Raw genomic sequence first — 72089 nt, 5'->3', positions numbered from 1 at the left:
ACTTTGAATGCTCAAATTTAGGATCTCAAAACATTGAATGAATGATCAAAACCTTATGAGCCCCCCCCCCCCCCCCCCCCCCCCCCCCCCCCCCCCCTTGGGCGCGCGGGGCGAAAGCATAAGTTAGACTCAAAATTATGTACAAGTAGACAACCTAACATCAGGCACAATATTAAGTAACTTAACAAATTAGGTTAAAACCCAACAACCTGCACCCTTGCAAGGAAAACAACGGTGAAATTATTTTGCTAGGACTTACTGGGAATGCCTTCTAATGCTAAAATGAGATGTGATGGAAAGAAATTAAATTGAAAATTGAGAGTACGCTTTCAGATTAACATATAGTATATAAATATATATATATATATATGAAGAAAACGTTTCCTTTAAGTTATTTGTAGGCAGTTACGCAGAAACAAAAATGGAAAAAGAACATGGAATGAAAATAGAAAAATAATATTTTTTAAAAAAATGAGAAACGGAAATAAAAGAAATATGTATAAATAAATAAAAATATGGGATCTTTAAAAATATAATTCTTAATATAAAAAATTATTATTCAATCAAATATAAATATAAATTTTATCATTCATTCAAAAAAAATATAAATACAAGTTATTTTTGTCTCTAATTTGGTAACAGAGACGAAATTACTCACATCTCTAATGTAGTTGTAGAGTAGAAATATGTTTTCAATTAAAAATATATTTTTAATATTTTTTAATATTATATAACAGTTTTAAAATGTTTTAAAAATTAAAAAAAAAGACCTAAAAACTAATTTTAGTATTGGTAAAAAAATGTTTTGAAAACACTAATGTTTCTATGCATAAGAGTTTGCAGGCTGGCGATGGCTACCTTTTTGGGATTGTCAAGTCATGCCGCCAGGTCATGAGTTTGGGAATGGAATGGAATGGAATGGATTGGGATTGGGATTTGGCACAAAGTTTTGTCTCCCATTAAAATGAAGGATGCAGTGGGTTCCAAGCTATGGTCATCAGGTTACTATATTACATAGTGCACTTGATGGTCTGAGATGTAATACCTTATTTTTTAGGCGTGTTATTAATCTAAAAACTAGGAAATTTTTTTTTAAAAAAAGAATTAATTCAACTTACATTATTAAATTAAGTTTTCCCTTCTCTCATCTAATAAATCTTTTAACACTTTTTTTTATTAAATAAACTTATTTAGTGATCACTAAAGTGTTGCATTCTTAATTTATTTAAAAATGTAATCATTTATTTTAAAATATGATTAAGACCGACAATTAAAATTTTAATACATCTAAATGTGTTTAAATTGAATTCAATGATATTATATAACATCCCTGATTTTGAAAATAATTAATAAATTGTTGAATCGATAGTAGAAAATGTCTTGGGACTTGGATGTTTAGAGAAGAGGGTATAAGATTAGTGAGCGTCTCAAGGTGGGGCTAATGATGCTGGAAATAAATTATAGAATAATTTGTGTATAAGCCCGAATGAATGTTGATACGGAATGGTCGTTGGAGACCTCCGGGAAGCTGAGGGGACCCGAGGGGTGGTTTAGTTTTGCCAGTGAGGCAACCCTAAAATATTTTCGGGTGGAATAAAGATCCCGTGTAGGCGTACGGACGAAATTGACCTTTATCAAGTAAACCTTGAATTATTAATCTTGGAATTTCGATATTTTAATCTAAATAAAATTAATATTGAGGATGTAATTGTAATGTGAAAGGTTGAAGTGAGAGTATGAATATAATTTATGAATTTATATGCAAATTTTATTATATAATAAATTATATGTGCGCGTGTGCAGTGAGGTATACGATATATGGGTGTGCAAATAAGCTTTATAATATATATATGTATGCATGGCCAAATCTGCGGGTGAATTCAATGGGTTCACTTAAGGAGTATTATATAATATACTATATAATGTAAATACTCTTGGAACTTGAGGAGAAAGTGAATGATGTTGTACTCAAGAGTGGACTACCAAATGATGCCTAGAAAATTGAAGGAATAAAATGATGATGTTTTGCAAAGAATAATTTGAATGGAATCTGTTGTAATGTAATAAGTGTAAAATTTGGGTATAAATAAGGGAATTTGGACGTGAAGACCTGAAGCACATTGAGGGCAAGAAGAAGCAATGCAGAGAAGAGGTGTAAGGGATTCATCAACTTGAGGTAAATGATCTGCCAAAATTAGTTACTTAGCGATTAATTAATTTGTAAGCTACCTAATTTGGTGGTTGATGTTTAGATTAGCTAATTTAAGAAATTAGTCGATTAAAGAATTGGCTAATTCAGTAGACTTGCTGTCCAAATGAATTTGATTATGGGTTGTTAAACCCTGCTTTGTTAATATTTTATTAAGGATTTGGGTGCGTCAACGATACAATCTATCAAGCGACACGTATTTCGAGGTAAGGGTTTAATATGCTCTGTGTGTAAATTACTTTTGTCATGACTTGCATAAGATGTTGAGGGAGTGCTTAGGCATGAGGTTGTGGATTTCTGACCGTGAGAGTCTCGAGATAGGGTCTTGGAGGAAACAACTAGGGGCCACCTAGAGCCTAAGATAGGTGCGGTGGACGGGTTTGCATGCATGTTGCACTTTATATTTATCTATGATATCATACTTAATAATTTACGGCATTGCATATTACCTTTACTGAGTCCTAGGACTTACCCCTTTGATTCCCACTAACCACACAGATAGTTTAGAGTTCAGTAAGGGGAAGGCGGTGTATGCCGAAGACAAGCTGAATGATGAGAATGACAACCCATGATAGGAATGCGACCTAGTAACTCATGTCTATCATGTAATTATTTTGTGATTGTGTTGAACGCTGTCTGTATTTCCCAGTTGAACTTGTTACTTTTAATGAGTACTTTGTGTGAGTTGGTTGTGATATACCCTAATTGTAATTTACTAACCTGCTCATAAGGCCCAGGTCAGATTCGAGACTCGAGTGTCCTTCCGCTGCAAATGAGTCTTAGATCTCGAGTTCTCAATTGCCGAAGACGGTGAAGCCTAGACCCCTACCCAAGGCGCCCACTTTATGTTTTCCTGTAGAATTATTATCCAAATTCCAAGAACATTCATGTCAAATCACTAAGAATGAAATAAACAACAAACGGAAACGTACATGTATCCATTATGATGATTGATCAAAAATGGGTATTTTGATCTTCCAATTGATTTCTAGTTTCTTAGAATTTCTCTGTTGATGGGGATGTAGAGAGATCAAAACTTCTTAATCAATTGGGGACCATAACCCCTTTATATAGCAGTTAATAATAACTTCTAATATTTCCAAATTGGCCCCTCATCAATTTAGAAATACAACTTATGTCTCTACACATTAATTTCATGATAGTTTAATACCCAGTAGCCCAAAAATAAACTTTATAGATCACTTTTAATTGACTAAACCTTAAGATAGCATTACACATTTAACAATACATTTGTGGCCCTATATATTGAATGATTTATTTTCAACAATTTCCCACTGGGCCACATATGTAACCTTACAAATGTGCACAACCTTATGAGCTCAAAAAATTTTGCTATCACTATTAAGGGTATTTCCGAACAATCTCGTCCATTAATTATACTGATATAGAATCAAGGTGATTTTCGTCACATTTAGCGTGACTAAATTCATCAATGGTCACATATACCAATACAACCAAATGACACAAATAATCATAGATGTGTAGCATGGAAATTATATGTGATGTGATCCAAACATGTCTATTTCCAACTAGTCCTACCTTATTCCTTAGTGAGATCAATACTGAATATAATATATCAGAGTGAAATGAACCTAATACTTTATTTCTGTACAGAAAATATTCAAATACAAGAATGTCTTTATAAAGAAACATAAAACAATGAGAATACAAACTCCCACTAAAACATGATATCCTCACACAATACAACACCCATATGAACAGTGTGCTCATGAAAGACCTTAGGTGGTAATCCCTTGGTAAGCGGATCCGCAATCATGGAGTTTGTCCTAATGTGTTCTATGCAAATCTGTTCACTCTGCACTCTTTCCTTCACAACTAGGAATTGTATGTCAATATGTTTAGACTTAGATGAGCTCCTATTGTTATTGGAATACAAAACTGCTGATTTATTGTCACAATATAACTTAAGTGGTCTTTCTATACCATCCAAAATGCGCAGCTTAGTGACAAAATTTCGCAGCCATATTCCGTGGTTGGATGCCTCGTAACACGCCACGAATTCTGCTTCCGTAGTGGAAGATGTTATGAGTGTCTGCTTGGCACTCCTCCAAGAAATGGCTCTTCAGCTAGCAGATAAATGTAGACTGAAATGGATCTTCTACTATCTTGGCATCCGGTAAAATCGGAGTCGGAATACCCTATGATCTCCAATTAATCTGATCTCCTATATGTGAGCATGTAATCTTTTGTTCTCTGCAAGTATCTCATAACTCGTTTTGCTGCTTTCCAATTATCCATGCCATGGTTGTTTAAATATCTGCCTAACATGCCAACAATGAATGCTATATCCGGACGTGTACAAACTTGAGCATACATTAGACTCCCAACAGCTGACGCATAGGGAATCTTCTGCATCTCCTTAACTTCAAGTTGATTCTTAGGGCACTGACTGAGACTAAATTTGTCTCCCTTAGCGATAGGGGTGTCACCTGGCTTACAATTTTGCATGCCAAATCTTTTAAGCACCTTATTGATATAGATCTTTTGTGATAATCCAAGAATATACCGAGAACGATCTCGGTGTATCTGAATCCCTAACACAAAAGAGGCCTCACCAAGATCTTTCATCTCAAAATTCTTTGATAGATATCTCTTGGTTTCATGCAACAAGCCTATATCATTAGGGGCAAGCAATATGTCATCAACATATAAAACCAGGAAAATATGTTTACTCCCACTGAATTTTTGATACACACAATCATCCATAGCATTAACCTCAAAACCAAACGAGATAATGACTTGATGAAATTTGTGGTACCATTGACGGGAAGCTTGTTTGAGCCCATAGATGGATTTCTTTAATTTGCAAACCATATTCTTTGGGTCTCCTGACACAAAGTTTTCTGGTTGTACCATATAGATCGTTTCATCAATGTCGCCATTGAGAAACGTCGTCTTGACATCCATCTGATGTAACTCAAGATCAAAATGTGCAACAAGCGCCATAATAGTCCTAACAGAGTCTTTCGTAGAAACTGGAGAGAAAGTCTCTTTGTAGTCGATGCCCTCCTTTTGGGTAAAGCCTTTAGCTACAAGACGAGCCTTATATCTTTCCACATTACCTTTCGAATCCCTTTTGGTTTTAAATATCCATTTACAACCAATGGGTTTCGCACCTACTGGTAATGGGACAAGATCCCAAACTTTATTGTCTTGCATAGACTTGTACTCCTCATTCATGGCATCAATCCACTTTTGAGAGTTAGAATCTTGCATGGCTTGATGGACATTAATTGGATCATCATCCACCATTCCAATATCTTCCTCACGTTCTTGAAGAAATACTATATAATCGTTTGGGATAGCACTTCTTCTTTCTCTAGTGGATCTCCTTAGTTCTTGAGGTTGTTGAGTTTGTTTTTCAGGAATAATTACTTCATTCTGAATGGGAGGTTGTTCAACATTGTCTTGTTGAGATTCCTGATTTCTTTCTTGATCAATGGCAGGTATAGAAGCCTGTACATTATCAAAAATAATAGTAGGAATCGAAATCGATTCCTTCTCAAAGACAATGTCTCTAACCTTATTTCTCCCCCCAAACTCAATATCCTCAAAAAATGTTGCAGTTCTCGTTTCAAAAATTGACCTAAGTGTGGGATCATAAAATTTGTAGCCCCTAGATCACTCAGAATAACCAATAAAGTAGCTGCTCACTGTTTTGGAGTCCAATTTCTTTTCATGTGGCCTATAAGGCCTTGCCTCAGCTGGACATCCCCAAATGTGAAAATGCTTTAAACTAGGCTTTTTGCCTATCCAAAGCTCATAAGGTGTTTTGGCAACTGCTTTAGTTGGAACTCTATTTAGAATATAAGCTGCAATCTTTAGTGCTTCTTCCCAAAATGATTTTGGTAAGGTAGAATGACTAATCATACTCCTCACCATATCCTTAAGAGTTCTGTTTCGTCTTTCAGCTACACCATTCATGCTAGGAGATCCTGGCATAGTGTATTGTGGGACGATTCCGCATTCCTCTAGGAATTTAGCAAATGGTCCTAGACGTTGTTCGTCTGAACTGTCATATCTACCATAGTACTCACCACCACGGCCAGACCTGGCGATTTTAATCATTTTGTTGAATTGATTCTCAACTTCAGCTTTAAAAGCTTTAAACACGTCCAAAGACTGAGATTTCTCATGAATGAGATATAGGTATCCATAACGTGAGTAATCGTCTATGAATGAGATAAAATATTGTTGACCATTCCAAGAAGCCGTAGGGAATAGTCCACAAATATTTGTATGAATCAATTATAACACGTCTGAAGTTCTATTGGCACCTAATCTCTTAGTTTTGGTCTGTTTTCCCTTAATGCAATCAATGCAGACATCAAAGTTTGTGAAATCAAGGGAATCCAAAATGCCATCAGACACAAGTCTCCCAATTCTAGCTTTTGAGGTATGACCTAATCGCTTGTGCCATAATGACGCTGAATTTTCTTTGTTTAATTTGCGTTTAGTACCCTGAGATTCCACATGCAAGGTTTCATGATATGACACAAAAGTATCAAGCAAATATAGGTTATCATATGCACATAATGAACTAGTACAATTAACATTTAAATTTATTGAAAGACTAAACTGATTGTTTCCAAAAGAACAATAATATCTAGATTTGTCCAATAAAGAAACAGAAACCAAATTCCGTCTAAAAGACGGTACAACAAAAGTGTCTTTCAAATCCAAATAATAACCAGTTGTTAATAATAACCTAAAAGTTCCTATTACATCAACTTCCACCGATTTGCCATCACCAACAAAGATGTATCATTCACCATCAGTTGGCTTTCGGTAGCTCAGGCAACCCTACATAGTAACACTTATGTGAGTAGTAGCACCAGAATCTAACCACCAAGTGTTTCTAGGTACTAAAGCTAAATTAACCTCAGAATAGACCAAAGTAAGAATTGTACCTTTCTTTGCACGCCAAGCGTGATATTTGGCACAATCCTTGTTCACATGTCCAGGCTTATTGCAAAAGAAACAACCCTTATTGTCTTGTTGTTGTTTCTTTTGTGCTGGACCCGTAGGAGCAGCTTCATATCCTTTCTTTCTTTTCTTGCCCTTATCTTTAGAGATGCTAGCCAAGTGAGCACTTTCAGTTCTATCATGCTTCAATCTTTCTTTCTCTTACACACAATAGGAAATGAGCTCATTTAGAGACCATTTCTCATTCTGGCAGTTGTAACTGACCTTAAATTGATTGAAGTGTGCTAGAAGCGAGATTAATACCAAATGCACAAGCAAGTCATCAGACAGCTCAAGCTTTAATCCCTTAAGTTTTGAAGCAATGTGAGACATTTCCATGATGTACTCCCTTATGTTACCTTTGCCTTTATATTTCATTGAAATCAAGCGTTGCAAAAGCGTGCTTGTTTCAGCCTTATCGTTTTTTGCAAAACGTTTCTCAATTTCGGCAAGGAACTCCTTAGCATTAGTTATCCCTTCGGACGCTGCACCCCTAAAGGCTTACAGAATGCCGCGCTTAATGATCATAAGACTCATGCAATTTGAGCGGTCCCACTTCTCAAAGTTCCTCCTATCATGAAGTGAACTTTCATCCGTAAGATGAGCGGATTGCTCAATCCTGAGCGCAAGATCTAGATCCATGCAGCCTAGAACAATCGAAATGTTCTCTTTCTAATCCTTGAAGTTTGTCCCATTCAGCATGGGAATTGATTTTATATTGGCAGATATTGTAGTAGCAGACACATTAGTTATATAGAGAACAAAATAACAAAATAAAAAAACATGCTCAATTAATATCCATAATAAATCAATTAATAAATTCAAATAATGGTGAGCCCCATCTCAAGATACCTAGCACAACATTAATATCAAGTCTTTGGACAATAATATTAACTGTAAGTGGTACTCTTGGTGTAGTAATCAAACACTGATAATAACTACATATCAAACAATAAATCTTCCTTTGGGTTGATTTATTGGTTACATGTATAAACCGAACAATTATCACGCATTTATTACCACAGATGCACATGAAATTATGTTAAATATTTACTTTCCTTTGGGTCGATAAATATTCACACAAGTTACATCCACACAACTGTTTATATTTTAAAACAAATTAATTTCCACAAGAGATGTCACTTTGGCGACATGTTGTTTCAATTAATTTCTTTTAATATATATATAAGCAAGCCAATATCTGAATTTACAAATGCACCAAATTTCAAAGTGGTACCACTAAGACTGAAAATGCATGTACCACTAAGATTGAAATTGCATGCCAATATTAATTTATTGTTATATTTTTCTTCTACAGAAAAATAATAGAAAAACGAATTAAAAACTGTTCTGAATTTAATGAATTAAATAATTAATAAATTAATTAATTGATAAATTACATTTTTGGGCCATGTTTGAAAACCCTAGGGGATGAACCCCTAGGGATGGAGGCAACGGTTAGGCCGCCCCTCTGCCACGACGCCGCGGCCTGAAGGCCGCGGCTATGTCTTTTCCTTAATGCCGTGGCCACTGGCCGCGGCTTTTCATATTCTTTAATGCAGTGGCCAAATGGCCGCTGCTTTTATTACTTTAATGCAGTGGCCATTTGGCCACCGCCATCTTCATGCCGTGGCCTCTGGCCACAGCTTTGATTTTCTTGATGGCCGCAGTTGTTCCTTATAGGCGCAGTCTTTGACTGCGCCGCAACCGAATGTAAAAATTTATTTTAAAATTGAATCCATGAAAAAACTCAAATACTATAATGTTAAAAGTAAATCATGGATAAAAAACAATACGATTCTTATTGTTTCAACATGAAAACCGCTCTGATACTACTTGTAGAATTATTATCCAAATTTCAAGAACATTCATGTCAAATCACTAAGAATGAAATAAACAACAAACGGAAGCGTATCTGTATCCATTATGATGATTGATCAAAAACAGGTATTTTGATCTTCCAATTGATTTTTAGTTTCTTAGAATTTCTCTATTGATGAGGATGCAGAGAGATCAAAACTTCTTAATCAATTGGGGACCATAACCCCTTTATATAGCAGTTAATAATAACTTCTAATATTTTCAAATTGGCCCCTCATCAATTTAGAAATATCTCATCAATTTAGAAATATAACTTATGTCTTTACATATTAATTTTATGATAGTTTAATACCAGTAGTCCAAAAATAAACTTTATAGATCACTTTTAATTGGCTAAACCTTAAGATAACATTACACATTTAATAATACATTTGTGGCCCTATATATTGAATGATTTATTTTCAACATTTCCCCCTATTATTAGAGCATAGCCGGCCTCCGGAATGGGACCTACTGACTTAATCTTGGGTTACGGTGACACCCGATAGTGGGAACGGGGCATCACATATTATTATTTTTACTTTTTTAAATCATCTTTAGAGATTGTTAGAGTTAAATCTCTTTAACACTTTTTTTATTAAATAAACTTATTCAGTGATCACTAGAGTGTTGCATTCTTAATTTATTTAAAAATGTAATCATTTATTTTAAAATCATGATTAAGAGTGACAATTATAATTTTAATACATCTAAATGTGTTTAAATTGAATTCAATGATATTATTATTTTTACTTTTTTAAATCATCTTTAGAGATTGTTAGAGTTTTTTTTTTAAAAAAAATATTTAAAAATATTCCATATATAGCAGTCAAATGTTTAAAATATCCAAACTATTTTCACAACAACTATAACACTACTTTGTGTAAATATATCAAAGTATATTATGTGACTCCTTGAAAAATTATAAAAAGTTGACTATTCATACTTTTGCTCATGTTGTGACACGCTTCTGTATCTTGATATTTGATTGGTTAAATCTTTATCTTTTCGTGTGAGTAATACATCATTAAAAAGCTCACTTGATGGGCTACAATATATCAAAAACTCATTTTATTTTATTAAAGTTTTAACTTCCCATATTTGACTCAAAGTTAGTTGGTTTGGCCAAACAACTACACCATATGGTCATTACCAAACTGGGCATGTCTTTTTTAACAAAACTTTAACGGATGTGAAACCAAATTTGTTAGAAACTAGACTTTCATGACCATTATTTAAATTTTTTATAATTTAATATATTGTCTATTGTTCCCAGGAAGTTGTTAACATGTATGGGTTCATATCAATGTTGTGTTTTAAATTGTTTGGACATGTTTTACGAGAAAATTCATATTTTTGTGCTAAAAGTTTAACAACACATTCTATTTTTTGGAAAAAAATATAATTCAGCATGTAAACATGAACTAGGAATCTCGTTTAAGCTAAAATAATGCCATTACAGTACAGATATATATATATATATATCCATATTTTCATTTCCAAACATCTATAATAAGTTGGCTTATAACTCAATATATCTTGACATGCTATATTTTACTACATAGGGATTCATTCTCATATAAATCATTAGCAAAATGAAATCTAGGTAGTTTAAAATTTATAAAAGTACACTAAACTTGTGATATCAATCAAAACTAAAACAAAATGTCTTAACTATATATGTTTCGTAATCCAAAAATCATTTTGTTATTTTGCTCAACAATCTTTCTCCAGAATACACGTTCGACGTGCAAAAGTAAGTGACGAACCACTTAGTAAGAGTTGGAAAATCATTTTCGAGCATAATTCATGTTATATGTATAAATATTTTTCTTAATATTTTAGTAACTTATAAAGGGTATTCTTTAAACTTTTACCAAGTTTGATTAACTTGGAAGATTAGCATCCGAGTACAAGCCAACAATTCACTTATAACAAATTTATGTACCACTTCACATAGCTCCATTTCAACCCTATAGGCTATAATAATATGTATGCAAAGAAAAATCATTTTCTTTCATATGCAAGTTTCAAGAATTATAGATTGATATATTTTATGTTTCATGTACATATAACATAGATGTATTGCATGACATAAGTTTGGAGATTAACAATGACTTCTCACCTTTGGTTTTGCAAGCTTCGAAGAAGAGTACTCAATGAAGAAATGTCACGATAGAGATGTTAGCCTCCTTTTCTTCTCATTTTTCCTTCTCTCTTCTTTTCTTTCTTTCTTTCTTGACCTTGGCTAAATATTCATCTTCCTCTTTTCTCTTTTCTCTCAACCTCACTAGCAAACATTTATCTTCTCAAGAAAATTGCGGAAGACCATCTGTTATTCTCTTTTATATAGACGACAACATTAGTCCAAATTTTTTTATTAAGAAACTAATTAATTTGAATTTTTTATTTTATTTTACTTTTTATTTTTACAATTGAGCCTATTTAATTCAAATTGAATCCATTTTGAGGAGTAAAGTGGCATGAAAAAGGATATGGTTGCACGATCACCTCCCAAAAATGATAATGTTGGAGAAAGGGACTCGATGGCTCCTTTCTTATGGGCTTTCAACTCTCATTGAAGTGGAGAATATATTTTGTATTTTAAAGACACTATATCATTATGTCTTAATTACATCACATATTATTAAGTGTTTGTGACAAGATTATAGTTATAAATTTTGTCTAGGTATACTTGTAAATTATATCTTATTTGCAAGTGCATTTGTTATTGTCGAAATACCAACAAAAAATTTATAATTGCAGGTAAATGTTTATCTTGAGCATCAAGTCTCCAAGAGACCTATAAAACTAAAGATGATCAAGGATGCGAAGTGTCTTTAACGCAATCTCTCTGATGCTCAAGTTAGTCTCAATAAAAACAATTAAGTATTCAAGTAGCTTATGTAAGAGTTCTCACATACCTTGATCGAAAAGATCACTTCCTGTTTTTAGAGGTTGAATATTGATAGATGGAAGAAGGTTCAAATCTTTCAAGATTGTCTATTTTGGATTTTTAGACGAAGACTTTGGACATGAGTTGATGCATTATTGAGAGAGAAATTCAGATTCTTTTTATTGTATGATTTCGTTAGGCTGAGCCTTAATTCATATACAGTCTGCAACTAGAATGTCATGGAATGTACTCTAGGAATTGCATTACTGATCTGATACACCTTATATTAGCATACATAATTGGTAATGACAACTTTACCCCTATTATTTTGTTATCAAAATGTTATGAAATTATTTAAACTATTAATATAAATTTGTTACCTTGAAAATACAATGACAAGGATGAAGGTGGGTGAGGGAGAGGAGTCCCCTACCCATACTTTTTCTATTGCCATTTTCAAACTTCCATGCTTTTTATTAGACTTTACTAATATGCATATAGTAAATTACACCATTTTTCATTAAACCTTGTAGCCTATAACAATTGCGTCACTCTACTTTAATTTTTTACACCACAATTGTGAAATTTTAAATTTTGGTCTTTGCAATGTCATGCACCCTAAAAATAATAGTGATTGATTGGTGCATGCAAAATAACATATCTAAGGATTCTAATAAGTTTGGAACTAATAAATTTATATTCAAACCGTTTATTGAGTTTGTATATTAAGTTTTTTGTTGTTCATCACTTTAATTCTTAAACTCTTTTACTCGTTCAAATGCACCCTTGAACACTAGTAACATGTTTATCCTCTTATATCATAGCTATTTCTCTTGTGATCACTGTTAGACTGCATTAATCCATTGGGCTAGCTCGCTACTTGGCATTTAGCCCGATCCTCAGGCTAAATCTTGGCCCAAAAGCTCAGATAGCATTTCCATTCAAGTCGAGATTCTTTCATTAGTAATTGATTCTATCAACCTCTAACAATTCGCACGTTGATCCTCATCAGCTCATAATCTTCATCGAATCTGGGATCTTCGAGGATGATCCTTATCACTACCGTGCATCTCAACCCTTAATCCTCCCACGACGGCCGATGACACGCATGATATAAGCTAACCTAGTCACAGGGCAATGTATGTTCTTTCCAAGCCTTACCAACACTTTGAGATTTTGAATTCTCACTGACTTGAGCGTCAAAGTGCTTACAGGTGCCAACCACCTCATCGCAAAGATTGTCGGACTGTGACATTTCATTGCAATTGCAGCCAATCCTACCAAACCTCGTTGGGCTGAAAGGAACATTTAGCGCCCACTGTGGGGTTCGATAAAACTTACCTGCCCCGTAAGTCAAGTCCCTGTAGTCTCTTCAATAAACTATCCATAGCCAGAACTAAAAGCCACAACAACATGGCTCCTAACCAGGAAAACCCAAACACCGCCAACAACCATCAACTATGGAGGCTCTCATTTGAACCATTCGACAGCTCCAAGACCAAGTTCTCGAGTTAACTAGCAATTAGCGGCGCGACTAGCATAATGAGCAAGTTGATGACGACGCAGAGGTCAGCCATCATCAATAGCTCTGAGCCACCCACACCCTTACTTCTCCACCGTCCCGAGTCACCCCTTCTCGAAGTTTATCATGTTTGTACCCTTGCCAGAGGGATTCCGCTTTCCTACAACATTGGAGTTGTATGATGGAACCATCGACCCTTAAGAGCATCTAACGATGTTCAACTCCTTGATGATGTTAAGTAGGGGAATCGACCTGGTCATGTGTTGTGCTTGTCCTAGCACTTTGGAGAAGTCTCCCTACTATGGTTCTTTACCCTTGAGCCAGGCTCTATTCACGACTTTTTCGAGCTCGCCACTCACTTCCTCACCCACTTCTCCACCAGCCGATCTCATCATAAAACCTTAGCTAGCCTGATCAACCTAAAGCCATGAGAGAGCAAGCTCTAAGTTTTCATGAATCGGTTTAACCAGGAGGCCATTCAAATCAGGGACCTTAACCCTATTGTCTCCTTGCACTCCATCATGGGAGGGCTTAAGCCTGAGTCTTTTGCTGACTCTCTGGCTCGGAAGCCTCCTATCGACCTTGACGAACTCCGACTATGAGCAGCTGGCTATATAAATGTAGAAGAAGTGTTGGTTGTCAAGTGCAATAACTCCCAACCACATGCTTAGCCACAATAGATCCAGCTACCAGGGCCATTTATTGAGCATCACCGCCACCCCGAGAGGGAACCTGACTGGAGGCAAGAGAATAAAGACCGAGCCAAGGGATGAAAAGAGCTAACCCGGGTTTCCAAGCCACCTTGGTTGTGCTATGATACTTACACCTCATTAATGACAAGGCGAGATCGAATCTTCCAAGAAGTCTATAACTCAGGGGTCATTCCACTTCCCGAGGTGAGAGCCTGGCCTAACCTCAGCCTTAATGTAGACACTAGCAAACACTGCAATTATCATCGAATGATTAGCCACATGATTGAAGAATGTGCTACCCTCAAGGATTAGATTGAGAAGCTGGTTAGGGAAGGCCACCTCCGCTAATATGTCTATAGAAGACGGGGTAAAGTAGAGAACTATGTGATAACCGATGTCCGAGGAGAAGCTGTAGCCCGTAAAGAAGAACCAGGGTTGAAGAGGGTCAAGACGCTAGGGCAACCCTCTCGAATAAAATACGATAGGGTTATCGACACGATTTTCGGTGGTTTCATTGGCAGATGAGACTCCAATTCAGTAAGAAGACGTCACCTGAGGGTGGTGATGTCCGTTAAAAGCGTTGAGCACTAGCCACGAAGAATGGGCCGACATCTAGTAATCTCCTTCACCGATGAAGACTATGTAGAGATCGACCAGAACTTAGACAATCCCATGGTGGTGTCAGTGGTCGCGGCCAAGTTTTTCATCAAAAAGGTCCTAGCAGACCAAGGGAGCTCGGTTGACTTACTATACTTGTCAACTTTAACGAAGCTAAGGATACCAAAAAAAAAAATCTAAAGTCACTTAACGGAAATTTGGTCGGCTTCTCGGGGGAATAGGTGAATGTGAAAGGGTACATTGAGCTGCTGACAACATTCAGGTCAGCACCATTACTTAAAATAGTTAACATCAAGTACTTGGTGGTTGATTGTTAGAGACCTTACGACGCCCTATTGGGTCGCGCGTCCCTCAACTCCCTAGACGCAATTGTTTTTACTCCACATTTGGCCGTGAAGTTCTCGGTCTTGGCCACCAAGGTTGGAGTGGTTCACGCTGACCAAAAGGAGACCCAATAGTGCTATAATGACAGCTTAAGAGTTCAGCACTCCCCACTTGATAAGGGGAGCCATTGCGACCAAATTACTGCCACTAGTAGCAGGTCTGCGAATCACAACGTAAATATAGCTGAGTTGGATCCACAGAGTGAGTTCCCAAACAGCCAACCAGAACCCACAGAAGAGCTACTTCCTGTGAGTCTAGGGACCTGCTCAGAGCACATAACTAGGGTCGACATTGTGCTTCTCCATGACCTCAAGAAGCAATTGACAATGCTGTTGTAGCAAAATGCCAGTCTTTTCACTTGGACACCTGCAAACATGCCGAGTATTAACCTATCCTTTATCTACCACAAGTTGGCCATAGATTCCAACACGAGGTCGGTCGCACAAAGAAAAAGAAATTTGGGTGAGGAAAGGCGACATGCAGTAGCTGATGAGACATCGAAGCTTTTCCAAGCTAAATTCATAAGGGAGGTACATTACACCATGTGGTTATCAAACATAGTGATGGTGAAGAAGTCTTCAGGTAAATGGAGGATGTGTGTAGACTTCACCAACTTAAACAAAGCATGCCCAAAGGATTCTTACCCCTTACCAAATATCGATTGTCTCATGGATGGAGCCTCAAGGTATAGATACCTCAGCTTTATGGATGCATACTCAGGGTACAATCAGATCTGGATGCACTTAGATAATGAAGAAAAAAAAGCTTTCATCACCGAGAACGTTAATTTTTGCTATAGAGTCATGTCGTTTAGACTAAAGAATGTAGGAGCTACATACCAATAGTTGATGAATAAAGTGTTTGCTCATCAAATAGGTTGAAAACATCGAGATATACGTTGATGATATGGTGGCCAAGACATTAGAGAATGGAGATCATTGCTCGGCTAACGCCGAGATCTTCGAGCAAATCCGATGGCACAACATGAGGCTGAACCCAGAAAAGTGCATTTTTTATGTATAGGTCGGGAAGTTCCTTGGATTCATGCTCACCAGTCGAGGGATAAAAGCCAACCCTAACAAGTGTCGAGTTATCCTCGAAATACCCAACCCTAACAAAGTGAAAGAGATCTAGCGGCTAACAAGCCAGATAACTGCCCTCTCCCGTTTCCTCTTGAAATGAGTAGACCGAGCCCAATCGTTCTTCCAATGTTTGAAAAAGCCAACAAAATTTTGGTGGATGGAATAGTGTGAAGCCACCTTCCAAGAATTGAAGCACTTTCTAACAACCCCTCCCATCCTCTCCAAGCCAGAGCCTGGCAAAAAGATTCTGCTCTACCTCTTCATCTCTGAAGTAGCGCTCAACTCAGTGTTAGTAAGGGAAGACGAGAAAAAACAATGACTAATCTATATTGTCAGCAAAGTTTTGCAAGGGCCCGAAATTCGGTACCAAAAGATAAAAAAGTTAGCCTTATCCTTGGTTACCATAGCTCAAAAGCTCAGACCTTATTTCCAAAGTCATCAAATCATAGTACTAACAGATCAACCAATCAGGCAGGTGCTTTAGAAGCCTGAGCTCTCAGGCAGAATGATCACATGGTTAGTGGATCTTTCTGAATTTGACATACAATACCAACCCCGCAAACACATTAAATCCCAGGTACTGTCTGACTTTTGCGTTGAGTTATCTTTACCCGCAGAATGATCGCATGGTTAGTGGAGCTTTCTGAATTCGACATATAGTACCAACCTTGCAAACACATTAAATCCCAGGTACTATCTGACTTTTGCGTTGAGTTATCTTCGCCCACTTAAAGTTTCAATAGTAACCCTTGAAATTTATCAATGGATGGAGCGTCAAACATCAATGGTAGTGGGGCAAGAATAGTTTTGGAGGGGCTAGATAGGCTTCTGATCGAATAGCCCCTTCGCTTCAACTTAGGACAAGCAACAACCAAGCTGAGTATGAAGGTCTCATTGTCGGGCTAGGCTTGGCCAAAAAAGTTAAAGCCACTAGGTTGATTGTACGGTGCGATTCCCAATTGGTGGCCAATCAAGTTAAAGGTGAATTCCATGCAAAATATCCTCAGCTTGGCAAGTACCTCAACAAGGTCGAAATCCTATCCGAAGCCTTCAAATCTTTCGATATTAAATACATTCCAAGGGAGCAAAATTCAAGAGCAAACTTGTTCTCAAAGCTCACTAGCACCAAGGCTCTAGGAAATAATTGGTCGGGCATACAAGAAACCCTGAATTCACTAATTGTTGACTTAGAAGTACATGCTGTAGAAGCAGACCCCAATTTCTGGGGGGGTCCCCATCATCCGATTCCTCAAGGAATGAGTGCTACTCGATAGCTTGGAGGAAGCCAAAAAGTTAAGAAGAACGACCAGCCTTTATACCATGATTGGGGATCAGCTGTACAAAATAAGCTTTACCATGCCGCTTCTTAAGTGCGTGGATGGAAGACAAGTTGCTTATGTGATGGTTGAAGTTCATGAGGGGGTTTGCAGAAGCCATATCGGAGGCCGGTCCTTAGCAGCAAAAATACTGCGAGCTAGATACTATTGGCCAACCATGTGTAATGAGTGCCTGAAATACGTGAAAAGATGCGAAAGGTGCCAAAAATATGCAAATGCGCATCACCCCCGCCAAAAGAACTGCGCAGCCTTGATGTATCTTGGCCTTTCTAGAATTGGGGGATTGACTTACTTTGATCTTTCCCCCTGGCCCCAAGCTAGCTCAAATTCATTGTGATGGCCATCAATTACTTCACCAAGTGGATCAAAGCTGGCCCCCTAGAACCAATTATGACAAAAAAGGTCAAAAAGTTAGTTTGGAAAAATATTATTTGCAAATATGGCCTACTCGGTTTAATCATTTCCAACAACGGCAATCAGTTCACCAATGCAAAGTTTTGAGAATTTTGTAAGAAGCTCAGCATTCATCAGGCCTTCACCTCGATTGAACATCCCTAGGTAAACAGGCAAGCCGAAGCGGCCAATAAGGTCATCCTTGTTGGGCTTAAGAAACAACTGGACCAGGCAATGGGGGCCTAGGCGAAAGAGCTCCCTATGGTGCTATAGTCATAGCACAACACAATACAAACATCAACGATGGAGACCCCTTTCAGGCTCACCTATGGGTCAGAAGTAATGATTTCGGTGGAAGTTGAGGAGCCGACCCCCAAAAGCAGCACCTCCAAGAAGATTCCAATGGTGACGAGCAAAGAATTGATTTGGATCTCCTCTAGGAAGTATGAGACTTAGTCCATATTCGAGAGTAAACAACTAAGCAAAAGGTAGCTCGGAAGTACAAATTCGGGGTCAGGCCCCTAGAGTTTTTTGGAAGGAGACCTGGTCTTAAGGAAGATAGAGATCGCAAGGCAAGAACCTAGAGAAGGAAAGCTCGGTGCCAACTAAGAAGGCCCCTGCTGGGTCACTCGTAGCCTCAACAACGGAGCCTACCACCATGAAGAGTTCTCAAGGCGACCCTTGCCAAGAACATAGAATGCAGCTAGCCTACGAAGGTATTACATCTAAGTAACAGTCTCTTAATTGTCCTAAAAAATTGTTTATAGTTCAAAGAGTACTTGAATTAATTTGTGTTACAATTTAATTTCCTGTTTCTTACCTAGATTCAATCTATTATATTATTTGATTATACCATTGTTTCTTTAGTCCTGTCACATGGCATATTATCCTGTTTTATACCGAGGTCATCTTATCAATGAAATCAGATGTTCAGTTCTTTTGCACGTCGCGCCCACTATGCCATGCCTTGCCTTGCCCAGCCAGGCTCGATCAGTCCGCACACCTGCTCTTGGGCCAATCTCGACAGGCGAACCTCCAGTCATATCAGTCTTCACACTATGTCGTGCCCTACCCAGCCAGACTCGATCAATCCGCTCGCTTGCGCTTGGGCCAGTCGGCGGGCGAACCTCGAGTCATCCTGGTCTCCATACTATGCCATGCCCTACCCAACCAAGCTCAGTCAGTTCGCCCACCTATGCCCAAGCTAGTCCCGTCGGGCGGACCTCAGGTCATCTTGGTCTCCACACTATGTCATGCCCTACCCAGCTAGGCTTGATCAATCCGCCCACCTGCACTTAGGCCAGTCTTAGCGGGTAGACCTCATGTCATCCTAGCCTTCTCAAATCACCGTGAAACAAACGCACTCACCCAACCTAATGCCAGAAGAAAAAAATGAGGCAACAATAAATATACTACGCACAATCAAATCGACATGCAAAATCAATTGTGACTAAGCCTCATACCGAACAATGCAAAAAACCAAGGAAAGATTATTACATTTCCCGACTCAGCCTTAAAAATAAAACAAAAAGCAATAAAGGAGATGCAGTCAACAAACATACAATATAAGATAAGGCAAAAAATTAAGAAAGTCATTCTTTATTGCATCAAAATTAAAATTATAGAAAAATGCCGACCTATTCTACAAATTTACAGCAAAAAGAAAGAGAAAATGAGTCGGGGTCCAGCATGTCCGGGGATAGGATCAACCACGGGCTCGACAACCACTCCCAAAGTGAACTCAAAAGTAGTTACAAGCTCGATCCTTCATAGGCCGATCCCCCTTTACCCCTCGGACCTCTACCAAAACTTCGACTTGGCCAGCTAGATCTGCCGAGGCAAATCCACAAGCTGACTAGCCACCATCTCTTTGAAGGCACTACAGGCCGAGAAGTCGACCTCAGGTTAAAGCACTTGAGCTTGGGACAAGGCCTTCGTAAAACCCTCTAAGAATTGGTCAACGGCCTCATCTTTCAAGCTTTGAACCTCGGTTTGTTGTCGCTACCCGAGTCTTCAACTCGGCAGCCTCGAGCTTCGCTTGGTCAGCATGGAGGATGGTGGTGGCAAGGTCAGCTGTTAGCTTTGCCACCTTCTTGGCCCTTTCCAAAGCAGCGACCTTGGTAGCTTGGGTGTCCTTCTTTAACACCACCAGTTCCTCCAAACTACACTTTCGCTGCTGCAGATACTTCTTAGAGCAATCGTCAGGCCGAACAACCAGATCCTTCACCTGTGCCACCGGCTTGTGCAACTCTTCCATCTCGGTGGCCACAATTCCCCTCGCACATTCTATTGCCTCCTCGTGAGCTCAACTGAGTCTCTTCAATTGGGTCCGAAACTCCAGCTCTAGTGTCCGACAAGCACTGGCAAGATGGAGGGACTGCATCTCGGTCCAACGGCATAACCCCCCAACTTCGAGCTCCAAGTACCTCTGTCGGGCGGACTTAAGGGAGAGGCACCCCTCAAAAAAGGCCTAGAGCCAGAACTCCTTGCTCTAAAGGCTCCTCAAGTTGGCCTCACTATCATCGCAGACCCATAAGATGAGCCTTGATAAAGGCTGCCCAGTGATGGATGATCAACAACAGAGCTTGAGGTCTTGGACTGCCCAGACTTTTCTTCTCGAGCAGTTCTCGACCTCTTCAACTACAAAGGGGCCTCCTCGGCATCAACCTACTTCTCGGCCTATCGAGAGGTCGCGCCTTTCGAAGAAGCTGGTTGAGGAGTTGGATGAGGAGCCGGCGTTAGACCCTTGGACAACACAAGGGCCTTGGACGCTCGGGAACTCTTCTCCAGAGCATGGGCCTTCTCAACAACCTTGCGAGCCCATCCCGAGCTTGGCTCAGCACCCCTCATTTGAAGCTCATGCTATTTCACCTCCTCGGTAGTCATCTTGGATGCCATCTCACCTGAAATAGAAAATGAGCATGGTAACCAACAAAAAATAGTGTAACCAACAAGAGTTAGTCGAAAAAGAAAGGCAAGGTAAAAATCGACCCATATAGGCAGTTAGACCCTCTTGGTCATTCCCATACTTAACAAGGGCCGAGCTTTCCAACACCGGGCAATCCTTGAGGAGGTTCACCGTCAACTGGTTCTCCAAACTTAAATACCGGTACTCTACCCCAGTGATGGAGTTCGGCTCCTTGGTCTAGCATAAAGGGAATTTGGCGGTTGCTTTATTGTCCAAGAAGAAAGCGAGCACGTCCTATTGAGAGGATACTTTGAAGTAGCCATGCTTGAAATTCTTATAGGAGCTATCAAAGGCCTTCAACAACTTCCTTCTCAGCAGACCATTTAAAAAGACCCAGTTACCCTTGTTGACGCCCTTCGACTTGGAAAAGGAAAAGAAGACCCTCGTGCTCCCTTCTTGACCTAAGAAGCTTGACAACACTTCGAAGGCTCTCATGAAGGCTTAGCTCTTTGGGTGTAGCTAGGTTGGGGCGACATTTAACATCGCTAACACCGAGAACTGGAACTTAGTGAATGGAAGTCGAAGATGAAGACATGTAAAAAACGTCTCGTACACAAAAATCGATCTTGAGTCCACGGCCATAAAGACTCGCTCCTCTTCCCCACAAGGTCGACACTCAAACAAACCCTTGTGTTCTTCAACCATTGAAAAAATGGATCTGTGACCTCAACACAGTACCCTGTCCAAGGAATTGTATACTGAGGCAATCTTGGACATGTCCTTACTCACCTAGCTATAATCACCACTTGCTCCAAAAAGTGAGTTTGAAGATGACCCAGCCATGGATGAAGCACCTACATTATCCCCAGGGGAACCAGAGAAAACAAATCCGTCAGAAGTCGTGCCCGTTTCCTACTTCGATCTATGTTTCAACTACCCCAATCTACACATCGAATCACTCCTCTACGCTCAACCAGCAAAGTCCGACGGCCAAGCGTCGAATTCCTCGCTAGGAGCTCTCTTATGATGGTCACAAAATCACTCCCTTCCCCATATTCACTCCCCGAACTTGTCACAACACTAGATAAATCGACAGAAAATAGCAAAAAATAAATAAATAAAAGAGTCGATTGGGTCAAGTTATCTGTGGAAACAAGTGAATCTTTAGAAGAAGAAGTAAAAGGGGAACTTGACCCAAACACACGAGCGATTGAAGGTAGGAAAAATGCAGAAACTCTTGGGGAACTAGGGTTCTGAAATAGGTTGCAAATGCAAATGTGAGAAGTAGGAAAATGGCTTACAGGTACCTTTATATAGATATCGCATGACGCATCCAACGGACAGAGATCATGCCACCTATCACGTCTTCTTACGCGCATTAAACACCTTAGGTTAAAACATCAAGACAACTCCCTATCTGCCCACGACGTCATATCTTTTGGAACGAATGCTTCAAATTTCAAGACCGCGTGCGTTACTTATCAGAACCTAGAAAAACACCCCCCAAAACTATCGAGCTTGGCCACATCAAGCTCCACTTTAGCAAGCCCGGTTCAAGGTTAAGACAAACTAAAACGATTACCACTACCTCGCCCACGTTCCAAGTTCAGATGTTTACCTTTGCGAACATTCGACCTGAGAGGTTCTAAACCGTATTAATCCATTGGGCCGACTCACTACTTGGCATTTAGCTTGGTCCTCAGGTTAGATCTTGGCCCAAAAGCTCGGATAACATTTCCATTCAAGCCAAGATTCTTGTGCTAGTAATTGATTCTATCAACCCTGAACAATTCACATGCTGATCCTCATCAGCTCATAATGTCCATCAAATCCGGGATCTTTGAGGGTGATCCCTATCACTACTGTGCATCTCGGCCCTCAATCCTCACACGACAACTGGCGACATGTAAGGTATTTTTATCTCTATAAAAGACAGTCTGATCACATGTCAATGTATCTTTTTTTCAAGTCTTACTAACACTTTGAGATTCTAAATCCTTTCTGACTTGAGTGTTAAAGTGCTTGCATGTGCCAACTATCCCACCGCAAAGATCGTCGAACTATGATATCTTGCCACCATTGCAACCAGTCTTATTAATCTTGTTGGGGCTAAAGGAACAACTATATATAATATTATATTAGTATTTAAGATTCCTTGATACATGTTTATTGCATTTTGTTTTAAAATATATTTGTGAGTCCACAAGACTCATCCTCCTTATTTAACATTTTTTGAGGTGGTCTATAATTAAACTCTCCTTATAAATCTTTATTTTTTATTTTAATACTTTTATTATTTAGACAGCTTTGTAATGATACATTAGATAATTTTATTTATAGTAAATTTTATTATACCGTTCATTGGTGTTTGGTGACCCATATGTCCACTACTTTTTTTTTAGATCCTAATCATATGTATTGTTGATCAGATAGACGGTCATTCTCATTGCATTCATGGATTATGATTTACAATGATTCTTATTGATTTTTAGTGTTAAAACTTATATATATATATATATATATATTTTGTGAATGTTAATATATCACAATTGTATATGTACCTTACTGGCCTAAGGTAGGGGTTCTCAGTCTTGGGATTGGGACTAGTGAGAGTCACGGCCCCCCAAAATTAGGATTATGAGTGGTCTGTTTCACCTAAATAAAAAATATATTTATTCACTTTTACCTAAAATTCTCAATAAGAAATAAATTTATATGATACAATGAGAAAATAATATATATAATTTAGGCTACATTTTCAATTATATAAATCCATATATTATGACAAAACATCCATGCAACAATGTCAATATCTAAATAACATGTAACATAAATTTCATAAAAATTAAACATTTGTGAGTAACTAAGTTACCGTTTCTTATTTTAACTTTTGATTAAGCTTAATTGATGATTAGATTGGGTTGTGTTTTAACTTTTATTTTAATTATAAAGTATATAAATTGTAAACATAATAATATATAATATTATAATATAAATCAATTATAAGTCATATGTATTTATCTTTACTCTTACTCATGTCGATACAAATTTTTAATTTTGATTTTGTACTTATCTCATCAAATTAAATTTTAAATTATAACTTTCTCTAAGTGAATAATAATGGTCATATATTTGTAGATTTAGTAGAAATGGACAATGATCTTCCTTATTTCAAAAGTTGTCATTGTCATTATCTAAATAATAATAGACATAATTAGGTATAGACAAAACCTAAAGGGTGCTAGCATAATTTATCTAAGTTTCACCTCAATCTCCCTCTTCAGTTGTGGCCCACCAAATTAATTGTAAAGACTAATTTTATAAAATAAGTGGGACAACTCCATATATGTGTATTTCTGAATGAGTTATAAATCTCTCGCTATAATTGTGGTTAAATATTAAATAAATTATATTATTTTATTAAATAAATATTTTTTTACATAAATAGTTTTATTAAAATAAAAGTAAATTAATTTGAATTTTATAAAATTAGACATGACAGTCACTAAACCCTCCAAGGTCTAAAGTTTATAGGGTGTGCTAATTTATGGGGTCTCGGAACTAATTTTAAGAAATTAAAAAATTAATTAAATAAATTTTAAAATAAAAAAGGATATTCAGCCTAAATAATCAAAATTTAAAAAATGTTTAGTCAATTTATCCCCCAAATCACATCAAGTAGTATTTGAGTGATAAAAATTAAAAAATCGATGTTAGTTTCGTAAAATAATATAAGATAAAGTTAATTCAATAATAAAAAAAAATTCGTGAATAGACACAGTCCAAACTCCGAACTTCAGTACGAACTACAAAACAAAGGGAGATTTGATGGTTTCTCCAAAGTTTCAACTTTGAATCCTCAGTAGCAAAGTCGCCATGTTCGCCAAGCGCCTGTTGCAGAAGGCCACTCACAATCATCCCCAGGTAATGAGTTGTTTCTTCCCCCCCAAATCACCAACTGAGATGGATTTCTTCATTTCAGCTCACCAGGATTTCGAATTCGAATCGTCCACCTTTGACTTTACCAACCGATTTCTCTCTCTCTCTCTCTCTCTTTCTCTTCCAGCTAAATGGGCAGTAATCTATGAAAGACACTGTTGTTCTTGACGATAATGATGATGATTTAGGGTTTATATTTTTCAATTAAAGTGCATCCATTGAACGGCGTCTTAGTTGTTGGGGCACGGACAGTTTTTAATTTAAATTTCAGAGCTAAATTATATGCTATCAATTCGTATTCTATCAAACAGGGAACGAAAAATCATTGCTATCTGAGTTACCTATTGGTGAATTATGAATGTGTTTCCCTGGTTGCGTTTTACTTTTTGTTTTCACTTGCCATCTCTATTCTGTTTTCCTCGGTTTTTGGTTTCTGAGTAATCTATATTGATGAATGTGTTTCCAGGGTTTAGTTTTCAATCATTTTTTTTTTCATCATTTACCATTTTCCTTCTATTTTCCTTAATTGTTACATGTTCATTTGATAACTTTCCTGTTTAGTTTGTATTGTGTTTATTGTTCATCTTGTATGTTGGGTGAAAAACAGTCTTATAGGGATAAAGACTAACGTTGCATAGGTTCTTGTTTTCTTGATTGGTTCAGACTAATGTACATGATAGTATGATGTTGAAGGACTTAGATTTGCAAATTGCTATTCATTATGGCATTCCATCTACTTCGTCAATTCTTGCATTTGACCCGGTTCAGAGCTTATTGGCCATTGGCACACTGTAAGTGGGAACTTTTCATCTTGTACCATTGATTTTTGTAGAAGTTTGAGTTGGGATTGTCATGTTAGTTAAGGACTTAAGAGAATATATGGCGAACATGATTCTAGTGTTTCCATAAATTTTTATTCCTTTTTTTTGTGTTTTTCCTTTTCTTAAAAAAATCTTCTTCCATCTTCTTGTCTGTTGTAGGGATGGCAGGATAAAAGTGATTGGTGGTGATAATATTGAAGCGCTTTTAATTTCCTCGAAGCAGCTTCCTTACAAGTACTTAGAGGTTTGTAAGCTTTATGAAGGGATAAACTGATTCCACAAAGCTTTCACATTATGGCATGATCTATAAATTTTAAATTCAATGCCATTATGGGGTAATTCCAAATCCATAAATCATGTGACTAGTCTCTGCTTTTGTGCAAGGTGCTATGTTCTGTGTCCATAAGAAAGTTTTGTACAAACACTTAAAACTCACATAAGGGTATGGATCTGCCTGGGATGATAGGGAATGGTTATCAAAACTTAAAAACTCTCATATTGATGAATCCATTACTCTGTTCTGTTTGAGAAAGTTACAAGATAACCCACTTTTAGACTTCAGTTATTAATAAGTGCACATGCATCCTGGGAAGTTAATTTGCTCAAAGATTTGAGTTCTTCTAGTATAATTTTTGAAATCAAGGATCAAGTGGACCTGGGAGCTGGAATTGATTCATAAAAAGATGTGTTTCTGACTCTAAAGTAAAGGATTACCCTCTTCACCACCTTGAAGGGTAGGTCTCTGTTGTTTTACTCACCTGAGAGAGATGCACCAAAGTAGCAATGCTTATTGGAAAGAAAGGTGAATCAAATAACTTTGTGTTAAGAATCAATTGATACCTAGATAAAATCCAAACTTTAAAATATCTCTTGAGTAAAAAAATATTCTTATCTTCAAGTAAATATTGATCTACCAAAGGACGACATTCACTTCCTTGGTTAGATTTTAGTCCATTCATAGTGGTCTATTCTGAGTATTCACTGATTCGGGTCGCTTGTCGAGCCAGTCAAGACAGCATTATGAGATATTTATGGACTATATATTGAGCAGCAATGGTCTTATTTGTTAACCTGTTTACTCTGCCGGATATATCGAGTGGCAATGAAAAAAAATTATGTAGATGCTATAATTGTGAGATAACTTTTCCTCTGTTTCAGGATACATTTTACATACTTATTGACAATTTCTTTTTCTTTTTTTCCCTTGATAAAACTTGGCTGTGAACATTTAACGAACTTCTATTTTCTTTGTTCTGCAGTTTCTACAAAACCAAGGCTTTTTAGTCGGCATTTTAGTTGACAATGATATTCAGGTACTGTGCTTTAACAATTGTGTAGTTCTTCTTGTGTAAACATGACTTCACAATAAATTTACTTTTTATTGAGAATTTAAGGTAAAAATGAATAACTATATATTTTTGTTTAAGTTAAACAGCCAATCGCAATCCTAATTTTTGCGGGCTGTGACTGGTACTAGTCCCAATCCCAAGACAGAGAACCCCTACCTTAGGCCTAGTAAGGTACATATACGATTGTGATATATTAACATTCACAAAATAAATATATATATGTTTTAACTTTAAAAATCAATGAGAATCATTGTAAATCATAATCCATGAATACAATGTGAATGACTATCCATCTAATCAACAATATGCATGATTAGGATCTAAACGTAGAGGACAAATGAGTCTCCAAATACCAATTAACGGCATAACAAAATTTCCGGTAAATAGAATAATTTAATGTGTCATTACAAAGCTTGTCTAAACAATAGAAATATCAAGATAAAAAAATTAGAGATCCATAATGAGAGTCTAATATTAAATCACCTTAAAAAATATTAAACAAGAAGGATGATTCTTGTGGACTTGCAAATATAAATTATTGCGCGTGGTAGAACAAAATGCAATAATCATGTATCAAGGAATGCTTGAATACTAATATAATATTTTATACCAATGAATGGTATAACAAAATTTACGATAAACAGAATAATCTAATGTGTCATCACAAAATGTGTCTGTACAATAGAAATACGAAAATAAAAAAAAAAATTAGAAATCCATAAAGAGAGTCTAATATTAATCGCCTTAAAAAATATTAAACAACGAAGATCAGTCTTGTGTACTTGCAAATATAAATATAATATGCCTATCAAAACAGAATGCAATAAAAACATGTATCAAGGAATGCATGAATACTAATATTATAATATATACAGTGATCACAAGATAAATAGCTATGATATAAGAGTATAAACACGCTAGTAATGTACAAGGGTGTATTTGAGCCGGTAAAAGAGTTTAAGAATTAAAGTGACAAACAATGAAAAATATAAGATACAAGCCCAATAAACGGTTTGAATATAAATTTGTTAATTCTAACCTTATTAAAATCCTTAAACATGCTATTTTGCATGTTTAAGGATGCATAACATTGAAAAATCAAAATTTAAAATTTCACAATTATGATGACAAAAATTAAAATTTAGTGACGAAATTATTATAAACTACAAAGTTCAATGATGGATAATGTAATACACCATATGGATATCAGTAAAGCATTGAAAAGTCTAATAAAAGGCAGGGAGGTGTAATAAAAGATTATTTCTCTTTATTTGAGATAAAAGCAGATGAAAAGTAAAAAAATCGGATTGAAATATTAAAACACTAAATGATCCTGTAGAGAAAATCAGGGAATCCAATCTATACTAAAAGGCTTCCCAAACAAAGAGTGTAATTAAAAAGTTTCACATTCTTTCCTATACCATCTAATTTGGGGGTATGAGATTTTAGAGAAAATGGAGGGGATTGGGTGGCCTAATCTCCTTTCTCCCTCTTTTTTTCAGATATCTTTAAAAAGAAACAAATAAAGGAGGGTTGTGTTAGGTAGTCGACAGCCAACGTAAAACTTAGTCGGATCCAAAACATGAACTTTAGACAAACTATGAAAAACCCTTGGGGCGTAACTCTTCATAGCGACGTACTACATTGCCCGCGTGTAATGTCAAGTGAGCTAGGGGAAAGATTAATATTATGTGCCTTCAAGAGACGAGATGGGTAGGGAAAAAACAAAAACTTTATCAGAAACTGAATATAAAATATTGTACACAGGAAATGATCGAGCGAAAAATGGAGTGGGGATTATTATGGATAAAAGCTTAGTAGATGAGCTAGTGGATGTAAAGAGAATAGGGGATAAGATTATTATGGTGAAGGTTGGTTTAGGAAGAATGACTATGAATATCTTTAGTACATATGCATCACAAGCGGGGTTAGGTGAGGAGATAAAAGCAAAATTCTGGGAGGACCTAGAGGGACTCATACAAATGATATCAAGAGGAGAGAAAGTGATTATTGGAGGTGACTTAAATGGTCATGTGGGTAGAGACGGAAGCGGCTATAGAGAGGTACATGGAGGGTATGGATTTTGGGGAATTAATAATAAGGGTAAGTCTATTCTAGATTTTTTTTATGGCATATGGGCTCATCATAACCAATACTAGGTCCAAAAAAGGGACAAACAGTTAATCACATATAAAAATGTCGCATCAAGCATCCAAATAGATTACTTCCTCATGAGACAAGAGGATCGGTTATGTTGTAAGGATTGTAAGGTGATACCAGGGGAGTGTTTGAATACTCAACATAGACTTTTGATACTTGACGTCCAAGTAAGAAATTGGAAGAGAAAAAATCACATAAAATAAAATCCAAAAATTAGGTGGTGGGATTTAAAAGGGGAGAAACAACTAATCTTCAAAGAAAAATTAAGGGGTAGAAGGGAATGGAATGGAGAAGGACAGGCAAACTAAATATGGAGGGAAATGGTTACTACCCTGAGAAGCACAATAAAGGTAGTCCTTGGAGAGACAAATGGTAGGACCCCAAACCTTAAGGAGTCTTGGTGGTGGAATGAAGATGTACAATTAAAAATTAGAAATAAGAAAACTTGTTATAAGGCTATATATTAGTGCAACAATGAAGAAAATCTAAAAAATTATAAAGAAGCGAAAAAGATAGCAAAAAGAGCTGTTAGTGAAGCAAGGTTAAAAGCATATGAAAATCTATATAAACGACTTGATACAAAAGATGGAGAAAGGGATATATATAAATTAGCTAAATCAAGAGAAATAAAAACAAGGGATCTAAACCAAGTGAAATGCATAAAAGATGAAAACCAAAATGTATTAGTGAATGAGAGAGCGATTTAGGAGAGATGGAAGGAATATTTCATAAAATTATTCAATGATGGCGGGGACACAAGAGTTAGGTTGTGACATTTTAGTAACTCCGAAGGGAACGTGAGCTATACATTTTATTGACGCATAAGTCCAAATGAAATAAGGCAAGCATTAAAAAAGATGAAAAATCATAAGGCAATAGGACCAGATAATATATCAATAGAAGCATGGAAATTCATGGGACAAGAGGACATCTCCTGGCTAACGAAATTATTTAACGCGATCCTTAAATCAAAAAAGATGCCAGATGGGTGGAGGAAGAGTGCTTTGGTTCTTATATACAAGAACAAAGGAGATGTTCAAAACTGTGAAAATTACAGAGGAATTAAGTTAATGAGCCATACTATGAAACTCTGGGAGAGAGTAATAAAGCAGGGGTTCAGAAAAGAAACAGATGTCTCCAAAAATCAGTTTGGTTTCATGTCTGATAGGTCAACAATGGAAGCTATATACCTACTGAGGCGCCTAATGGAAAGGTATCAAGATCATCAGAAGGACCTACATATGGTGTTTATAGATCTAGAAAAGGCCTATGATAGGGTCCCTAGAGAAGTATTATGGAGGGTTTTAGAGAAGAAAAGAGTTTGAATAACCTATATACAAGCTCTTAAGGACATGTATCAAGGTGCAGAGACAAGGGTTAGAATATGCGGAGGGGCTACTGAACCGTTTAAAATTACAATGGGATTGCATCAAGGTTCTGCACTAAGTCCATACTTATTTGCTTTAGTAATGGATGAACTCACTAAACACATTCACACAGAGGTGCCATGGGGTATGTTATTTGTAAATGACATAGTGTTGGTGGATGAAACAAAATAGGGAGTGAACACTAAGCTTGAGTTGTGTAGAAACAACTTAGAATTTAAGGGATTTAAATTAAGTAGAAGGAAAACAGAATATATGGAATGTAAATTTAGTAAAAATGCAAGAGTGGAGGATGTTATAATAAAATTGGAAGACCAAATCTTACACAAAAAAGACCATTTTTGATATTTGGGATCAATGATTCAAAAAGATGGAGAAATTCACGAGGATGTCATGTGTAGAATTAAGGTAGGTTGGTTAAAATGGAGAAATGCATGGGGGGTGTTATGTGATGGTAAAATCCCATTAAAACTGAAAGGAAAATTCTATAGGATAGTTATAAGACCAGTCTTGTTGTATGGCTTAGAATGTTGGGCAGTCAAATACCAGCATGAACAAAATACGAGCGTAGCGGAGACGAGGATGCTAAGATGGATGTGCGACCATACAATAAAAGATAAAATTATAAATGAGGTTATTCGTAATAAGGTAGGAGTAGTGCCAATCGAGGAGAAGATGAGAGAGACTAGACTAAGATGGTTTGTTCATGTGAGAAGGAGACCAAGAGACGCTCCTGTGAGGAGAGTTGATGAAATGAAACAACTAGTTAAAAAAATAGGCAGAGGTAGACCCAAGAAGACTTTGGGAGAGACATTAAAATTTGATATGAAGTGTATGGGTCTAAATGAAGATATGACAAAATGTAGAAATATATGGAAGTCTAGGATTCATGTAGCCGACCCCACATAGTGGGATAAAGGCTGGATATGTTGTTATTGTTGTTTTCATACTCATCCCTTCTCCTTCCCTCCCCTTTTAATCCAATCATAGTCATTTTAAGCGATATTACTAGTGTTTGGTGGGAAAATTAGTAATGGATAATACTTTTTGTAATGATATTACTAGGTGTTTTAAGCAACCCTTATTGTATTTTTCTATTGGTTTGGAGCCTTTCCCTCAATGGCTTGCTGGCTGTTGACCACATATGCTTGTCCCTTTTACTGTCCACCCTTGGCTGGCTTGCCATGAAGTTTCTAGCACTTCTCATTAGTGTGCCTAGGCTTCTTGTAGAATGTGCACCACAAATTGTCCTTGTTTATTGTCTTGACTGAATCTGAAGCCTTCCTATCTTCTCTGGCTTGTTTCTCTTGACCAAGGCTCTCAAGGTTAAGAGAGTTGAACTCTCCATAGGGTTAATCTCAAGCATCACCCCTCTTCTACCTTCCTCCACACGCACAATTGATTTGCCTGATTCAAAGAAGGCAAATCAATCTTGCTAAGAATTTGAGCCTTGACTGCACATACTCCACGTTAAGTCTCGCGAGGAAATCATAAGTCTTCTCCTTTTCAACAAATCTCTTTGTCATGGTATAAGTACTTAGAAGGGGGGATATGTCGTGCAAGTGGCATGGCCTTCATGTGCAATGGTTAGGAGTTGGGTAGTTACTTCTAGAAGAGGGGTATAATTGTAAATAAGACTTCCTTTTGGGCGGGAGTTGAAGACGCAAGATCCTCTATATAAAGGACCTTCTTACTTGTATTGAGGCATACTGAAATTTGAATTGAAAATTTTGGATTTCTCCCTCAATTCTATCTCTCTCGCTCTCAATTATTTCTCTCTTTCTTCGAATTCTATCAACCTCTCCCTTAATTCTCTGGAATTCTTACGAATTCTTGAGAGTTCCTAATCAGATCCTTCAAGTTCCATTCGATGGTTAATCACAACCATGAGACGATCATGGTGGTGGACACCTCTCTAGGAAGTTTGGAGAGGTGGTTGGATGGGATCCAAGACGTGGTGGGAGCTTAGATCCGGGAACAATTGCAAAGCTTCATGGCAATGTTTACACGTCAAAATCAGGTAAGTATATCACTTGATTTTCCCCCTAGAGAAAGGACAGAACCGGTTTTGACCAGTAATGGAGGAAGGAATGGAAATGCCGGGTCCTCAGAAATTGAGGTTGCCCCGAGAGAAGATGAGGATATTGATGTGGAACAGAGGCGAGAGGGACCGATTGTAGTTAATCAACTGGGGTTCCCTATGCCTAAATTGGAGATTCCCTTGTTTGATGGGAGTAATCCTAGGTGGTGGGTGAGGAGATGTGAAAGGATGTTTTGCTAGTACAATATCCTTGAGGGGCGTAGATTAGCCTTGGCAGCCGCATACCTTAATGATGCGGGGGGATGCCTGGTACCAAGGGTGGTCACAGACAAACTAGAGGAGAATGCCCTTGGGGAGAATTTGCGGATAAATTGTGTGAGAGATTTGGTGATAGAAACAAGAAAGATGTGGTGGAGGAGTTCAATAAATTGCGACAAGAAGGGGTGTATTGGCTTAGCAAGCATAGTTTGAGGAGTTGAGATCGATCATGGTGACTTTGAACCCCCACCTCTTGGAAGCATATTTTGTCTCTTGCTTCTTGAGTGGGTTGAATGAGGAACTCTGGCCTATGGTCAAGATGCTCTACTCGGAGGCAATGTAGAAAACAGTCAAGAATGCGAGGTTGCAGGAGATCATGATAGAAGCTATCATGAAGAAGCAGAGGCAACAGAGCAGGGGAGCCAATGTGGGGCATGCAGTGCTTATAATGAAGGGGTATGGTAAGGAATTGGTAAGGGTAAATCCAGGGGTTAAAGGGATGACAGTGGCTACACTTGGAAACCACTCAGCAAAGTAGAGTGGGAACTTTATAGATTAGAGAAGATAGGTCGGGTTGTGCTTTAAATGTGGTGACCGGTATTACCTGGGGCACCAATGCAAGAGACAATTACTCTTACTGGAAAGGGATGATGGAATCATGGAAGAAGAAGAGGAAATAGTGGAAGCAGAGGAGTTGGAAGGGGAAGATAATGGGGATATTTTGTTGCATGCCCTTAAGGGGTTAACCAACAACAAAATCATCAAGGTGGAAGGTAAGGTGTAGGAGGGAAGTTTGATGATCCTAATTGACCGTGGGAGTACCCGCAGTTTCTTGAATGAGAGCATTGCTAAGAGAACTGCAGGCTAATCAGAACCCAACCCTTGTTAGTGACCGTTGCCAATGGCACCAAGGTGCTGAGCAACTTATCTTGCACTGGTTTTTGCTAAGAGATGCAAGGGGAGTTGTTTGAGGCTGATCTGAGACTACTTAAGCTAGGGGGTTATGACGTGATGCTAGGGGTGGATTGGATGAAATAGTGTTCTAAAACGTGCTAGGCGCTAGTTGGGCGCTAGACTAAGGCCTAGGGCCTAGGGCGCCTAGGCGGGGCTTAGGAAAAATGTTGTTTTTTTTTTTAAAACCTTTTGATGTAATTTGATATTATTTTTTAAGTAAATCAAAGTTGAAAAGACAAGTGAAATAATGAAATTAAGGCTGAGAAAACAAACTGTTATATTAGTTCTAGGTTCAAGAAGGTAGAAACAACAATAATACAACATAAACCATATCCAAAGAATCTAACTATCTAATTGTATTTCTTTCTCTCCATATTCTTCCAATACACGATTTTCATCGGACTCAAAATCAAATTCATTGATTTCTTGCTCATTTTTTTCTGATTGAAAATTATCTTCATGAAGCTCTCTCACCCTAGAACTTTTTCGAGATTGAAGCATCTCGTTTGCTCTAGATGCTTCACCAACCATTTCCCAAGAGAGCCCCGTACCAAGCTCAACTTCTTCATCATCTCCTCCATCAACGATCCATCTTTGTGCATTATTAGCATCACTAGCAAGTAGCACATTAACATTCCTTTCCTTTTCCTTTTTTTGCTTGTTCATCAATTTCACATTAAATTGGACATATACTAGATTGTTCAATTTATTGACGTTCAGTCTATTTTTTTTCTTCGTATGTATCTAAATAAATAAAATAAAAGCAATATCAATATAAATAATAAGTGGATAAGGATAACTAATTGATATTAAATAAATATAATTCATAGAGATAATAAAATTAAAATATTAAAAACATTTTAAAATATACACTACCCCCTTCAAAAGTGCTCTAATTTCTTTCAGTACCAGATGAACTAGTGGTTAACAAGAGAATCCTTCTCGCCATTCGTTTCAAGTTTGGAGTTTGATTTCCATAAGTCATCATCCATGTAACTACATAGCTTAAACAAGTATAAAGTAAACAAATTTACACACTAATACACAATAGAAAGGATTAAAGGAATTGTTAAGTTTTGGAAAAAAAATAACCTTATTGTCTCACTCTTTCATTCACTAGAAAAGCTTGATTTATACAAGCTTCTTTACAAAAATAGGAAACAACTAACTTTAGGAAAGAATCCTAGAATCTATATAATTTAGGATACAACCAAGATAGGAAACATAATCTAATCTAGAGGATACAATTTTTCTTTTAGGAAATAATATATACAGTCAATCAATCCAGGAAACATATATAATCAATCACCAATCAATCATCAATTAATCAATCACCAATCAATGATTGAATCATCAATCAATCAATCACCAATCAATCATCAATTAATCAATCACCAATCAATGATTGAATCATCAATCAATCAATCATCAATTAATAAATCACCAATCAATGATTGAATCATTCCATATCAGCTGCTAACACTCCCCCTCAAGATTGAGCGTGTATATCTTGCATCCCAATCTTGCTTATCATCCTGTTAAATACTGGTGCAGGCAGGCCCTTAGTTAGCATGTCTGCTAACTGATCTTGGGATGAGATGTATGGTGTGCATATCAGCCCACTATCCAATTTCTCCTTGATAAAGTGCCTATCTACTTCAATGTGCTTTGTCCCGTCATGTTGAACAGGATTATGAGCGATACTGATTGCCGATTTGTTGTCACAGTAGAGCTTCATAAGCGTAGTCTACTCAATCTCGAGATCATTTAGAAGAATTTTTAGCCACAATAATTCACACATACCTAGACTCTCATGGATGTTCCTAATGAAAGAAAAATTAGAAGTTGGGAAAATCTTTGAGCTCTTTCACAACATGATTATTACTCAATGTCAAGCAAAAATCCAAGTCCTCAAAATTGATAATGGAGGAGAATGTTTCCATTCTACCTATAGTGCCTATTTATCCAAACATGGTATTATCTACCAAATCTCTTGTGTTGACACTCCACAACAAAATGGAGTTGTTAATTAAAAAAACAGACGCCTTCTGGAAGTTACTTAATATCTTATGTTGGCATCCACTGTCCCTAAACTCTTTTGGGGTGAAGCTGTACTTATTGCCATCTATTTTGTAAACAGAATGCCTTCTCAAATTATGAATTTCAAGACTCCAGACCTTTCATGAAATTTACCCACTAACCAGAATATTCTCCTCCATTCCCCTAAAAGTCTTTTGTTGTACTGCATTTGTTCTCATCAATCAACCACACTGAAGCAAGCTTGATCCCAAATCCCTTAAATGTGTTTTCCTTGGTTACTCACCAAATCAAAAGGAATACTGGTGTTGTTCACCAGTTATCAAGAAATTTTACAGTTCTATGGATGTCCTTTTTTTCAAAAACCGGCCTTTCTACACCAAAAATGATATTTAGGGGGAGAATCACACTCACGAAGAATATAATTTTTTGGTCCTTCTACCAACTCCTGCAGTCTCTCAAAATCAGCCAGTTGATCCTAAGGAGCTACTTGTGTACTTGAGGCACTAGAAAGCTTAGAAGGATGTAGAGGACTGCAGACCTCTGAACAATGACCAAGAATTAGATCCAAATCCCGAGGAACATGAAATTGACACAGGTAAGACCTCTCTTGAACCTAAAACTTGTGAACCTGAACCTAAAGCCAAAATATATGAGCCTCCTGCTGATCTAGACACTCCTATTGCCTTAAGGAAAGGGATAAGGTCTTGTACCTGATATCCAATTGCCAAATTTGTCTCCTATGAAAAGTTGTCACCAACCTTTTGTGCATTTGCTACTCAACTTGACAATGTGCAGATTCCAAAAAATATTCACAAAGCCCTTAAAGGAACCCAAGTGGAAGTCAGCAGTACTAGATGAAATTACAACACTTGAAAGGAATAGAACTTGGATAATCACTGATCTTCCCAAAGGAAAACATCCTGTTGGGTGCAAGTGAATTTTTATAGTAAAATACAATGCAGATGGAAGCTTAAATAGGTTCAAAGCCTGCCTGTCGCAAAAGGATTCGCCCAATCCTATGGTATAAACTATGAGGAGACGTTTGCACCTATAGCCAAAGTGAATTCAGTACGAGTCCTACTGACTTTGCTAGTAAATTTGGACTGGCTTCTTCACTAACTCGACATCAAGAATGCTTTCTTGAATGGTGACTTGGAAGAGGATGTTTATATGGAAATCACTCCAGGATTTGAAAATCAAGATAGTATTGGAAAAGTCTGCAAGCTTAAAAAATCTGTAGAATTATGACTTAAGATACTGCTAATTCTAGTTTGAATAAGTCAAGTGTCAGTTAGATCTGGTTTGAATAAGTTAAATATCAGTTAGACTATGACTTGTTATTTATGCTATTTTGTAGGAAAATATTTTTTGATTTGTTAGTAGATTATTCTGCAGATTTGTTGATCTTTTGCTGCATAAATAAGTGATATCAATGCTCAATAAAATAATTAGCTTCATCATTTCTCCCAATCTATTCTTGTACATTCCTTCCCTTTTCTTCATAAGATACCAACAAATGGTATTAGAGCATATTTTCTTGAGGGACCTGTGAGTTGAGAGAAACCAAACATAACCTACAACACAACCTTCAGAAATGGAAGCAGAGATGGATGCCGATGTCGACATGTCTAGGGCTAAGGAAGAAGAAGACCCTAATGCTAAGGATTTGGAGGAGATGAAGAAGAGACTCAAGGAGATAGAAGAGGAAGTTGGTGCCCTTCACGAAATGCAGGCCAAAGTTGAAAAAAAAATGGGCGTTGTTCAAGATTCTTTTGGTGGGTTTGCTACACAGGCTGAGAAGGAAGAAGTGGACTCCTGGTTAATATATGTTGGCAATGTTGACTACGTATGCACGCCGGAGAAGGAGTTATTTTAACTCTACTCAAAATCATATCTATGCCTATGCCCCAAAAAATGCCTAGGCGCCATAACCATACCTATGCCTCATAACCATAAACCAGAAAATGCCCATATACCTATATCTAAGATATGTCAAAATTAAAAATTTACATTTGCAGCCTCAAAGTCAAGGAGGAGTGTTGAATTATGACTTAAGATATTGCTAATTCTAGTTTGAATAAGTCAAGTGTTAGTTAGATTTGGTTTGAATAAGTTAAATATCAATTAGACTATGACTTGTTATTTATGCTATTTTGTTGGAAAATATTTTATGATTTGTTAGTAGATTATTTTGCAAATTTGTTGATCTTTTATTGTATAAATGAGTGATATCAATGCTCAATAAAATAATTAGCTTCATCCCTTCTCCCAATCTATTCTTGTACGTTCCTTCCCTTTTCTTCTTTCTTCATAAAATACCAACAAAATCTCTATATGGACTCAAACAATCTCTTAGAGCATAGTTCAATTGTCTTACCAAAGTTTTAAAAAGGTATGAATTTCTGCAATGTCAATCTGATCATACCTTATTTGTGAAATTTTTGAAAGAGGGGAAGAGGGCTATCATCATTGTGTATGTGGATGATATCATCACCACAGGAGATTATAGTGAAGAAATTAGTAATACGAAGAAGCTCCTAGCCAACAAGTTTGAAGAAAAGACTTGGGATTCCTCTAGTACTTCCTTGGGATGGAGGTAGCCTACTCAAGAAAGGGAATTTATGTTTCTCAACGGAAATATATCCTAGACTTACTAAAAGAGATAGGAATGATTGGGTGTAAACCGACAAATACTCCAATGTACTTAGCAAACAAAATAGGTGGAACCAAAGGAGACTCACTCACAAACAAAGGACGATACCAGTGGCTTGTGGGGAAACTCATCTACCTTTCCCACACATGACCTGATATCGGATTTGCACTAGGTATGGTAAGCAGAAATATGAATAATACTGCAAAACTTCACCTTAAAGCCGCCCATTGCATCCTCCAGTATCTAAAAAAGAACCTAGGAAAGGGCCTCTACTTCAAGAAAACTACAAATAGAGATGTAGAAGTGTACACTGATGTAGATTGGGCTAGATCTATAACAGATTGGAGGTCAACCATAGTGTATTGTTCCTATGTTTGGGGAAATCTCATTACATGGAGGAGTAAAAAACAAACAATGGTCGCTAGAAGCAGCGCAAAAGCAGAGTTTCGTGCTATATCCCATGGAATTTGTGAAGGTATATATGGCTTATGAGATTACTTGGGGAATTGAAGGTTCAATCCAACACCTCTATGAGACTGCTTTGTGACAACAAGGCCACCATAAGCATTGCTAAGAATCTGGTTCATCATGAGCAAACCAAGCACATAGAATTGGATCGATACTTTATAAAAGAAAGGGTTGAAGGAGGGATTGTCAAACTGATCTATACTCCAACTATTTTTCAGATTGTTGACATCCTAACACAGGCTCTCCCATGAAATACGTTTGAGAATTTGAAGTCCAAGCTGGGTATGCTTGACATACATAACCCAGCTTCAGGGGGAGTGTAGAATGCTGGCTGCTCTGTTTCCTAATTCAGCTTGGACCAAATGTGCAGTGAAGTCTTGCCACATGTGAGGAGGCATGTTGAGAGTAAAAATAATAATATAAAAAATAAATTTAACCCTGTATTTACCAATTTAAGCTTTTATATTAGATGGTAGTTAACAATTCAACATATGCCATCTAAGAAGCATGGGTAATAACGACACAAACAAAGATATGGACATGGATCAAGATATGGTGATTTGGAAAAGTGAAAAAATTAAAAAGAAAAAAGAGTAGCGAGGATATGGAAAAAATTATTTGTATTAATTTTGTTATCTATTTCTGTTGGAAGTAATATTCAGAAGCCACTGGAAATAAAATACTAATTAACGATATCATTTACTTATAAATATAAGCAACATTTCACATGTGAAAATAACATTGTTTCATCAATCATACCATTAATATCAACATCACAAGCTTTAATCTGGCTAAGTGGGTTTGGCAGCATGATTATAGCTCTCCAATAATTTTAATCCATGAGTATATCTCCTGCAAGGCCATTATATGATTTATATCCCATTCCATCCAATCAAAACTTGCAGCTATAGAAATATAGATAAATGATGACATGTTTCTAGGACTTGAAAATCTTATCATGAGTTAGTCATGAAAAAGTTATTGGTATTCTTCAATCATAAAATCCATTTAAAGCCAAATTGAGATTATCTAGAGTTACTAATAGGTAATGAAGATATTGAGGCTGTTGCTCCTAGAATCAAGGAAGGATGACTAAGTAGAGAAGTGTGTCTAGCATTTTCGACAATTGTAAAATCCATTTAAAGCTAAAATGAAATGTTTTTATCTAATGACTAAGATTGTTTCTGTTATATGGCTTAGAATGTGGGCAATTTAGTACCAACAAGGGTAAGCGTAGTTGAGATAAGGATGTTAGGAAAACGCTACACACTGCTCTACTTTTGTCATCCTGCCTTGATTCTTTGGGTAATAGCCTCAATAACATCCTATCCTTTTTGAGCAAATTAATCATACAATCAAATATAAAAATAATATTCAAAATTTTCAATAAGCTATTAAATCATCACATGCACATGCACGTCTCATGAGGCATGACAATTAGACATTCCTTTCCCTATCCATATTTTTACATGTCCAGTTAGGCCATGCTATAGTTTTATTTTTATTTTTATACAAGTTGCATGTTGCATTATCATTATTGAACATGCTGATAATCCTCTGCAAATATATAAATGATATTTCTTCTGTACTTAGATTTATTTTTCTATCTCTGTTATTTTTATTTTATGTATGTTCCCTTAACAGAATTATGCATGACAGTGCTGTTTCTATTGATGTAATATCAAAATATATATTTATATATCAGCGACTTGACTTCCCTATTTTTTACAGGTTTGGGATCTTGAAAGCAGGTGCATTGCTGGTAGTTTACAATGGGAATCCAACATTACTGCTTTCTCTGTAATCTATGCCTCCCACTTCATGTACTGAATCATTTTTTTATATATTAACATGATTATACCTAATGTGGCTGCAAGTGGAAGGGTGGATCAGGTGCATGTTCCATAACTTTTTTTCCTCTGCTATTTCAATAACACAGGTATGTTGGAGATGAGAATGGGATGATGTCTGTATTGAAATACACTCCTGAAACTGGAGAACTTTTGCAATTGCCGTATCATGTTTCTGCAAATAATTTGACAGGTACTTTTTGTTTATAGTCGTTGAAACTTGCTTCTTAAATCCTTATTGATGGGAATTAATATTTCTGATAATTCAACAGTTTCTTAGTTTAGCATTTTTGTAGCACTAGGATTTTTATTTGATTATATTTATTTCCTACTTCAGTTTTATTCCTAGTTTGGTAGGATTATGTGGTATAGATATCTAACAAGTGTAAGTGTTATAATTATGTAGATTGTTGGATGATTGGAAATTGATTATAGAATCTTGAGCCACTTCTTATCTCTTGGTTCTTTCTTCTCCCTCCTCTTCTAAGTTAGATTATCCTCTCTTCCTCCTCCTCCTACACCATTGTGGACACTGTTGACTGACCACCCATGCTAAACCTTGATCTGCAATTCTATTACAGAAAACCATCACCAGGAAGTGGCTTGAAGACTTGCAGTGCTGCTGTTATTTGTTATCAAAGTCATCGACCAGTGACTGAGTCATTGTTGATGCATACGAATCACTTAGTTCCTTCTGCAAAGATCTTTTACTTAGTTCTCATTGTTATCGCTGTTGTTGATCGAACAATTTCTGGGGATTTTGCAGTAGCTGGTTGCTTATAGCCCTTGACGACTCCACTATATCAGTTTGTCACTATGTTTACTGATTGTCATAGACAAAGCGAAGAGTTCAACTGCTCTAGTATTTTTGTCAGAGTCTTACCTTCCATTGCAAGCTAATAATGTGAACATTGGGATTTACATTGGTTAATTTTGCCTGCTAAACCATGGTAGTTGTTACAAAGGGTTGTAGTTCTAAGCTGGGAATCACAATAGACTTCAAGCACACTTGGATGGCCAATGTTGGAAGGGAGAGAGCTAAGCAAGAGAGAGAGGGGCAATAGAGAGAAGATCCCAATGTTCTTATCAATCTATTTTTGATGGCTTGAGATTCCTATCCATAGTGGAGATCTTAGGATTTAGTGCCAAAGTCTAAAAGACGTGGGCAATTGATTATGGCTTTGCACGCTATCAATAGAGTGTATTGAGTAGTAATGACACCATGTTTCAGTCATGGTTATGATTGGGCATACTATCTTGTGATTGGTCAAGATGGAGCTTCTTGAGGGAAGAACAGGAACTTGACACAAAACTTGTAGCTTTAACCTCCAATCTACTAATCCCTGCCAATCCACAAGGCTTGCCTCAGCCTATTTGTGACGAAATTTTGGATAACTTCAACACAATGAGAACACAATCAAAGGCATTGCCACGACATGATGGAGATAATGCAACTTCAGGTACTCTCTTAGTTAGCGATCTACTGAACTTGGGAGATGATACTAACAAGTGCTTTAACTGTTTTAGATATCTATGTAGCTAGATTTTCTATAGCAATAGTTTTATTTTGATTTTTTTCTTATGTTATTTTTAATTCTTAGATTAATGGGATTATTCTCACGGTGTCCAATGACCAAGAAAGCTTGTGGACTACTATTCAACTATCGTTACAAACTCTTCCATATACTGGTGGGACTATTCACTGAATGACTGACTAACTGATTCAGGGAATGAAGGCATGAGAGGGAGATGTTAGATAGCGGGTCTTCACTAATCATGAAAGATAGGATTAGTGAGGTCCTCGTAGTACAAGAAGCTAGATGTAGAAAAAAAGGACAGGGGGGATGCGCCTGAATGGTGGGGATGTTAGGATCCTAGGGTTTTGATAGGAAGATAGAAGAATCCAAGGGAAATAGAACAGGAATTAAGGGGGGAAATAAGAAGGAATGAGGGAGATATTAGAAGAATAAGGGGAGATATTCAGACAAAACAGCAAAAGAGGGAGAGATTAAAGAGAAATCAGAGGGAGATTGAGTGAGAATTGATGAGAGAGAAATCAAAAATTCTGTTTAACATTCAACTATGTCTAATCCTCTAGGTTTAAGCCTATTTATAAGTTGTTATAGGCCTTTCAGTTAATACAACTGAAAGGTACAAACAAAGAAAGTAGCAAAGTACAACAACAATGTACAACCTATTACAATACATCTACTACGTAATTACTAATATATCCTTGTACATCCTTGGGGTCTTGACAATTTTCCCTCCTTGAGAGAGTTCTTGTCCCCAAAAACTTACAACAACTAGCCATTGTGTGCTTCATCCAATCCCTATTTTCTCTATCTGGTTGATCCTTCTTCTCTTTTTCCTTTCTTTCCTTCTCCTTTTCAACTTTTTCCTCTTTTCTCTTACGTTCCTCTTCTTTTGCTTGTCCTGCAAATATAAAAGGTAGACCTCGACGATCTCCATGCCAAAGTTGTTAATTCCAGTAATTTCCTTAACCTTTGCGAAGATTAGGTCAAATGCCAATATATTTCAAATCATATCATTTCCAATAATAGGAAGGAACTCAAGCTTCTCTGCCAGCCAAAATCTGATTTGCTTACCAATTGGAATTTGAACAAATAAAACAGCAAAAAACTCTTCCACCATCTTCTAAGGCTCATCATGTTTCTTTCATTCATCTTGCTTCAATTGTGTCATTTGTTCCTCCTGAGCTGTTTCCTGCTCCCCGGTCTAGTTGGATTCATCATTTTTGGAATCCAATAGTGCTTTAAAAGCAACCGTTGCTTCTTTCTTGCTAATGTATGCCAACGGTTCTTCTTCAACAAATTTCTTCTCCAAAGGTGTCGCAGTTACTCTTCCTAATGAATCAATAATTTTTTCCACTTCAATTTGTCCCTTAGTTTCTTGTAAGTTAGAAATCTGAGGATGGATCCCAGCCAATAAGATTGGATCATCAGCGGATCTAGAAATTTCCTTTATCTCTAAAAGCTCCTCAATTGAGGTCACAATATTTCCATTCTTGTAATGTTGAACAAATTTTGTAGCCTCATGCACTAAAACACTAGTATCCGCACATTTGAATGATCCTTCGATCATAGTTACCTGATCTGATAGCTTACTTCAAACCGGAGGTATCAGAAAGGATTCCATTAGGAGGTTCTGCAGTGGATCTTGAATAAAGTTCCATTGGTATACTGACTTGATACTTCTTAGAAAACAGCACAAAAAATTCATCAAACTTCCTTGATAGGCCCTCCATTTTCTGTTAATTGTCTGCAAAGTTCTCCATTCTGTTAATTCTGTCCATAGAGTTCCCCAACTTCCAATCCAATGTCTCATGATTCCAGCTGATTGCCTCGTGATTTCCTTTGCATCCAACTGAAATTGTAGCATTCTTCTGTAGCAGTTGTGACTCGAATTGTTTCATGTGTGTGTTGCCAGCAATGGTAGAAATCTCACGAGTAGGAGAGGTTGAAGGCCAAGGAACAGGAGCTCTGTACAGCCTGACTTACAGTGACTCTGATATGCCTTCAGAAGTTGCTTGAATTCCACTTTGGAAACCACTTTCCTGAATTGTCCATATCCAATTCAACAATTGAGGACTGCTGCTCAATTGCAGTAGAACTAATTAAAGGCCTAGGATGTGCTCTATTGCGGTCTCCTAAGGATTCGATCGACTCTGTTGTAGCTTCCTGTGAGTTCAATTAGTTCTGTTGTAGCTCCTCGAGCCAAGGATCAAAATAACTGAATCACAGCCAAGAATCGTTGGCCTGTTCCGCCTTTAAAAAATCGAACTTGAATTCAACTATTAAAGTCTCCGAAATCGCAGCCGAGAATTGTCGACTCTGATACCAATTTGTCAGGATCCTAGGGTTTTTGATAGGAAGATGGAAGAATTCGAGGGAAATAGAACAGGAAGTAAGGGGGAAAATCAGAAGGAATGAGGGAGGTATCAGAAGAATAGGGGGAAATATTTAGACAGAACAGCAAAAGAGGGAGAGATTAGAGTGAAATTAGAGGGAGATCAAGTGAGAATTGATGAGACAGAAATCAGAATTTATTTTTATCATTCAACTATGTCTAATCCTCTAGGTTTAAGCCTATATATAGGCTGTTCTAGGCCTTTCAGTTAATACAACTGAAAGGTACAAACAGAGAAAGCAGCAAAATAAAACAACAATGTACAACCTATTACAATACATCTACTACGTAATTACTAATATATCCTTGTACATCCTTGGGGTCTTGACAGGAGAGAAGATGTGGCCTATTCCAAACATGGATCTTGGTTCGGCATCATACACCTCGGATTGTTTCCCTGACATGTGAGCCTAGCTCAGAGAAATTGGCTTTCTCACCTTTGGAAGCAGCTCATAGAATAGGTCTGACAGCTTTCTTGACTGATCCACTGTTACATCTCGAATCAGTACAACGGATCGGTGACTTATAACATTACTCAATGTATCATTGAAAGCTGATTTGCGACAAAGGTCTTCTTTCATTCAGTCTAAATCATGCGTACAACGTATATGTGACACCTATCCTATGATTATAGTGTCGAACACACATAATTATCTTTATTTAAATATCTAGCAATTGCAAGTGCTATTCAGATTATTGGATGATTGAGAATTTGTAACAAAACATTGAGTAACTTCTATCTTAGTTTTTTGCTTCTTACTTCTTTGTTCTTTCTCTTTCTTCTCGTCAAATTCCTTTTCCCCTATCTCCTGTATTCTTTCTCTGTGCTTTCTTCTTCTCAGTTCTCCCTTTTGGTCAAATCATCCAGCAGTATTGTTCCCTTTTGTTTATAGTGTTTAGATTGTCAAGTCAAATATCACTTCCCTTCCATTAAACTAGAAATTTATTTCAAAGATCATTTTCTTAAAATAAAAAATGTAACTACGTGTGGAACTGATATTTAAAAAAATTTAGTGAAGAAAAATGCATCTGAATTAACTGTAGATCCTTGTATTTATGTTGTTTAGGTTAATCCAGACCTCTCTATAATCCATCAGCTTTATCTAGGGCGTTGTGTAAATTCATTTGATATCTTCACATTGCACATCACTAATTAACACTTAAGCCCAGTCTTCTTATTCTAAATTTTGCTCACATAGCACGTAAAATCTAATCCTATGCCTCCTCAGTTACAGTGTAATTGCTAATTGGTCTGTGAAGGGCTTACTCTTTGTGTAGGTCCCCATTTCCCCGCTCGACGGGTAGCCAGATGTAGGATGATAATAAAGATAAATGATATTGAATTCCTGAGACGTACTGTAACTATTTAAGGTTGATATACTAGTTTAGTTGAGCATAAGTTAAATACAACAATGCTGATCTCAACACATCAAGTAAAAGTGGGGTATATAAGCATGACATGGTAAGAAAGGTAAAACACATCCTATCTACATTTTATGAAGACAAGATTTCTGAAACTTGGTCTTCAGGTTCTTTGACAGCCTATTTAACTAACACTAAGTTCCATTTTTTTTTATTAAAGTTATCAACCTGTTTATGCCACTGACATAATTTTGATGCTGCTAAACTACTGCCAGTATATGAATTCATGTCAGCATAAAACCATAGTCAAATCTCTATCTTAGAATGGTAACGACTCTACAAGATAGTGGGGTGTTTAAGATTCTAATTTATAAGACCTATAAGGCCACTTATTCATTTTTATTTAAAATCAGCATTCTGTATATATTGAGTCTTTGATGTGCATGCAACTTAACTGGCTTCAGCACATATTAATGTTCCTCTTCTTAACAGATGCAGCTGGGTTTTCAGTTCCTAATTACCAATCTGTTGTTGGAGTTCTTCCTCAGCCATATTCTTCTGGGAAGAGGCAAGATATAGTAGTGCTTAAGATTTCTTTTCTGTCTTTGTTTCCTTATAATATGTGAATCAGAATGAAACAACCCACAATCCCTCCCCCCAAAATCCCCATTACTATCTTTTGTTCTCTTGTTAATCTATTTCCAAACACCTGATTCTAAGTCTTAGAAAAGGATTTTGATGCCAGTTATGGAACTGCATATATCTTGTTGGTCTTGGGAAATTGATTGGTAGTGAGCTATTGATGTGAATCAACACATTTATTATTTTGTTGTAAAATCTTGTAAAATGACTGACAACTTCTCTAGTATAAAAACATGTATCAGGAAGGCAGATCTATGACTGGTGGTGACTGTGGCATGACTTACTTCAGTACATTTATCATTGAAGGACTCAAAGAAGACTCTAGCTTCTTGTCAGAGATTGTTTGTAAACTTTAATGAGCATCAACATGTAGTCATATAGAAAAGAAAGCGTTGACTGACTTGTTTTACTTTCTTTGGGATGTCATCCTATCAAAATATGGTCAAAATTATGCTATGCTGATTGATAATGATTTCTATGGATTATTCAAAATTTACGTAAACCTGAAACTTAATGTTGCTAAAATTTTTAGTATTGCAGGAGAAGCACTTGAGATTTATCTTTATAGAGAAACTTCTCTTTAATAATACTATCAGTTTCCCATAGGTAATCCATGTTAAGAAATTGCTTGCGTTATTAAAGAGAGTTGGGATATTAATCAGCCAAGGATCTGTTGTATCTATGAACTCATAATGATGCTGAATTATTGGCTTGAAGGAAACCAATTACTTTGACCTTCCCCCTAAATTACTGACCTTTCTATTTCAATCACAGAACAGAATTCCGGTATCCTGTATCACTTTTTTTTAATGTATAAAACTTTGCTAAAAAGGCCATCAGGGGAAAGACATCCATGTACAAACTTGTACCTATAAATGCCAAGCAAAAAAAAAAAAAAAAAAAAGGAAGGTATTGATAAAACCTGTTACAGAATTTGCTCAAAGATTCTGGAAGATCCAACTATTAATTCACAGATGTATCAACTTCACTGCACTCAAGTGTACAAAGAGGAAAGAAATATACTTTTCTGCTTGAATAAGGCAACTTTCTCTCCCTTGAAATTCATCCTGTTTTATTCACCTCAAAAAGATCCACATCATAGATAGATGCACTCCATAGAAATAAAATAGAAATATTGAAAATGTGCATGGACACCATTGCTAGAGATGGAAACTGCTTCCAATCTCTTCTAAGTTGCCTACAACCATATCTGGATTCTGCCTCTTATGAAATTTGAAGAAATTCGATCAGAGCCACAAATTTCACAACTTTACCTTGATATTGACTTGTTGTAATGACATATCTGCTGGCCTTTTAACCATTGTTGATCTCTTTGCCATGTTCCCCATTTTCTCATGAGAAATATTCGAGTGTCAGTCATGTTAAGACCAAATGCTACATAAATATGCTGTTTGATGGCGAGGGTATACATGAAAGTTATGTTTAATCAGTTGGTGATTCACAAAAGTATTGACAATGTAAAGATAGTTACATACCCTGGAAACATATAACTTAGATCATGTGCAGGATGTGGATAACCTCGTATAAACATTTAGTCAATATCGGCTGCCCATGCTCTTGGAGAGAAATATGGGACAAAGAACTGTTTGTGGCATTGTTCAATTTGGTGATGATTCAATCAGAGACAAAATCTGCGTTTTGTTTGCAGTCACCTGGAACTCTTTATGAAAAGTTGATGAAAGATGTCCAGCCTACTTATATTTAAATTGAATTTCTTAACACTGTTTTTGCAGAGTCCTGATCGCATATGAGGGTGGGTTGTTGATACTTTGGGATGTTGTTGAAACAAGAATTCTGGTTGTTAGAGGCAATAAGGTTCTAGAATCGAAGGATGGAGTTGTTGATTCTTCTAGTGAATTGCATGGAGTCCTTCCAGATGATGGATCTGAGCAACATTTGGAGGAGAAAGAGATAAGTGCACTTTGTTGGGCATCTTCCACTGGGTCCATTCTTGCTGTAGGATACGTAGATGGAGATATTTTGTTTTGGAAAACATCGGCTGCCACTAGTAAAGGCAAACAAGTTGGACTATTATGCAATAATGTTGTTAAGCTACAATTATCTTCTGCTGAGAAGAGGCTCCCTATCATTGTCTTACACTGGAGTCCAAACAGTAAAGCTCATAGTGATGGTGATGGAAGACTTTTCATCTATGGTGGTTGTGAGACTGGATCTGAAGAAGTTATAACGGTGGGCCACCAATTTGATAACTGTTATTATTATTATTTTTTATGTGTAGAATCAATCTTTCTGCGATTTAAGTTATATAGTTGAACTACTTAAGATTCTTATTATGCTTTTATTTGTTAATGTAAAAGGTGTAGGTTTTCATAGAAATATTGATATATTTATGGAGCATGAAAAGCACTACTGGTAGAGTAAGATTCTAATTTCAGATTACAAGTCCCATTTTTTTTTTTGAAATATTAGTCTGAAGTTTAGGGGGTAGAAGGCCATCCCATCTTTTTCTGGGCTGGGAGGTGACTCCAATGCACAGCCCGTGATGTAGGTAGGGGAATTTTTGCTACTTGTACTAACTCTCCTCTGGTTATAGAAGATATAACTGGAATTTTTTTTACCTTTCGAGACTATGGAAGTTGTATTCTTTATTTTTTTTCATGGGCTTCATAGAGATATCTTTCATTGCATCAATGATTACAGTCCTTGTCCTTTGGAGAGGTGATAGGAATTAAACTTGCAAATGAATTTTTTGGGTATGTACATTTCCTATTGATTTAATTGTAATGCTTACTTTTGACTAGCACAGCATTATAAGGTGCTCTTTTACTCTGTTGGTTACAGGTCTTGAGCCTTGAATGGTCATCACGGATGGAGACTCTAAGATGCATTGGTCGTGTGGATCTCACCCTGAACGGTTCCTTCGCAGACATGATTTTATCACAAACTGCTGGGACAATAGGGAATAATCACAACACTGTCCTGTTTGTATTGACTAATCCTGGACAACTGCATTTTTCCATCGATGTGGGATTGTCTACCTCAGTATCTCCGCAAGAGAAGACAATATCTGCTGTTGCTGTTGAATTTTCTGTTCTAGTACCTATGGCTGATCCTTACATGACGGTGGCAAAACTCAGTTCTTTACCATTGGCTGGAAATGCATCCACTGCACTTTCTAAGGTGAATAATTTCTACACGTGCAAGTCCATAATGGTTATGTGATTTCTGATCTTTTGTTTTCAGATTCTTTAAATAATTAATGTATGTATTTGATTAGACAGCCTTGCTTACAAAATCTGCCCCCACTTCAAATGCTGGAGCAAGGTGGCCCTTGACTGGAGGCGTAGTTAACCGGTCCTTGTTTACTGAGCATTACAGGGTTGAGAGAGTGTATGTGGCCGGTTACCAGGATGGATCTGTTCGCATATGGGATGCTACTTCTCCAGTCCTATCACTTATATATGTTTTAGAAAGTGAGGTCAGATTCATTAAAAATAATCTGTACATGAACTTTCTGGCCATCTATAATTGGTATTTTAGAGAAATAAATTGGTATTTTAGAGCAACCTATTTCATATGATTGGCAGGTCAAAGGAGTAGAAGTGGCTGGTTCAAATGCTTCAGTATCAAAAATTGATTTCTGCTCTCAAACCTTAGGTTTAGCTGTTGGCAACGAATGTGGTCTGGTGAGATATGCTCTTTGCATGGTTACTTGGAGGCTGACTACTCTTTTGCTTAATTATTATTCTGTATTCTAATTTTTAACTTGTGTAGGTTTATATCTATAACCTCAAAGGCAGTTTAGATGAGACAAGCTTTCACTTCATTACAGAAGCTAAACATGAAGGTGACTGAATGCTTGTCTTCTCAAAATGCTTTATTCCAGAAAAGATGTTTCTTTCTCCCCCTTCAAATTAACCCAATTGTGCATTATGGCTTTAAGATTTGATTGGGAATTAAACTTACTTTTTGCTCATCTTAATCAGAAGCGACTGATTGTAGTTTAGAGAGTATGAGAGACCACAAGAAATTCCAGGTTTTAAGTACTTTGTCAAGTTACAATCATCATCTCAGCAGTGTTGAAAGGCTTGATAAAAAAATATGAAATTACTACTTTCTGTTGAGAGTAAAAATGATAATATAAAAGATAAAGTTAACCCTTTACATAATAGCTTAAGCTGTTATATGAGATGGTGGTTAACAATTCAACACTTTCAAGCTTCCTATCATGTAATGATGTCAATGTAGCTTGGAGTTGATATCCCTCTGAGGGGCAAGAATGGAATAAATCTCATAGAATATAAGAAGATCAAGAACATGGAGATAACAGCTTCTGAGGACTGTGAAGCTACTTGTTTTTGTACCCATATAGTCTGAGACACAATTCTTTGCTATTAGAAATTGTCAATCAACTAGTTGCAACTAATGCAGATGCCAAAAAACAGTCACCTACTTAGTGATTTTAGATCTAAACTGTGTAAATATATATAACATTTACGCAGTTTAGATATATATATATATATATATTAATAACACAGTCACTAATATTTGGCAAGTATCCTGTGTGTATTGGGGGTGGGGGAGAGTGTTGGCAAGATATGAAACCTTTTCTTTTTTATTCTCTTTTTAATGGCCCTCGTTGGATCAACTGTGTTTCATTCATCTGTATGAAGTGCCATTATTCATTGCCTTTTTCAGCTGACATTTTTTAAGTTTTTGACAGGTCACACTTTGCCCCAAAGGAAAGGACCTTGTTGTCAAGCAGTTTTTCACCTTGTCAATTCCTCAGTTCAAGCATTGCAATTTACAACTTGTGGAGCCAAACTCTCTGTAGGATATGATTCTGGTCGTGTGAGTATGAGAAGCATTATTTTTTTCTTTCTCAATAAGTTTGTAACTATAGGCTTATGGTCTTACCTTTTCTTTTCCTTAACAATTGTTGTTGGTTTCCAATTTCAGGTTGCAGTGCTTGATCTGAGTTCATTTTCAGTTTTGTTTTTAACAGACAATTTGTCTGGCCCTAGCTCACCAGTTATTTCATTGATCTGGAAAGCATTTATTGATGGTAATGATCCCAGAAGCCCAAAGAAATCAGGGCCCAAAATTGCTGAGAAACCTGTGGAGGAACTAATATTCTTATTAACAAGGGATGCAAAAATTTACGTTATTAATGGTGGTACTGGTGCCTTGATGAGCTCTCGGCCCATGCATTTAAAGAAGGAATCCACAGCAATTTCCATGTATGTTATAGGCAAGTATGAGCCATTGACGTGGAGATTGATTTTGTTTTTGTGTTTAAACGCATTTATGATTTGCCTCTGATATGTTATTTACTTCAGACGGCAATGAAACTGTGGAAAAAAACTGCACACTTCATTCATTTACTTCATAGCGTTATATACAGATTAGCTTCTTGAATATGGAAGCGAATTTCTCCTAATTGAGAGATCTTTTCTAATTGAGTATTTTTCTATGTATAGAAATATAGACCTAATTTACATCCTTAACTTTATAGAATATTATTATAAATTTTCTTGATATATCCTGCCATGATTTATGACAAATTTTCTTTATTTTTCTGCCTTAATTCACGACACTCCCTCTCAAACTGATGAATAGACATTGTCCATTCCCAGCTTAACTATAATCTTGTGAAAGACAGGACTAGAGAGTCTCTCGATTAGAACATCAGCTAGCTAGGATTCAGTTGGTATATTAGGAGTATAAATAAGTCTGCTGTCTAGTTTCTCTTTAATAAAATGTTGGTCAACCTTAATGTGTTTTGTTCGATCATGCTGTATAAGATTGTGTGCAATGCTAATAGCAGACTTATTGTCACAATAAAGTCTCATAGGATTGTCCCACTTAAGTCTCAAGTCTTCAACAATAATTTTCAACCATAGCAACTCACATATACCCTATTCCATTGCTCGAAATTTCGATTCTGCACTTGACCTAGCCACAACAGTCTACTTTTTATTCCTCCAAGTAACTAGATTTCCTCCCAAGAAAGTGCAATATCCTGTGGTAGACCTCTTATCAACCATTGAGCTTGCATAATTTGCATCAATATAGGCCTCTAGGGTAAGTTTAGCACTATTTTTGAACAAAATTCCCTTTATAGTGAATTCTATAGACTACTTGCAGGTGAAGCTCATTAGGTTTGTGCATAAACTGACTTACTATGCTCACTGCATAGGCTATATTCAGTCTTGTGTGAGATAGATAAATTAGTCTGCCAACTGATCTTTGATAGGCTTCTTTGTTGGTATCCTTGTCTCCCTCTGCTTCACGCAATTTGTGATTAGGACCAATTGAGATGTTGGCTAGTTTGCAAGCCATTTTCCCTATGTCCCTCAAAAGTTCAAGAACATACTTGTTTTGAGATATGAATATCCCATGCCTGGATCGTGCCACTTCTATACCTAGGAAATATTTTAAATTCCCTAGTTCCTTGATTTCAAATTCCATAGCAAAACATCTCTCCAAGTTTTGTCTCTCCTTCTCATCATTCCCTGTCACTATAATATCATCAACATAGACAATAAACGTTGTAATTGAACTTGAGTGTTTTATAAACAAGGTGCGGTCCCCTTGGCTTGGTTTATATCCCATGGTTTGCATCACCTTGGAAAATCTCCCAGACCAAGCTCTAGGTGATTGTTTTAGATCATATAGTGCCTTCTTGAGTTTGCAAACTTTAGTTCCAAGTTTGTTTTCACTGAATCCTGGAGCTATATCCATGTAGATCTCCTCCTCAATGTCTCCATGTAAGAAATCATTCTTCACATCGAATTGCTGTAAAGGCTAATCAAAATTAGCTGTGAGGGACAAAAAAAATTCTTACTGTGTTCATTTTGGCTACCAAAGCAAAAGTTTCTGGTAGTCAATTCCTTATGTTTGGATGTATCCTTTGCTATAAACCGAGCTTTGTACCTTCAAGTGATCCATCTATTTTATATTTGACTATGAAAACCCATTTGTAGCCCACTGGTTTCTTCTTCCACTTTTTACACTTTAAAGCCTCTAATAATGTGGTAGGAATGGATGTTGTATGAATGTATGCAAGAAAGCTTTTATGAGCTGAAGAGCACCTTTGAAAGGATAAAAAATGAGATTATGGATATAAGGGATATTTTGTACACTCTCGGGTTCCTTTCCTTAGGGTTATGGGCATATCTTTTTCTGTCTCGGAATCAATCTTATAAGGTAAGCTGAGATACCTTACTTCATATCCATAATCTGATTCTGATGATAGGTGCAGCCTTGGTTTAGGTTCTGGATTAGTCATTCTTGTGTAAATATATGAGAAACAGTTAGGTAAGGGCAGGTTTTGTAATTGTATGTTCAGAAGCAGGGTCTTCAAGATTTGCAAACTTAGGTAAAGGTTCTGGCATGGGATTAAGTGCTACTTCAGGTTTCTGCACTTCAAGTGGAAAGGAGGTAAGGAGAGGCTCATCCTTATTTTCCATCCTTGAAGTCTCCCTTTGAAGATAAGGTTGAGAAAAATAGGATTCAGTCTCAACAAAGGTAACATCGACAATGATTAGAAACCTTTTAATGGGAGGGTGATAGCATTTGTATCTTTTTTGGTTAGGATAGCCCACAAAGACGCATTTAGCTGCTCAAGGATCCAATTTCCCTCTGTTATGGTTGTGAACATGAACAAAAGAAACACACCCAAAGACTCTAGGGCTAAGGGGAGATGTGGAAGAAAAACTCAGATAGAAGTGAGATAACATGGCCATGGGAGTTTGAAAATTTAACATACGGGATGGTAGTTGATTGATAGTGTAAGTAGTTGTAAGGATTGCTCCCCCCAAAGTGTTTAGGCACATTATGCTGAAACAAGGGCTTAGCAATATCTAGAAGGTGACCGTTCTTTCTTTCTGCAAGGCCATTTTGTTGTGGGGTAGAAACACAAGAGGACTCATGAATAATACCCCTTTGGTGGAAATAGGTGGAAAGAGTCTGGTTAAAATAATCTCGGACATTATCAAATCTAAACCATTTGATTTGAGTCCCAAATTGAGTTTGGATCATAGGGAAAAAAATTGGAAGGATGTCACTCACATTAGATTTAGATTTAAAGAGAAAGACCTATGTAACCCATGTATAATCATTAATGAATGTGACAAACCAATGTGCACTAGAAATATTTGGAATAGTTGATGGACCCCAAATATCACTATGAATTAAATCAAAAGGAAAAGAGCTTTTGTTATTACTAGGAGAAAAAATAACACCTATGCCTGGCAAGTTCATAAATGTCACAATGAAATTTGCTAATATTTAGACTTGCAAACAAAGAAGGGAACATAATCTTGAGTGTGGAGAAAGCAGGATGTCCTAATCTATAATGATGCAGCCAAATAGTGTCCTTGTGGGGTTGATACTGTTTAGAGAGGTAGGTTAAGGGCTGGTTCCATTTGGGAGCAGTTTGTTTCTTAGATTTGTCAAGCTAATATAATCCATCCCGTTCCTTAGCATGCCCAATTATCAGTCCTGAGACCTGGTCCTGAAATAAGCAACAAAAAAGTAGAAAAATAACTTTTCAGTTGACATCAGAGGACAATTCAGATACTGAAAGAAGATTGGTGGATCATTTAGGCACATGAAGGACATTTTTAAGAGTGAGTCGGACTAATTGTAATTTCTCTTATGCCAGCTACTGTGATTAATGAATCATCAGCAGTAGCTATTTTCCTATGGCTAGAACATGGTGCATATGAGTGAAAGAACTGAGAGAAAGGTGTCATATGATTAGTGGTGCTAGAATCTATGATCCAGGAATTTGGAGAATAAGTATCAGAGGCATTTAAAGCATAAGAAATAGAAGGTTTACCTGAATGTATCAAGGAACAGTTACCTGAGATAGATAGTTTGTCCAGGGTACTTAAGAATTGCCTCAACCTTTTAATCTCCTATTGGTTGAATTCTTTCTGTTCTTTTGGTTCATGGATCTGTTCTTCCCCGTGTGAAGTGGCCATATTGGCTTGCCCTTGACTTCGATGAAATTGTCCACCCTTATTTCCCCATTCTTTACTTGGTGGCTTTCCATTTAACTTCCAACACATCTTTCTAGTATGCCTGGGTTTCTTGTAGAAAGTATACCATAGGTTGTCACGGCTGTCAGTCTCTGTGTTTAGGAACTGTCTTACCATTGTCTCCATTCAATTAGTCTTTATTGAATCCACGACCTCCTCCATTCACCACCAGTGCTGAAGTCTCGACTGGTTTAGGGTGCAGCATTACACCCCTTCTGCTTTCTTCAGCTAGTATAATTGAAATAACTTCTTTAAATGAAGGTAAATTAGCTTTACCAAGGATTTGGATTCTTACCTGATCATACTCCCCATTAAGTCCTACTAGAAAATCATAAGTTTTGTCTTTCTCTATGAAGGTTTTCAATGTTGCTACATCATCACTGTGTTTCATCTCAGTAACTCGGTAGTGATCTATTTCTTGCCAAAGTCCTTTTAGGAGATTGGCATATTCTGTGATAGACTTATTCCCTTGTTTTGCAATAGTGATTTTGGTCTTCAATTCATAAATCCGGGCTGCATTGTTAACTTTCGAATAGGTTTGTTGAGTAGACTCCCAAACTTCCTTGGTTGTGGGTAGAAACATACAGGTGTTACTTATTTCGGGTGCCATGGAACTCCACAACCATGCAATGATCTTGGAATCCTCTTCATCCTATGCTGCATAGGCTGGATCTTCCTTCGTTAGTCAGGTCCCTATGATGTGACTTATCTTTCCTTTCCCTTTCAAAATGGTTTGGATCAGTTGGAATCATTTGAGGTAATTTCTCCCATCCAATCTGTAGGCTGCACAAATCTGCTGCAATTCTCCAGAAGGTAGGACCCCTGGAAGTGCTGTTGTTTCTCTTGTATCACAAGAGTTAATCTTGCCAGTATGAGTAGACATCTTGATTGAACGGAGAAACAAGGCTAAGGAAAGTATAAGAAAGAGCTATGGATCAGTAGATGCGGTTGCAGCAATGAAGACTGGAAAAAAGGTTGCTTTACGAAAGGTTTCCTAAAGCTCTGATTTCACGTGAAAGAAAACTGTTCACTTCATTCATTTACTTGATAGCCATATATGCAAACTAGCTTCCTAAATATTGGAAGTGGATTTCTCTTAATTGAGAGACCTTTTCTAATTGAGTATTCTTCCAATTACAGAAATATAGACCTAATTTACAGCATTAACTTTACAGAATATTATTATCAATATTCTTGATGTATCCTGCCTTGATTTATGACAAATCTTCTTGATTTTTCTTCCTTAATCCACGACAGAAACAGTTTGCGAATTACCTAAAGAAAAGCAGCTAGTGCAGTCACCCAAGGAGGCTGCTGCCAGGAATGAACCTCCAGAGGACTCCACATCCAGCAGAATTGGGAATCATAAGACTGAATGCTCAGAAAATGCACACTTGAAGGGAAGTTCCAAGGGTTCACTTACGTTGCTTTGTTGTAAGAATACACTGTGCTTGTACCAGACGACTTCTGTAGTCCAGGTGAGTCTATTTTCTTCTTGTTTCTGAGTTCCAGTTGTGTCATTCTATGCTGACTTGCTAGTATGATATCTTTTAGGGCGAGAACAAATCTATCAGTAAAGTGAAACTTTCAAAACCTTGTTGCTGGACATCAACTTTTAAGAAAGATGAGAGAAGTTGTGGCCTGTTGTTACTCTACCAGACTGGAGATATTGAAATTAGGTAAAATGCCCTTGTTACAAATTTATGCTTAACTTGTTAGAAGAACTTCCAAGAATCCTGATTATGATGGCATTTTTTTGTAAATATAATTGACCCCACTGTTGGTCAGATCTTTGCCAGATTTTGACTTGAAGATAGAAAGCTCATTAATGTCAATGCTGAGGTGGAATTTCAAGGCAAATATGGAAAGGACAATCAGTTCTACAGACAATGGGTTGATTGCACTGGTAAACTTTATGTATGAGAATGTTTCCATGTATGCTGGTTTTTGTTTCTTTTTTTGCTAGCCGCCTGTGCTGGATATTTAATATTTAAAAAATGTTCATCTTTAATACAAAGGAAATGTGAAGATCTGACTTTTACTTTTTGGCTGGGATGAGGGGGCAGAGAAAAATACCAAGAAAATTTTAATGTCAATAAAATTATTTGGCATAGAACTTGTTTATATGTTATTTTCCTTGAATAATTCATTGAATAAAACTCCTTGTTCTTGTTGTTTATTGTCATCATTTGTGTGACAATATTTGTCTAATATTATTATTCTCATAGGGTAATGGATGTGAATTGGCTTTCATCTCTCTGCTAGCCGGTGAAAGTAATTTCAGGTATCACTTCCCATGAGTAGATAATGGTTTTCTTTTTTCTTTTTTTGCTAGTAAGTAGATGATGCTTTTATGTCATGCACTTATGTGTTCTCTTCTGATGAATGAGTCAATTTAAAATAATACTTATGGGGACTACATCTATGTCATAGGATTCAAGAATCTTTGCCTTCTCTTCATGATAAAGTTCTTGCAGCTGCCGCTGAGGCTGCCATTGCTTTTTCTTTAGATCAGAAGAGCAAACAGGTTCATCTAATTGATACTGGTTTCTAATGATATCTAACCAGTGATGATTCTATGGTTTGTTTCTGTTGCTTATTTTTGGTGTTACAGGGAACAACCCCGGGGATTCTAGGTGGTATAGTGAAAGGCTTCAAGGGGGGAAAAGTGAACCGTAGTAATGATGGTATGGTTATGTCTACATCTAACTATAGTCTTCTAGAGGGCATCTTTTCAAGGAATCCATTCCCAGATCCATCTTCAGCCACTGCAGAAAATCAGGAAGTTAATGAGCTCAATATAGGTATTGTGTATCTTTGTCTTCCTGATATACTCCTCCCATTTATGTTTATACATATAGAAATGGCCAATTTTTTGTTTGATACAGATGACATTGAAATTGATGAACCTGTATCATTGGCATCTACTTCATCAAGTAAAACGCATCAAAATGAGCGAGGTATATTGAAATGCATGTGATTTATAGTGTAATCAAACATGTTAATGGTGAACTCTATTCATCTTGTGCCACAGAAAAGGGTGGTGAAAGAGAACAATTGCTTGATGGTGCCAGTGCTGATATAAAACCCCGGATTAGAACGCCTGAAGAAATCATGGCTACATATAGAAAATCTGGGGTAATTTTATAGTCAGAGATTATTGAATGCACCACCACCCCACCCTACCACCATCACACGCGCACACAAAAAGATGACTCCTCTAGCAGAGACTTCTAACAATGCTGATGTTAAACCTGTAATTGATTCCAGGATGCCTCCTCAGTAGCTGGAGAAACAAGAAATAAGCTTCTAGAGAGACAAGAAAAACTTGAGGTGGGGATCACCTGTTTAAATGCTTTAATATTCTTTTATTTATATGCTACATGGCTAGCACCTAGTCAGTGTGAGGGTACTGTAGAAGAGGACAGAACAATACTGGCAGAGATGGTGTTCTTATTGACTGTGGTCGTGGAGTTCTGGTGCAATAGTGGTGAGAAATTCATCTGGCAGGCTGATCAGTTAGTGTGTGCCCTACATGAGCAAATTTGTTATTGATTTCACTGCGAGGGCTTCATGATTTGAGCAGTTTCCTTCCGTTTTGCCTTGCTTGAGAGTTTCAGTTATTTTTGGCACTTCCATAGAATCAAGCAGTGTTACTAGAGTTTCAGTTAGTTTTGGCACCTGTCATAGAATCAAGTAGTGTTAATCATGGTGATGAAGCAGATTACTCTGTCACTTTAGTCCAACTTCCCTCCCAACCAATTTCGTTTGTGACGTTGAACCTAAATTGTCACCATGCACTATATGTACATTTTTTGCATCCTCTTGACTTTGTTCCTAGAATCTTTGGATATTAGTAACTCTAAATGTGCTCTTGTCGCCTGTACCAGAGGATTAGCAGGCGAACCGAAGAACTGCAAAGTGGAGCTGAAGATTTTGCGTCTTTGGCAAACGAGCTCGTGAAGGCCATGGAAAAGCGGAAATGGTGGCACATATAAGAACTCGACTAACTACATACAGGTTTTGTTTGTTTAGCATTCCTTTGGATATGGTAATGCCGGTTAGATGTGCAGAAAGCTAAATATAATGTTCAAATGTAAAGCCCTCTACAAGGAAGAACCTCATCAGAGATATGGATGCATTAGGATTTGAATATTTTAGGAGGCTATCAAATTTAGGGAGAAAATTGAACTTAAAAAAAGAAGATAGAATGGTTTTACAATGAGAGGGTTTGGAGTTTTGAGGGTCTCTGTTCATTATCAGACCTCAGATTGTGATGTCACTTTCTTAGTTCAGTTTTCTTTTCTTCTCACAATTTGTTATCAATCTGGGAGCCTTTTTCTAGCTTAGGGCTAGGGGTGTGCATTGTCCTGTTTGGTATGGTTTAGAAGAATTTGGAACCAAACTTCAGACCAAATGGAACCATAAAATTGCAGTTTGGTTTGGTTCAAACCATAGTTTAAATAACATCAGGGTTGCATATATTCTTTTATAAAAATATTATATAGTTTTCAAGAACTATTTTTTTTATAAGACAATTGTTACATTTAAGATTTAAAACTATCATATGAGCAAAGAATCAATGAAAACATTAACTCTTATTTATCAAAGATCAAATTATTCATGTTGGAGACTACGACAGAGAATAAGGGAAGACAGAGAGAAATAGAGGAAAAAAATTGGACTGAACAATTAGGAACATGTTTTACAATGCAAAGTAAGTATTTTTCTTTCAATGGAAGAGATACATAGTTAAATATATATATATAGATCTTCCTCTAGACCAAAAAAAAAATGATGTAACTCTCAATAATCGATCATAATAAAAATTAAGTTTAAGTTCTAACAATTCAATTGTGAATGGAACAAAAAATGAAATAAAACATAATAAAATAATTAATATTTATTTTTTTGCCGTGTTGCATTTTGCTACTTTACTTTTTTTTTCCTATTTTTAATTAGTTTAGAATTTTAAATTTTATATAATATGTAATATATAACATATAATATAATATACTTTATGATTTGGCATATGGTTTTTGTTTCAGAAATCTAAACCAAACCATAAATCATGTTTTTTTTTAAATTTAAACCAAACTATTTAGCCAAACTCACAAGTTCAGGGCTTGTGTTGGCCATGAGATGCCCCAAAAGAAAGGTATTTAAAAAAAAGCAGTTCTCAATGTTTACTGGTGTTATTGCCAAATTTACAAATATGTTTTTCTTGACAGTAAAAAGCTATTTTCGGTTGTGAAGTGAAAGCAAAATCTTGGAGGTTCTACAAATTAAACATGGAAGAATAAAATAAAAATCTAGATAAAATTACTCAATTCAACATTTAAAATTGCAAATATTACACCTAATAATATTACATGTTAACATCTCTGTCAATACCCTTTCTAGTAATTTTACTGTTGAACACAGATAACAGCAAAAAGGTTATATGAAGTAACCAACAGAACAACTGTTTTTTAATCATAAAAAGCACTTTTAACCGAAGTGATTTTACGCGAGCAAATCTTAGTTAGGTAGAAAAAGATTCCGACCTACTTTGCCAGAGGGATCTATTTTTCAATGGATTAATGATGATGATGATATAGAATCTTCATAGAAATTCTTCAACACAGAAAATGATGAGTCATAGATCTCAATATGTTCAGATCTGAAAAAAGACCTGCAATTTGTTCAAAATTTGAAAAATGTCGTAAAGACTTGAAAGCGGTAAAGCATCAACGACACAGCATCACTGTACCAAATTAGGCTGGCATATATGACCACATTCCATCCTCAATAAACAATTATTGCATTTCTGGAGCGATATATAGCTGTAAGAGGCTTTTTTCTCTATCGTGTTCTGCCCATTACAGTATGCACTCCAGTAGATAGATAATTCCATATTAAAACAGGCTGGCCCATTTCTTGAATTTGGTGAATTCCATTTCCATCTGAGAGTTCTATATTTTCTTTTAAACACCCCTATGCTATTCTCCTATCAAAACCCACTAAGACCAGAGGGATCCCTCAACACGCCATCAACAATTCTCGAACTTGCGATCATTCTTCCAACAAGATCCTTCAACTCAATCTCACCAGGAAACCTCTGCTCCTTAAGTTTCGAGAAAACCTGCCATTCCCATGATTATAACAGATAATGACATTTCGTGAGAGGAACCAAGTCAAAACTTTCAAAAGATACAATGTGTTGCTTCAGAAGAAAGCTAACCAACTTTTATCAGCATCTTTAATTTAATTAATTAATGCACATTTCATATGACTGATATAGAGCTAATTATGATGGCAAGAAACTAAATAAAAATTGCAAATAATCAATTATTCCATTTTAAGCAAGCAAGGTATGGATGATACTTGGGAAAAAAATGGAGAAAGGATTGAATGGTAGGGTGCCAGAGCATGACAAGCCCAGGAAGCAAATCTTAATGTCAATTATCAGGACATGAGCATTTCCACCCAAGGGCTGGAAAAGGCAGAAGCATGTATAGGATACCAAGGAACTACAATAAAAAACTGTTGGTGCACATGGCCACAAGGAGTGCTATATTATCATTAGCTACTGTGGCATGGAATGCCGTCGCCACACCCTCATATTCCACAAGTTAACCTTGTTGAGACGAGGCAGAATAAAAAAATCCTGTCATATATCCTGGTGGTTATCTCTATAGTTGAGAGATGATGGTTGGGTTTGGCTGAAAATTTAAGCTTAGATCTACAAAATTTCGGCCGTTGGATTTTGTTGGTTTTTGGATATGTTGGTCAATAGAGATAAGGGTGTCGAGTGGTTGCTTTTGATTGCCGAAAACTACTGGCCACAATGGCCGGTGGCAACTGTTAATGCGTTTTTCAATTCTAGCCAAAAATTAAGGGGATTAATTTTTTCAGTTATAGATTTGCCAATTACATATTTGAAACTCTATTGATTTTTTATTTTTTATTTAAATTTAATGTCAATAGTTATGGAGAGATATTTCAAAAGGACAACTCCATTTTCCATTGAAGAGGAAAATGTTAATAGAAAGAAATCTAATGTTGCTAGGAATCAAAGTGAAACTGATATTATTCAACAAGAAAGTGATATTTGCATTGAAAGTAATGTTGCTCGGGATTAAAGTGAAATTCATGATAAAGAAGATATTCAAGTTGAAATAGATATTCGGGATGAAGCTATTCATAATAGAATTGATGTTAACTTCCTACAGATCCTGGACAACGAATTCCAAATATAGAATATGATGTTAATGTCCGAGATGAAATTCAAAGAGCATACATACAATTGGGTCCTTGTCAACCTCGTAAGCATAAATTTCTACAAACAAAAATTAGAAAATCAACATTGAGACGTTTCCAAGCTTATTGGTTAATGAATTTCCTTCTTGGTTAGAATATAGCATAAAAAAATATACAACATTTTGCTTCTATTGTAACGAGGAGGTAATGACACTTTTGTTGAAAGGGGGTTCTCAAATTGGAAAATGAAAAAAAAAACTTCAAGAGCACATTGGAAGTCACAACAATTCACACAATAAAAGCTCAAATTAAGTTCGAAGCCCTTATGAATCAAGAGAAAGATATTCGGGTAATTTTCTTGAAGCAATCACAACAAACATAAAATGACTATAGAATTTGTTTGGATGCATCAATAGATTGTGTTTGATTTCTTTTACGACAAGGACTTGCATTTCGTGGACATGATGAATCTGAAGATTCAAATAATCAAGGAAATTTTCTCGAACTATTGAACTTTTCGACAGATCATAATGATGAGATTAAGGTAGTTACTTTCAAGAATGCTCCTAAAAATCTCAAACTTACATCACCCAACGTTCAAAAAGATATTGTAAGTGTTGTTGCTTTTGAAACAATAAATGTCATTATCAACAAGATTGGTGATGGGTTATTTTCTATTTTAGTTGATGAATCTCATAACATATCAATTAAGGAACAAATGTCTATTGTTTTGGGTTATGTGAATAAGAAGAGATGTATAGTTAAACATTTTGTAGGTATCGAACTTGTTTCAAGTACCACAACTCTCTCACTTAAGGATGCTATTGATAATTTACTCTCTCGCTTAGGAGGTCTACTTTGCCTTTTCTACCTATCTCTTACAACATTATACTTTTGTAAGTTAAGCTCACCCTCAACATCTAATTCATCCCTACACTCTTCTTGAGGGTCAAATTCCTAGTCTCCTACTGATTCCTCAACCTCCTCATGATGATCCAAATCATAATTTTGAGGATTATCAATATTGGTACTTGGAATTTCATCTTGCCACTCAATGTCTATTGATTCTGTTGTAGGAGACGGTTGCTCATTATCCTTTTCTTGCAGGCCTTTAGTTATGGAATTTTCGTGAAAAATGACATCTCGAGTAATGAGAATCTTTTGGCTTTCAGGTTCTAGATTCCACAGCTTGTACCTCTTTACCCCAGTCGGGTATCTAATGAAAATACATTTCTTTGCTCGGGAGTCTAACTTTCTTTGTTTCACATGGGCATATACGATACACCCAAATACCCTCAAGTGTTCTAGATTAGGTTTATGCCCAATCCATTTCTCATAAAGGGTTTTAAAACTAATAGCTGCTAATGGTGATCTATTCATCACATATACAACATTGTTCACAGCTTCTCCCCAAAATGCCTTAGATAGATTTGCATGAAATAACATACACCTCACTCTCTCTAGAAGTGTCCTATTCATTCTTTCTGCAAGGCCATTTTGTCTAGTATTCCCAATGGCAGTTAGATGTCGAGCTATCCCACTATCCTTGCATAAATCCGTGAATTCCCTATTGCAAAATTCAAGGCCATTATATCAGTCCTTATTGTTTTAATTTTCTTCCCCTTCTAATTTTCTATCATGGTCTTCCATGTCTTGAAAACTTCAAAAGTCTATTCTTTGGACTTCAAGACATAAGCCAAAACCATCCTTGAATAATCATCTATTATAGATAGAAAATATCTTGCTCCACCATGAGTAAGAGTCTGGGTAGGTCCCCATAGATCACTATGTATATAATCTATGTTAGTGCAGGTGCTCTAGACCTAATCAGATTGGGCACGTAGTACACTGACAATTGCAATCATATTTATTATTGAATAAAGAGTTATTCAATTACACAAAAAGTCATTCTATTAGTTTCTTGTTATTATTATAATGACCGAATAAAACTAAATACAAGTCCATATAATGTATACTGTGATTAATCTATAAAGATATGAGATGATGCATCACAGTTTTTAGACATCATTAAATGTCTCAAGTCATAAAAATGTCAAAAATGGACATTGACAATTACGGTAAGACTTGTATGTGCTATGTTTTTGCTATGTGATAACAATTTGGGTCTCACACCCATAGGTACAGGGATGCCTAGACAAGTACACGAGTGATTAATGTTGAAGAACGTGTCACTGGACATGGCTCGACATGAGAATTCATTTTGGTTATATGTTAATGGAATTTTCATACGAGATGGGTGTAACTAATCATTGGACTTGAAGTTGTCACGGTCATCTCATAAGAAGACCGGTATGCTTTGACATCGTTTCAATGGGTCTAGACAAAGGATGCACGTGGGCGATCGCTGGGCATATCGTGAGGCTTATGAAGATGGATGCATAACCAAGATATGACTCGTCTATCCCTTGATAGAGGATGATGTATCTAAGGGGCATTTGGTGGATATTCACTTTAAATCTATGGCCATGGTGAGAGAGATCAATAAGGAGTTATTGATTTACTTTCTATTAAGTGAAAATATTCGGATGATTGAAAAAAACTCATGTGATTGTAATCAAGCAACACATCTCCAGACTTGAGATCACATAAGATACATTGACGAGAGGATCGAATTACACTGTAATCATGCTCGTGAAATGTTATTTGCAGATTATGAATTCTTCTGAATAATTGGGTAGGCATGACTCATGCCTTGCTAGAGACCAATCTTGTCTTATGTGTTCGTACCGACACATTACCAACATATTCGGAAGTCTAATGAGTCATACGCAAAAGGTACAGTCCTTGGGTTAAACTATGAGAGTGGACGTATGGTTAAGTGGGACACTTCGGCAAGAAGTTGTGCCGTTATAAGTTCTCACGAAAAAAGAACAAATAAACGTAATGACGTCGATGTGACGAGAGATTGTCATAAAGGAAATAGTTTCCTAAAATGGCAATTGATTAACTTAGAAAAGAATTTCTAATTTAATAATTTGGGCTTAAATTAATACTTGGGCTAAATAAAGTATTTGGGCCAAATATTAAATCAAATTAATATTTGGACTAAATTAGATTTGGGTCAAATATTAAATTAAATATTAGATTTGGGCCAAATATTTTATTTAAACTTATAATTGGATTTGGGCTATTTAATTAAACTTTTAGTTGGACTAGAATAAATCCATTTAATTAAGTTCCTAGTTAAACTAAGATAAATGGGCTGACCCAATCCATTAAGGTTTAAGAAACCCTAGAGGCTTCTTTATAAATATCCCTTTAAGGGTTGCCCAAATCAAGCTTTTATTTTTATGATTTTTAAGAGTTGAAAAATCATTCTTTTTCGTCCATACACAAGCCGCAAAAGGAGAAGGAGCTAGCACTCCCATTCCGCTCTTCTCGCCAACGGACGAGTGTCGTGTATCACGAGTTAGAGGCCGGAAGCTTGGACAGCTCAAATTCGCAAACGACTCGAAAATCTAAAAGTTAGATTTATTTTATTATGTATGTGATTGTTTGATTTCGACGTTAATCCAATCGCCGAGATCAGGGTAAGATTCAAAATTTTTTAACTACGCTGCTTGCCCTATAGCGATCTTGCTAAACTTTTAGTCTAGAGGTGCCTTTGAGAAGTGTATGGCATGTTTACTAAATTTCACCTTAGTAGACTTCCCATAAATGTAGGACTCACACTTATCTAGACTTGCCACATGATCTTTTCCCAAAATCCCTTGATTTGATAATTCTTTTAGACCAAGTTCACTTATATGTGATATTCTAAGGTGCCAAAGTCTTACCTGTGTGACTTACCTTTTCTCCAACTAACTGTTGCTTCTCCATTCAAAGTAGCAACTTGCAGCACATATATGCCATTTTGTTGTAAGGCCTTCATACATACAAAGGATCCTCTAGTTATCTTTAGAGTTTCTCCCTCTCCCTTAAAGCAGTGACCATTCCTAGACAATTCTCCAAGAGAAATCAAATTTCTCTTTAACTCAGGAACATGTTGTCACAAAAAAAATCCAATTTACCTATCTTTAATTTCTTTATTGTTGTAATTTTGGTTATTTCCTTTCTGTTGTAATTTGTTAGCTTTCCTTGCTGTCATTTTTTGTTGGGGATTAGTTAGCCTCTAGGTCCCACGTGTAATGGCTAAGAAAAAGACAAAAAGGTTGGTTGCAACTGAATGAGGGAGTAGGATCTGCTACAGCGGACCTATCCTCCCACGGTTGAGTATATATTCTCTCTAAGGCTATCTTGGAGGGGTATCGATGAATTGAATTCAGACTCTCTCTCTCTCTCTCTCTCTCACTCTCTCTCTCTCGTATTCTTCTCCCTCCATACCTCCTTGTTCTTATTCTGTTCTTAAGCCTCCTAATTCAATCAGAATTAGAAGGCCTGACCCTATCACGAACCATTCGTGACAATTTGGTATCAGAGCCATCATCCTCAGCCGAGCATTGAGACCAATACTATGGCAGAAGGAACTCGCATGAAGGCCTTAGAGTCACAGCTACATCAGTTCAGCTCGTCTATGGTCGACACCCAGAATTGGATAGAGCAGTTGGAATTAGGAGCCAACCGGAGTCATGAAGCGATTGTTGCGATGGATCGCAAGGTCAAAGTATCCATGGAAGGGTTGGAGCGAAGATTAGAAGGCTCTATAATGCGGGTGAGAGAGGACTCGGTGGCCCAAACGCAACCGTTCATGGTAATGTTCGAGTGCTAGAACAGGGTAAGTCTATCTCCCGAATTTTCGCCTAGAGAGAGAATGGAACCAATCCTACAAGGAAATGGGAGAGATAGAGGACCGGTTACCTCGGAGGTTGAGGCTGACCCAGAGGAAGAAGTGGAAGGGATGTTAAACCAGGGAAGAAATGGACCAGTAAATCAACATCACTCAGGATTTCCCATGCCTCGACTGGAAATTCCCACATTCGAGGGATTGAATCTTCGCTGGTGGTTAAGAAAATGTGAAAGGATGTTTGAGTGGTATAACATTCCAGGGGAACAGAGGGTGTCATTGGCATTAGTCTACTTCAATGAGGTGGTGGATGCCTGGTATCAAGGGAGCATAAGGCTGAGGAGGAATTATACTTGGGAAGAGTTCTTGGAGAAGTTGTGTGAAAGATTTGGGGAAAGGAGCATGGTAGATATCATAGAAGAGTTCAACAAAGTCAAACAGACCGGGAGTGGAATCCTATCAGGTGCACTTTGAGGAGCTAAGATCACTCATGATCCGGCACAATCCCCATTTATCAAAAACTTACTTTGTGTCTAGTTATTTAAGTGGGCTAAATGAGGAGCTTAGACCAATGGTTAAGGTGTTGAGGCCTTGAACTGTAGAACAAGCAGCTAAGAGTGCTTGTCTACAAGAATCGGCAGTGGAGGCTTTACTTAAAAAGCAGAGACAACAAACAAGGGGAATGGTGGATGGAGCCTCTAATATGGGGGGGTAAGGGGTATGGCAGAGAACCAATGAAGGTTAATAGTGGAAGTAGGGGTGGAATGGGCTTAGGCTCAGTACCGTTTGGGGATCAATTGAGGGAGCAGAGGAGGTTAGCGAGCCTCTGCTTCCGCTGTGGGGATAAGTACCACATTGGGCACCCGTGCAAAAGGCAAATTCTCCTATTAGAAGGGAATGAAGAGAAGGAAGTAGAAGTAACGGAAGAAGAGGATTGTGAGATTATGGAAGAAGAAGACAATGGTGAGATTCCATTCATGCCTTAAAGGGAGTAGCTAACAACAAAATCATTAGGGTGGAAGGACAAGTTAGGGAAGGCAATCTCATGATCCTAATCGATAGTGGGAGCACCCACAGCTTTCTCGATGAATGCACGGCCAAGCGGATGAAGTGTCCACTCTCGGGAACACCCCCCTTGAGTGTTACGGTGGCCAATGGCCAAAAGGTGCTGAGCAGGTCATCCTGTAATGGCTTCTGCTGAGAGATGCAAGGAGAGAAGTTTGAGGCAGATTTAAGATTGTTACAGTTGGGGGGTTGTGATGTGGTTCTTGGAGTAGATTGGATGAAGGGGGTAAGCCCCATCAACTTTGATTTCAACAAAATGGAGGTATCCTTTGAGAAGGGAGGAGGATGACATTATCGAGGAATAAGGAGATCTCTGGAAAAATGCTACAAAAAGTATTCAAGGGAAGATGGAATCAGTTGGCACAATTTTTTTCAATGGTGTCCATCGAGGAAGGATCAAATGATGCAAGGTGAGGTCAACCTTACTTTCAGTACACCCCAGGAGGTCCAAACCAGGTACACTACTTAGAAATCATTAATAAATTGTTGGTAGATTATGAGGATCTTTTTGTTGAGCCTAAATCTCTGCTCTCGGCTAGATTGTTTGACCATTCAATCCATTTAAAACCCAATATAGAAACCGGTTAAAGTAGGTCCTATCGTTATCCCCCAATTCAAAAGAATGAGATTGAAAAGATGGTTAGAGACATGCTTCAACAATCAATCATTCGACCTAGCCAAAGTCCTTTTGCTTCCCCAGTCCTATTAGTTAAAAAGAAAGATGGATCATGGCGATTTTGTGTGGACTATCGCCAACTTAATGCCATGACCATCAAAGATAAGTTTCCCATACCCTTGGTGGACCACCTTTTGGATGAACTTCAGCATGCTCGATACTTTTCTAAGCTGGATTTGCGTTCGAGTTATCACGAAATTAGGATGAAACCTGAAGATATCTACAAAATAGCTTTTAGGACACACCATGGGCACTTTGAATTTTTGGTGATGCCATTTGGGCTCACCAATGCCCCAGCTACTTTCCAATCCCTTGTGAACAGAATTTTTGAACCCTATCTTCGAAAATTTATACTAGTATTCTTTGATGACATACTTATCTATAACCCTACATTTGAGCAACACTTAACTCATCTTAAAACCACCCTTGATATTCTTAGATTTAACCAACTCTTTATTAAGAAATCTAAGTGTGCATTTGGACAAGGACAGGTAGAGTATTTGGGACACATTATATCAAAGGAAGAAGTAAGCACCGACCCAAAGAAGGTGGAAGCTATGATATCTTGGCCAAGCCCGATCTCGATGAGGGCCCTAAGGGGATTTCTAGGATTAACCAGTTACTACCGTCGGTTTGTGCAGAACTATGGGACCATTAGCAAACCTCTAACCGAGTTACTTAAGAAAGGAGGGTTCAGCTGGTGTATTGCGGCAGAGGAAGCCTTTGAGAAGTTGAAAGAAGCCATGAGCAAGGTGCCGATATTGGGACTGCCAGATTTCACTAAATCGTTTGTGCTAGAAACGGATGCAAATGGGACTGGTATTGGTGCAGTCTTAGTACAAGATGGAAGGCCGTTGACATTCCTAAGCCAGGTCTTGAGCCCTAAACATCAAGGGCTTAGCATATATGAGAAGGAATTCATAGCGATCTTAATGACAGTGGATAGATTGAGACATTACCTAGAAGGATAGAAGGAAGCAGGTTTGTGATCAAAACCAATCATGAAAGTTTGAAGTTTCTACTGCAATAGAAACTTCAAACTCAACTGCAAAAGAAGGGAATGGCCAAATTAATGGGTCTGGACTACTCAATCCAATATAAGAAGGGCAAGGAAAACAGGGCAGTAGATGCACTATCGAGATGTGATGAAAAAGGCAATAATGCAGCCATGACTGTTGTAATTCCAGATTGGTGCCTAGAGATAATACACAGCTATGAAGGTGATGAAAAAGTGAAGGAAGTGCTGGAAAGAGTGGTTGTGGGATCGGAGGAATTGGAAGGGTATACATTGGTGGATGGGTTACTAAGATATGAAGGCTGGATTGTGATAGGGGATTGTGCCAGCCTCAAGAGGAAGATTTTGCAAGCCCTACATGAATCTCCATTGGGGGGACATTCCGAGATTCAAAACACATATCTTCGAGTGAAACAACTATTCCATTGGCCGAGGTTAAAGACAAAAGTAAAGGAGTTTGTGTTAGCTTGTGACACTTGCAAGAGATGCAAGTATGAAAATATAGCTTACCTAGGACTATTGCAGCCCCTGCCAATACCCGAACAGGCTTGGTCGAGTGTATTAATGGATTTTATTGAAGGATTACCAAAATTAGAGGGAAAGGACAGCATTTTAGTAATAGTAGACTAATTAACCAAGTTTGCCCACTTTATAGGGCTGGCCCATCCCTACACAGCCAAAGAGGTGGCTAGGGTATTTTTGGATCAGGTGATAGCATTACATGGATCCCTAAGACGATAATTTCTAACTGTGACAAGATTTTTACAAGCCTATTGTGGCAGGAACTCATGAAAGCACTGGGAATTAAGCTAAATATGTCCACCGCTTACCACCCTCAATCGAATGGGCAAATTGAGAGGGTGAACCAGAGTTTGGAAACATATTTGAGGTGTGTATGTATCCTGCAACCCAAGGGCTGGCATAGGTAGTTGACTTTAGCCCAATGGTGGTATAACTCTAGCCACCACTCTTCTCTAAAAATGTCACCATTCAAGGCTCTCTTTGGGTATAAACCGCCTCTCCTACCTATTATAGGGAATCACACCTTTGTAGCCTCAGTCAAGGAATATTTACAACAGAGGAGAGAGGTATTATAGCAACTAAAACAGGAGCTGGCATTCGCTCAAAACCAAATGAAGCAAGTAGCTGATCGGAAGAGTGATCGACAGTTTACAGTGGGAGAGGTGTATTTGAGGCTGAAACACTCCCATCTTAAATCAATCACATGAGGGCAGGTGTCGAAACTCAGTCCCCACTATTATGGACCCTTTACTATAGTGGCTAAGGTGGGAAAGGTGGCCTATAGGTTGCAGCTTCTTGAAGAGTCCCAAATTCACCTGATTTTTCACGTCTCTCTCTTGAAGGAAGTAATGGGCACTGAGCTGGTGAATACAGCATTGTCATCCCTTCCTAGGGAAGAGAATAGAATGGAAGAACCGGAGGCCATATCGAATAGGAGGGTAATTTACAGTCAGGGAGCCCCACTCATTCAAGTGTTAGTAAAATGGAAGGAAGGATCAACAGAGAACAACTCATGAGAATACTTGCCTGATTTACTCAA

At 37.1% G+C, this 72089-nt stretch overlaps 2 protein-coding genes across 6 annotated transcripts in view; one reads left to right on the top strand and one right to left on the bottom strand.

Moving 5' to 3' along the window:
• Nucleotides 1–24684: 24684 nt before the first annotated feature.
• Nucleotides 24685–60268, top strand: LOC127788266 (uncharacterized). Of its 5 annotated transcripts, none has more exons than XM_052316382.1 (24): nt 24685–24832; nt 25541–25638; nt 25828–25912; nt 26928–26981; nt 40708–40799; nt 40916–41019; nt 46608–46683; nt 48512–48968; nt 49581–49919; nt 50017–50217; nt 50327–50425; nt 50514–50586; nt 51463–51590; nt 51699–51990; nt 57044–57264; nt 57341–57465; nt 57575–57692; nt 58015–58070; nt 58220–58313; nt 58401–58590; nt 58675–58746; nt 58821–58924; nt 59057–59119; nt 59677–60268. In XM_052316382.1, exons 1-24 carry the CDS (start codon nt 24785–24787, stop codon nt 59782–59784), a joined length of 3297 nt encoding a protein of 1098 aa, XP_052172342.1. In that variant the 5' UTR covers nt 24685–24784; the 3' UTR covers nt 59785–60268. The 5 variants fall into 5 exon arrangements, 4 of the variants coding, with proteins under 4 accessions (XP_052172342.1, XP_052172344.1, XP_052172341.1 ...); XM_052316384.1 differs by having other exon boundaries at nt 25528–25638; XM_052316381.1 differs by having other exon boundaries at nt 25511–25638.
• Nucleotides 60269–61533: 1265 nt separating this feature from the next.
• Nucleotides 61534–72089, bottom strand: part of LOC127788267 (selT-like protein) — a 16142-nt gene continuing 5586 nt past the window's right edge. The window contains exon 4 of the mRNA XM_052316386.1: nt 61534–61910. Coding sequence (XP_052172346.1) covers nt 61779–61910 — 132 coding nt within the window. The 3' untranslated portion in view covers nt 61534–61778. The remainder of the gene's footprint in view (nt 61911–72089) is intronic.

Source organism: Diospyros lotus, chromosome 13, assembly GCF_014633365.1.
Source record: "Diospyros lotus cultivar Yz01 chromosome 13, ASM1463336v1, whole genome shotgun sequence".
Lineage (NCBI taxonomy): Eukaryota > Viridiplantae > Streptophyta > Magnoliopsida > Ericales > Ebenaceae > Diospyros > Diospyros lotus.
The sequence above is the reverse complement of the archived record's forward strand: the minus strand, read 5'-3'. Positions and strand labels throughout refer to the sequence as shown.

What these genes read in the sequence shown, in the direction of transcription:
- LOC127788266 (XM_052316381.1), top strand. Translation starts at nt 24,785, where the DNA reads ATGTTCGCCAAGCGCCTGTTGCAGAAGGCCACTCACAATCATCCCCAG. An exon ending in ACAATGGGTTGATTGCACTG is followed by an intron (nt 57,693 to 58,014) that starts GTAAACTTTATG and finishes TTATTCTCATAG; the next exon opens with GGTAATGGATGTGAATTGGC. An exon ending in AGTTAATGAGCTCAATATAG is followed by an intron (nt 58,591 to 58,674) that starts GTATTGTGTATC and finishes TGTTTGATACAG; the next exon opens with ATGACATTGAAATTGATGAA.